We start from the raw sequence: 72089 nt of genomic DNA, 5'->3' as shown, positions 1-72089 counted from the left end.
CTATGGAAAACTTGATTTCCACTTGCTTGTCTACTTGTAGTTCCCCATTTTCATTAAGCCATTGAAGTTTATAAGGTTTTGGGTGAGGAACTACTTGTAGCTTAAGCTTCTCCACCATCCTAGCACTACAACAATTACAACTAGATCCACTATCCACAATGAGGGAACATATGTTTTCTAAAACATTGCATCTTGTACGAAATATGTTCTCTCTTTGTGTTTCAATGGATGTGCTAGGGTGATTGTTGAGGGTTCTCCTAATCATAAGCAATTCTCCCTCTAGTGGAGCTACCCTCTCATCCTCTCCCCCCTCCTCTCTCTCACTAGGTTCATCCTCGCCACTAGTGTATTCATCTACACCCTTAAGAAACAAAGTCCTTTGGTTTGGACATTGTGCTTGCACATGCCCTCTACCATAGCACTTGAAACACTTAACATCTCTAGCTCGGATGGATGGGGTGGAGGTTTCTTTGGTGAAAGGTTTGGTAGGTTCTTTTGGTTTTTCTTTTGATGTACTACCCTCCCTTCTAAACTCTTTCTTGGGATAAAAGTTTGAGTAAGGGCTCACCTTTTGACTTGACGTTTTGCGTAAGATTTGTTGCTCAACTTTAATGCAAAGTTGAACCAAGTCATTCAAGTCTTGGTAAGGTAAGAGCTCCACTCTATCTCTTATCTCAAGTGATAGGCCACTAAGGAACCTAGCTATTGTGGTATACTCCTCTTCTCTAATGGATGCTCTCATCATGTAGAGCTCCATCTTTTGTCTATACTCTTCCACACTCATGTTTTTTTATTGGAGTCTTTGGAGCTTGTCCATCAACTCCCTATGGTAGTAGGAAGGTATGTGTCGGCGTCTTAAGGCTCTCCTAAGGTCATTCCAATATGTAATGGAAGGTTCCCTATGAAGACGCCTTTCTCTTTCGAGAGAGGTCCACCAATACATGGCGTTCCCTTGGAAGCTAAGGGTGGCTAGGGGTACCTTACGTTCTTCACTCACCCTATGGCAAGCAAAGAGTTGTTCTACCTTCATCTCCCAATCTAGGTAGGTTTCTACATTCTCCTTACCATGAAAGTGAGGTAGGTCTACTCTAGTTTCCCTTGGCCCCTCTTGCTCCCTTTGCCTATTTCTTCTAGGGGGTGGTTGGTAATAGTCATTAATTCTAAGGCTTCCCTCCCCCAGAGACTCATTACTCCTAGATGCATGAGTATGAGTTTTCTTTGATTTTTGTGATTTTTGGGATTTCTCCTCTTGGGCTTTAGCCAATTCATTGATTTTATTCTCATTCTCCAATTGTCTAAAAGAAATCATTTGTACAGCTTGTGAAACTTCTTTTAAAAGAGATTTTATAGATTTGACTTCACTTTCAATAGACTTTGGAGAGTGAGGAGGAGAAGACATGGCTAAAGTTTTTGTGTATATAAGTGTTTTACCTTGAGGAAATTTAGGAAAGTCAAAGAAGGTAGTTTTCCAGGTAAGGGAGGTGAGTCACAAAGGACTACTTAAGTACCAAGCCTTTGCCTTAGCCAAAAACTATCCCTCAATGTCTTCACACAAAACTTCCTCTTAGTAAACTACTTAGAACACAATTAAGTTGAGAAATCAAAACTTTTTCTTTCAATGCAAGAAAAACAATGTATGCTAACTAATTAACAAAGCTAGACGGTTTTAACAAAACTTAAAACAACCACACATACAAAGCGTTACTAATTAAGCAATATAGAAACAACTAAGAACAATTAACAATTGCTAATTAAAGAGTTCTATACTAGTCGGCCCTAGGTGAGGCTTCTTGGACACTTGGAGCCCTTGAAGAGACACTCACCGTCTAATAACGTAATTAAGAAGTAATTAACACAAATTAAGTTGCAAGGAAATTAAGAAAACTCCCTTTGTTGATCCTCTTTTTGCTAAATGCACTTCCTTGTTGTCTTTGCTTGTTGGCCCTCCAAGTGTTTGTAGTGTTTTTCAAGAAAGCTTGTTTCGGCCTTGGCTTTTTAGAATGAAGGTTTTAATTCTCCAATTCCAGCACCTATCAAAAGACTAGACCTTACCCAAGTCAAGTTTCCATTCAATTAAGCACCAAAGGAGAAATAAATTCCAGGACCAAATTAGAGGTCAAAGAACAAAAGCAAGAAACAATTTTATTGAATAAAACAGTACCACCAAAAGGAGTTAGATTATGACAACTAGAAAGAGGTCCAAGAAATATTAAGCAAGCAAATAAAAGGTACTCAATTAAAGGTAGGCACACAAAAGAATTCCTAAGAATGACACTAGAATTAGATTACAAAATAAAAAACAGCACCACTGGAAAATTTGTTGTGGGCCAGAAACGTGTTTTTCCCCAATTTATGCTGAGCTGTGTTTTTAAGATATGATTCTGAAATTTTATATTCAAGATATTCATGATCTTAGCTACAATCTGGCTTTGGAATCACTCAAAACGCATGCACCAATTTTTTTTTAATAAATTTTTCAATTTTGGTGTTCAGTTACGCCAGCTGTAGCGCCTCAGATTTGCACACTGATTTGAAAAGATTTATCATTTTTTTTTCTGTTGATTCTTTTGAACTAATTCTTTTTTTGTCCTTTCTATAACATTTCAAACTTGCATATTCCAGAGAATCAAAATTTTCCTATGAGTGAAAATATTTTTCTGGAACAAAACTGCCAGCACAGGGAAAGTGAAACAGGGGATTATGGAAACTGGAAACAAAAACAGCAAGATACCAAAATTTAAACACAATGGAATTTGTGAAATAGAATTTGTGTAGGATCTAAACACAAATAGGAACTCAAACTAAAATTAAAAAGGCACCAAAAGATCAAAGAACAGCAGATTCAAAGCAATTAAAGATACCCAAAATCAAGAAACAATCAAGCCAAATAAAGGACTACTAAGAATTGTTGACATTGTGAATGAACATGACTTGACAAAACATATATGGATTCAGAAATTAAAGACTCAAAAGCATAATATGAACCAAATTAAAAGTGCAATAAAGACTCAAAAGCCTAAAAGAAAGCAGCAACTCAAAGGTGTATGGAATCCTATCACAATTTGCACAAGAATTGTTCAAGATTAATTGAACAAAGTGCACCGGTTGGATCTTCCAAATAGCACACCAAAACAAATTAAAATGTAAAAAACAGCAAGACAATTATGGAAATAAGATGAACAACATGAAATAAAGAAGAACTAAAAATGAAAAGACCAAAAGCAACTCATCTTGAAGAACCTAAGCTCATGATACCAAATGATGGCAAATTCATGAAGTTCTTCTTGAATCATGTAAGAGATGGTGCGGAAGCCATGGATGTGTGTGTGCAAGATCCTCCTAAGAGTGATGTTGATCTTGAAGGTGCATGATGTGTATGAACATTGGGAGGTTCGGCCAGCCTAAGGAAAGGTGAAGGATGTGAAGTTTAGAGCCTAGAGTTCTAGGGAGAAGCAAAGCTTGGCACAAAAGGGCAGCATAACTTTACTCACAATAAACTTGCAAATACAAGGTGTAGGCCTTTTTATTTATAAGCTAAATGGCCGTAGAAACTAAGCTAATGTCTAATGAAATGAAAGCCAAATGAAATGCAAATCACAAAGCACATGGCACATGTGCTCATGACCGGCCAAACAAAAGAGATTCTAGAGTGTTCACTCAATTATGCTTTCTACACTACTCTAATTACTAAGCACCCCTAATGGGCCTCCATGTAACATGTACAAGGCTTTCTCTCTTCCATCCGTGACTTCATTCAATTGGGCGTGAATGTGCTTAGCCATTGACCTTGTAATAGGGCCTAGACGGTCTAGGCCTCCCCCTAGACGCTCCATGTGTAGCCTCCCCTCTTCACGTCCTAGACGCTCCTTCCTTGAGTCTAGACGCTCATCACGGTCTAGCTTTGGGTCTTGGCTTTCATGGTGGGATGTGCTTGGCCCTCCTCCATCAGGTGCCTTGAAGGTGCATGAGAATGGGGAATTGGGGAGGTTCGGCCAGCCCCTTTGAAGGTGATGAAGTGAAGATTAAAATCTAGATGCTAGGCAAAGAGTAGTGTATGGCACAAATTTGGCAGCATAACAATACTTTATTCAATCTTACAAAATGAGAGCCAAGCACCTCCTTATATAGGATTGGAGGGCTGGAATTTGAAGAGCCAAATACAAATGAAATGTAATCTAAATGACATGCAAATGAAGGAGCTCATGGAGGCACATGGAGCACATGGCACATGGGTGCACATGGCCTTCTAACTTGCACATGGACGTCCTAGATTAGTGGAGAGCTTCTAGAAACCGTAGCTAATCTAGGTTAACTCCTCCTTAATCCTAATTTGCAAAATTTAAACAAAGGTTCATAAGGCTATGCTATTTACACCACAAATAAGACTAAGCTACACTTTGTTGGGCCTTCTTGGACATCACCCTTCTTGGATGTCAACTCTTTTAGACGCTCCTTGTGTGGCCTAGACGCTTCTTGTGGGTGCCCTCTATGCAAGGTTGGTCCTAGACGCTCTCTTGGTTGCCTTTCATGCAAGGTTGGTTCTAGACGCTCTTTTGGGTGCTGGGGCCTCTTCCATCATCCCCTCCCTCTTGAAAAGGATTTGTCCTCAAATCCAATGCTTTTTCTTCAACTAGGGGGATGAAAGTGGCTGGATGGTGTCCATCATCTCCTCCCTCTTGAGAAGATCTATCCTCAGATCAACAGATTTGATCTCGGATAGCAACCTCTTGCTTCGTCAATGGTTAGTCCTCCCGGATCAAATGTCCATCTATGGGAATCTTGAAACAAAACAAAGGAGTTAGTGTGAGCAATTGGAGAAAACTTAATTGTGTGAAGTTGCCATTTTTGTTTTTCTTTTTTTTTGGCAACTTTTCACAATATTTCCCTTTTGAGGGTTGTATGTGTCCTCTAATCCTCTTATGTTTTATAAAATCTCCAATAGTAGTTACTTTTTCCTTAGGCATAATTCCTTTAGGAGGTGGTAACAACTTAAAGAGGGAAAGAGGACTATGTTCACATACAACGTCAAATGGAGAAATATTAGTAGTCTTGTTGATGGCAAATTTCATGAAGGTCTTCTTGAATCATGTAAGAAAATGGTGCGGAAGCTATGAAGGTGTGTGTGCAAGATCCTTCTAAGAGTGATGTTGATCTTGAAGGTGCATGATAGGTATGAACATAGGGAGGTTCGGCCAGCCCAAGGAAAGGTGAAGGATGTGAAGTTTAGAGCCTAGAGTTATAGGGAGAAGCAGAGCTTGGCACAAAATGGCAGCATAACTTTACTCACAATAAACTTGAAAATACAAGGTGTAGGCTCCTCCTTTTATAGGCTAAGGAGGACCATAATGCAACCCTAATGCTAGCCAAATGAAATGTAAATGTGAAGCACATGGGTGCACATGGCACATGGGTGCACATGGCACATGGGTGCACAAATGAGCACATGGGGAGGGGTGTGTCTAGTTTTTATGCTCACCCTCTCCATGGGCTTTCTAGACCGGCCTTGGTAAATTTAGAGGTTTTTTTAGAAACTCTAAGTTTACCTAGGTTGGTGTTTTAGGTGCCAAAATTAATTCTAAGAAAATTACAAATAAAGTTCCTATGCTAATTTTGACAAGAAATTAAAGTCTACTCTACACTAGAGTTTATGGCATTTGAACATGTAAAAGAACGTCTTCTTGGATCCTCTTGGCCATAACTCTATGGTTGGCCCAAATCTACCCTTTGGTGGCTTGCATGTGGGCTTGTGCTTGGGCCTCTTCCATCATCCCCTCCCTCTTGAAAAGGATTTGTCCTCAAATCCATTGCTTCTTCTTTTTCATGGCTAGGGGAATGGATGTGGCTGGATGGTGTCCATCATCTCCTTCTCCTTGAGAAGATCTATCCTCAGATCTAGAGATTTGATCTCGGATAGCAGCCTCTTGCTTCTTCAACTATGCTTGCCCTCCCGGATCAAACGTCCACCTAGGGGAATTATCAAATAAAGCAAATGAGTTAGTTGAAGCAGTTATATACAAATCAATTTTATGAAGTTGCCATTTTTGTTTTTCTTTTGTTTTTGGCAACTTTTTACAATATTTCTCTTTTGATGGTTGCATGTGTTCTCTAATCCTCTCATGCTTTGTAAAATTTTCAATAGTGGTTACTTGTTCCTTAGGCATAATTCCTTTAGGAAGTGGTAACAACGCAAAAAGAGAAAGAGGACTATGTTCACATACAACTTCAAATGTAGAAATATTAGTAGTCTTGTGGACTACTCTATTGTATGCATGCTCAATAGAAAAAGGATACTCATCCCAAGAATTGTGGTTGTCTTTCATGATTTCTCTAGGCATAGTAACAAGAGCTATGTTTTCAATTTTATTTTGACCATTCTTTTGAGGATGATAAGAATTTGAAAAGGACAACTTAGTTGCAAGTTTTTCCAAGAGAATCCTCAAATGATGGTTTTCAAATTTTGGAGCTCTATCCAACACTAAGTTTGAAGAGAAATCATGAAGACTTGTCACTTCTTTAAGGAAGAGTTTATCCATGTCCATGAAAATGGAATCAAAACCTTTTGTTGTCCTAGGAAGATCTAATATGAAATTTAGGCTTATGTCTTCCCAAGGATCATTTGCAAAAGGTGAAGGAGTATAGAGTTCATGAGACATCGCCTTAGATGTATTTTTAAAACACGGAATGTATCTAAGGTAATGTCTTTGAACATCTTTTCTCATGGGTGACAATAATTTTCCTTTTAAAAGCTCTAGAGTTTTATCAACTCTAATTTGACCCATGAGTTCTCCTTCATGAAGAATTTCTCTTTTATGTGTGAAGGTAGTCTCGTTGATACAACCTTTGTTCATGGAAATTTCAATTCGTTGCAAAGGTTGTCTCAATAAGACATGAAAAGTTTCTTTAGGCACTACTTCACATAAAAAATTGTCTTTGTAGATGCCTATAGATGACTTGACCTTCACTTGGTGATATCTTGGCATGTATGTAAAATAATCTACTATATTTTTATCTATGCAAGCCTTTTTTAAGGATTCTTCTTTTTTTTCTAGGCTTGCAAGTGTTCCTTTACAAAAGGTAAGGCTAGGTTGTTCAACAAGAGGTATATTTTCAAATGTATTTTCAACTTTTCCTTCTTGTTGAATGACCTTGTGGGAAGGAACACTCTTCTCCCACGCCTTTTGTTTCCCAAGGGTTTTCTCTTGCTTTTCTATTTTTACATTTTCTTCACTCTCACTAGCTTCTTTTTCTTGGCTACTATTCTCATTTTTGTCCCTTAAGATCATAGATCTTTCATTGAAACATTGAGATGCTAATTGATCATTGCCAAGGTATTCTAAACATGGAATTTCTCTAGCTTGAGTGTGAGAGATATGCTTGGTTAGGTTTTCTTGTCTCTCTTTCCTAGCTCTCCTAGGGAATTGTTGATGATATTCATTTTTCCTAAGACTTTCTTCCCCAAGATAATCATGATGTTTAGAGCTAGATGCATGAGAATGTAATTTTTTTTTTGAAAATTGAGACTTCTCATTCTTTGCTTTAGTCATTTCATTAGTTTTGATCTCATTCTCCAATTGTTTAGATGAAATTGATTGAATATCCTTAGTAAGTTGTTTCAAAAGAGATTTCTAGGATTTCACCTCACTTTTAAGAGATTTAGAGGAGTGAGAAGACATGACTAAAGCTTTGTGGGTAGAAGTATTTTACCTTGAGAAAAATTTAGGGAAGTCAAAAAAGGTAGTCTTCCAGGTAAGGGAGGTGAGTCACAGTGGACTACTTAAATACCAAGCCTTTGCCTTAGCCAAAAACTATCCCTCAATGTCTTCACACAAAGCTTTCTCTTAGTAAACCACTTGGAACACAATTAAGTTGAGAAATCAGATTTTAATGCAAGAAAACAATGCATGCTAACTAATTAACAAAGCTAGACGGTTTTTAACAAAACTTAAAACAACCACACATACAAAGCGTTACTAATTAAGCAATATAGAAACAACTAAGAACAATTAACAATTTCTAATTAAAGAGTTCTATACTAGTCGGCCCTAGGTGAGGCTTCTTAGACACTTGGAGCCCTTGAAGACACACTCACCGTCTAATAACGTAATTAAGAAGTAATTAACACAAATTAAGTTGCAAGGAAATTAAGAAAACTCCCTTTGTTGATCCTCTTTTTGCTAAATGCACTTCCTTGTTGTCTTTGCTTGTTGGTCCTCCAAGTGTTTGTAGTGTTTTTCAAGAAAGCTTGATTCGGCCTTGGCTTTGTTTCCCCTTAGAATGAAGGTTTTAATTCTCCAATTCCAGCACCTATCAAAAGACTAGACCTTACCCAAGTCAAGTTTCAATTCAATTAAGCACCAAAGGAGAATAATTTCCAGCACCAAATTAGAGGTCAAAGAACAAAAGCAAGAAACAATTTAATTGAATAAAACAGTACCACCAAAAGGGGTTAGATTATGACAACTAGAAAGAGGTCCAAGAAATATTAAGCAAGCAAATAAAAGGTACCAAAATAAAGGTAGGCACACAAAAGAATCCTAAGAATAGCACTAGAATTAGATGACCAAATAAAAAAACAGCACCACTGGAAAATGTTGTGGGCCAGAAACGTGTTTTCCCCAATTTATGTTGAGCTGTGTTTTTAAGATATGATTCTAAAATTTGATATGCAAGATATTCAAGATCTTAGCTAATATATGGCTTTGGAATCACTCAAAACGCATGCACCAATTTTTTTAATAAATTTTGCAATTTTGGTGTTCAGTTACGCCAGTTGTAGCGTCTCAGATTTGCACACTGATTTTAAAAGATTTATCATTTTTTTTCTGTTGATTCTTTTGGACTAATTCTTTTTTTGTCCTTTCTATAACACTTCAAACTTGCATATTCCAGGGAATAAAAATTTTCCTATGAGTGAAAATATTTTTCTGGAACAAAACAGCCAGCACAGAAAATCTGAAACAGGGGATTCTGGAAACTGGAAACAAAAACAGCAAGATACCAAAATTTAAACACAATAGAATTTGTGAAATAGAATTTGTGTAGGATCTAAACACAAATAGGAACTCAAACTAAAATTAAAAAGGCACCAAAAGATCAAAGAACAGCAGATTCAAAGCAATTAAAGATACCCAAAATCAAGAAACAATCAAGCCAAATAAAGGACTACTAAGAATTGTTGACATTGTGGATGAACATGACTTGACAAAACATATATGGATTCAGAAATTAAAGACTCAAAAGTATAATATGAACCAAATAAGAAAGCAATAAAGACTCAAAAGCCTAAAAGAAAATAACAACTCAAAGGTGTATGGAATCCTATCACAATTTGCACAAGAAATTGTTCAAGATCAATTGAACAAAAGTGCTTCGGTTGGATCTTCCAAATAGCACACCAAAACAAATTAAAATGCAAAAAACAGCAAGACAACTATGGAAATAAGATGAACAACATGAAATAAAGAAGAACTAGAAATGAAAAGACCAAAAGCAACTCATCTTGAAGAACCCAAGCTCATGATACCAAATGATGGCAAATTTCATGCAGGTCTTCTTGAATCATGTAAGAAAATGGTGCGGAAGCTATGAAGGTGTGTGTGCAAGATCCTCCTAAGAGTGATGTTGATCTTGAAGGTGCATGATAGGTATGAACATAGGGAGGTTCGGCCAGCCCAAGGAAAGGTGAAGGATGTGAAGTTTAGAGCCTAGAGTTATAGGGAGAAGCAAAGCTTGGCACAAAATGACAGCATAACTTTACTCACAATAAACTTGAAAATACAAGGTGTAGGCTCCTCCTTTTATAGGCTAAGGAGGACCATAATGCAACCCTAATGCTAGCCAAATGAAATGTAAATGTGAAGCACATGGGTGCACATGGCACATGGGTGCACAAATGAGCACATGGGGAGGGGTGTGTCTAGTTTTTATGCTCACCCCCTCCATGGGCTTTCTAGACCGGCCTTGGTAAATTTAGAGGTTTTTTTAGAAACTCTAAGTTTACCTAGGTTGGTGTTTTAGGTGCCAAAATTAATTCTAAGAAAATTACAAATAAAGTTCCTATGCTAATTTTGACAAGAAATTAAAGTCTACTCTACACTAGAGTTTATGGCATTTGAACATGTAAAAGAACGTCTTCTTGGATCCTCTTGGCCATAACTCTATGGTTGGCCCAAATCTACCCTTTGGTGGGCTTGCATGTGGGCTTGTGCTTGGGCCTCTTCCATCAGTTGTGGACTACTCTATTGTATGCATGCTCAATAGAAAAAGGATACTCATCCCAAGAGTTGTGGTTGTCTCTTATGATTACTCTAGGCATAGTAGAAAGAGCTAGGTTTTCAATTGTATTTTGACCATTCTTTTGAGGATGATAAGAATTTAAAGTGTACAACTTAGTTGCAAGTTTTCCCAAGAGAATCCTCAAATCATGGTTTGCGAAATTTGGAGCTCTATCCAACACTATGCTTGAGGATAAACCATGAAGATGTATCACTTCTCTAGAGAAGAGTTTATCCATATCCATGAAAATGGAATCAAAACCTTTTGTTGTCCTAGGAAGCTTTAATATGAAATTTAGGCTTGTGTCTTCCCAAGGATCATTTGCAAAAGGTGAAGAAGTATGGAGTTCTTGAGACATTGCCTCAGGTGTAGTTTTAAAACAAGAAATGTATCTAGGGTAATGTCTTTGAACCTCCTTTCTCATGGGTGACAAAAGTTTTCCTTTTAAAAGCTCTAGAGTTTTATCAACTCTAATTTGGCCCATGAGTTCTCCTTCGTGAAGAATTTTTATCTTATGTCTAAAGGTAGTGATATGATTCCAATAGCAAGATATAGATGATTCTTTGACATTTTATGGAATCAACAAGAGTTGGAGATTGAATAGGCACTTTTATAGAAATGGATCAATGTTCTATGTTTCAAGAACTCACCAAAACTTACGCCAAACACCAAAGCTCACATGGAAGTTCCATTTCTTGTCAATTGAACCGATTAAAAGGTGCAATAAAGCAAATGAACCGATTAAATTGCTTAAGAAATGAAATGAACCGATTAAAATGCCTCACAATTGAAAAGCACCGAACAAAAGTAAGGAAGAAAGAAGATGAACCGATTAAAGCATGAAACTAAGCTTAAACACCGAATAGAAAGAACCTAGACATGTTTATCAATTCGTATGGACATGGAGATGAAGGGAAAAGATGGAGAAGAGAGAAGACTTATGTGGTTGAAGAACTTGGTTGATGAACACGCCACTTGAAGTATGAATGCTCCAAGATAAGTGTGAAATGTCGCCACTTGAGGGAACCAAGGCTCTCAAGATGAGACTAGGAAGAGGAGAAGACAAGTTCTCGCAACACTCAATCACACATTTGGGAGAGTTTTGATACTACAAATTCCAATTCTAAATTATGAAGGACCCAAGCCCTCCTTTTATAGGAGCAAGGGCCGGTCATTAGCTTTACAAAGCTTGTATCCTAAGCTACTCAAGAGTCTCCTAAGCTAACGCCTCTCCTAAGCTAATGCCTAAGCTTCTAGAATTTTCTAAGCTAAAGCCTAAAGATGCTTTACAAAAGAGGTGTCTAATGTTTCCCTCTAAGCACCTTTCCTAAAGACTATGTATTTAAACATTCTACTTTTTATACAAGAGACACTATAAAAAGAGAAAACAATCTACCACTACTTCCTAAATCCTTAAACTTGCTCCTTGTAAGCCTTTGAGGTATGGTAGTGTCTCCTTGAGCTTCTTCAACTTCGGCCTCTACCTCCTTTTGTCCTTGATCTTCGGCCTCTATTTCTTCTTGAGCTTGATCTCCATCATACTCCCCGAGTTGGAGAGAATTCGACCACGAATTCTGGAGACCTACAGAGAAAGGAGTTAGATCACTGATATTAAATGTACGACTACCAAGGTATGTATCAGGCATATCTAACTCATAAGCATTGTCATTAATCCTCTTTAGGACTTGAAAATGTCCATCACCACGAGGCATTAGTTTGGACTTCCTTTGAGTAGGAAAATGATCTTTCCTCAAGTGAAGCCAAACCTAATCACCTTCATCAAATAACAATGCTTTTCTCCTTTTATTGGCAAGTTCAGCATATTTGCCAACCTTCTTCTCAATTCTCAACTTGATGTCTTTATGCAATTTTTTCACAAAAGAAGCCTTTTCATCCCCATCTTTGCACCAGACATCATCAAGTATGGGAATAGGAAGAAGATCAAGAGGTGTTAAGGGATTAAACTCATAAACAACCTCAAAAGGAGAATGTGAGGTGGTAGAATTTACTACACGATTATAAGCAAATTCAACATGGGGTAGTAAATTCTCCCACACTCTAGGATTCCCGGAAATAAAGCATCGCAACATTTGTCCCAAAGTTCTATTTACCACTTTGGTTTGACCATCGGTTTGAGGGTGACAAGTGGTAGAAAATAAAAGTTTAGTACCTAGCTTTCCCCACAAGGTCTTCCAAAAGTGACTCAAGAACTTGGAATCTCTATCGGACACAATAGTTGTAGGAATCCCATGCAAACGAACCACTTCTTGAAATAAGAGGTTTGCAATATGACATGCATCATCTGTTGGGTTTAATAGTGCCAAAGTTCAAGAGGGGGGTGAATTGACCTTTTAAAACTTTCTCGCAGAAACAGTGTTTAACACAGTTTTACAAAAAATAAATCGATTTATGTGAAAATGAACAGATTTATTTCAGCACTGTTTTTGTTTGAAAAGCTTTTAATTCAGCAAGGTTAATCACAAGATTATGCAGATAGAATTTCCAGATGCACACACACAGATATCAGATTGAAAAACAGTGTAACACAAAAACAGCAAACCTTAATTCCAATTCGTGTGATTTAGGTTCAGTTAAGGGCTTGACACTTAGTGAGACAATCTATTACACACAACCTGTTTTATTAGCCTTTAACAGATTATCAGTGTTCTTATTGAAACCAAACAGTTTTTCAGAAGTCAAGAACAATGAATCACAGAACAGCAAGCTTCAACTTTAAGCAATTGTTTAAGGTCCAATTGATAGCTTTAACAACTTCTTGAGCAACCTATCACAGCCAATCTGTTTCAGTGGCTTTTAGCAGTTTTTATATGTTCTTATCAGATTAAAACAACTTTTTCAGAAATCAAGAACAGTATGCACAGTGCCCAGAAAGAACAGATTTATTTTCAATTGAACAGATTTATTTCTTTGCTGTTTTATCAATTATACAGAAACGAAATTGCAGAGAGTGAGAGAGAATGAACACAAGCAATTATACTGGTTCACTCAACGGAGCTACATCCAGTCTTCACCAACAACAGGTGGAAATCACTAACACACAGTACAACCAAGTACAATTCCCACTGTTCTTGAAACCTACAAGAACTTAGGTACTCTTGCTGAAAAAACCTATTTCAGCATACACACACCCACTCTTCAAGAACACCTATCAAGAAGAGTGTTCAACCAAACTATTACAAGAAATGAGATGTGAAACGACTACACCTGATTGAGGATACACAGATCTGCCTTAAACCAGTAGGCAAGATTGCTAGAACAGTAGCAGCACCTCACACCAAGCTTTTGTAACCAAACCAAGAACAAGCACTTTGTGATTTTTGAAATTTTTTAAGAACAAATGCTAATCCTTTGAAAACACTTAACTCTCTGCTGTCAAAACTTGTTTTTGCAAATGTATGAATTGTTTGAATTGTTATTAAACTCAGAAACAAGTTTGCATTTTATAGAAAGCCAGCTTATAACAGAATTTTGAAAAACAGTTAAAGCTGTTATAAAATGAACAGATTGAAAATAAAATGAACTGATTTATTTTCAAAAGCAGTTAGAGAATTTGTTAAGTGAGGAGACTTAGTCAACCATTCTGGTGCAGAGATAAAACTGAAAACGTTTAAGCTTGACATGACACCAGAGACAAAAAGAATCTATTCATTTACAGATGAACAGATTTATTTTTCAAAATGAAAACAGAGAAAGTTTAACAATTTAAGACTCAGTCGTTTTGAAAAGAAGAAGACTTAGTCAAAATACCTGATGCACAAAATCTAATTTTTACAAGACTTTAGCCAAGGCATCAGTGAAGAAAATGAATCTGTTTATTTAGAAAAGAACAGATTTATTTTTATGCAGTAAACGTGTTTTTGTGTAAAACATGTGAAAAACAGTTTAAGAAAACTTATGCTTGTTCTTATCACATGGCCAGTGGTTATGAGGTGAGTTACTCAGCAAAAAGCCCACTCTTAGACAACCTCTAAGCACTAACTAAGACATACTTAAAGCAAAGCAAAAATACACATGAAATGTACATAAAAGTCTTCATCAAACACTACATATAAGTCTTCGTCAAACACAATCTTGAAGGGGCAGCAACCATCTTCAACATCATCCACTTTGTGGCAAGGAATAAAGTGAGCCATCTTTGAAAAACGATCCACTACCACAAAAATGGAATCCTTTCCCTTTGATGTCTTGGGTAATCCTAAGATGAAATCCATAGAAATGTCAACCCAAGGCATTGAAGGGATAGGAAGAGGAGTATATAAACCATGGGGTTGCAATCTAGATTTAGTTTTACGGCAAGCTATGCATTTTTCACACAAACTATGAACATGTTTATGCTTATGAGGCCAAAAGAAATGTTCATGCAACACATCCAAAGTTTTTGCAACCCCAAAGTGACCCATTAATCCTCCCTCATGTGCTTCTCTAACAAGAAATAATCTAATGGAGCATTGAGGAACACAAAGACGTTTTCCTTTAAAAAGAAAGCCATCTTGAATAAAAATATCTCTGTGTCCTCCTTTGATACACTCTTGATAGATAAGAGAAAAATCAAAGTCATCATGATAAAGATCCTTAATGTGATCAAAGCCAAGAAATTGAGAACCCAAAAGATACAACAAAGCATAGCGTCTAGAAAGTGCATCGGCCACAACATTATTTTTGCCTTGCTTATGCTTGATCACATAAGAAAATTGCTCAAGGAATTCCACCCACTTAGAATGCCTCTTGTTAAGTTTGTTTTGGCTTTTCAAATATTTAAGAGATTCATGATCACTATGAATCACAAACTCTTTTGGAAAAAGATAATTGTTCCTGCCGGTTGACCAGGGTACGTCTTTCTGTGCGACCTTGCCCGTCTGCTATGGACACCCTATTTTGGTAATCTGCGAACACCTGCAAAGAAGTGAACAAATGGGCGCCCTAGCGGCCGTTTGCACTCCGACGCTCAAGTCAGCTAACAAGAAACACAAAAACTCTGCACCTTCGTATCGGAGCACCGTGAAAGACGCTCTGAAGGTGGTAATGAACTATATATTGTGATGTGATTCCAATAGCCACATAGAACAAGATTCTTGACACTTTGAGGAATCACCTTGAGCTGGAAAATATAGAGGCACTTTCTTAGAAGTTGGATCATGGTTCTAAAATCAAGAACTCACCAATAACAAGTACCAAATCCCAAACTCATTTGGATGAACCAAATATTGTCAAATTGAATCAACAAAGGAGAATGAAAAGAAGAGACCGAACAGAATTGAATTAAAAACAAAAGTACCGAACAGAATTAAGAAGCAAACAGAAAATAGGTGCTGGAAAATTAAAGGAACCAAAACAAAAACAACTCAAAACTCAAGGCTACATGAACAAATTGAAGAAGAAGAAAGGAAGGAGAAGAGAATGCTCATGAAGATGGAGGAATGGTTGGATGATCACGCCACTAGAAGAATGGATGCTCCTAGATGAGTGTGCAAGCCGCCACTTGAGGAAACCATGGTCCTTCAAGATAAGACTAGAGTAGAAGCTCAAAAGCTCTCCAAATGCTCACTCCAATTTTGAGTATAGTTTCTTTAGATAAAATCAAATCTGAATTTTACAAAGAGAGCACCTCTATTTATAGCCTAAGGTGCTGAAATGTAAGCTACACAAATTCAAAAAAAACTCCCTCCCAAAAAGCTTCTAGAATTTGCGCCTAAAACAAGGCATGAGGAAGGTGTGATCCTTTCTCTCACTTTGGCACCTCCTTATTTACTCCTACACCTATCTACTAATACACCCCCCCTAAGACTCTTAACTAAAGACTAAAAGATGCTTTAACAATAGAGGTTTCTAATGTTTCCCTCTAAGCACCTTTCTAAATTATTTAAAACTTGGCCTTGCCCTTCATGGGATGGTCTTTGGGCTTTCGTGGGCTTTGGCCTTCTTGGGCTTGGGCTTGGGCTTGGGCTTTATCTTTTGCAAAGATTAACAAGAAAAACTTTAAATGTGAAGGCGAATGATCTTGTTCTTCATTATAAAAAGCCACCTTTAGTTGATTCTCATCATATTGTGTACTGTTTCTGGTTTAGGCAAACAATCCTTCTCTAGTCCCTTGTGCGTAACCTCAGGGCTCGAGCAAGCAACTAGAGTGGGTTCTGGGGAAGATTTGCCAAAAGTTCGATCCTTGCTTCGAACGTTCAAAAACCCTTTTAACGCCACCCTGCATTAAACACGTCTTAAAGTGCATTTAAGGCGCTTTAAGGGCATTTAACACGTTTCCTTAAAACCTTTAATGGAGGCATTTAAAGCTCTTTAAAGCGTTTAAAGCGTTAACTGGAATAAAAACATACCTGATGAGGAAACATAATGTTTCCTCATTTACTATCTCTGCTAACTTCTCGTTGACTCACTATCTTTTCTCTGACTTGATTACTATCACACGTGGAGGGCCTCATGGCGCCGTATCCCAATCTTAAGGACATTCTGTCGCGTGAGTTTCCTCCTTCTCGAAGTGCCGCTGGCACAGGGGGTGACATTCTGGGTGCCAACTCATGCTCCCCAGATTTCAGCCACTCACACTGGGAGTGTATCTACCTTCCTCTCGCTCCACGCACCTGGTTCATCCCTGGGCATGACCCTCTCTTGGGTCGTAACTATCCCAGGGATCACCCTGAAGTGGCGTGGACTTCACGAGCCAGGATACTCCCCACTGGTATTGGAACTATGGCCCTGAAGCCACCTCTATTGGTATTATAATTAGGCCTATAAATAGGGCTATAAATAACATCACAATTAAGTATAGGCATCCCATACCTAGGCTTGATGATTTGTTAGATGAATTGCATGGTGATGAATGGAAGACGGCTTTTAAGACCAACTTTGGTTTATATGAGTGGTTGGTTATGCCCTTTGGCTTAACTAATGCTCCTAGTACTTTCATGTGCCTCATGCATCATGTTTTAAGACCATTCATTGGCAAGTTTGTTGTTGTTTATTTTGATGATATACTCATTTATAGCATGTCTTTGTATGACCATAGGATGCATGTTAGACAAGTCTTGGAAACCCTTAAGAAGGAACATTTGTATGCTAACCTTGCTAAATGTATGTTTGCACTTGATCATATAGAATTCCTAGGGTTTGTTGTGAGTATCAAAGGGGTCCATGTGGATCAAGCTAAGGTTGTGGCCATTCAAAATTGGCCTACGCCTACAAATGTGAATGAGGTCCGAAGTTTTCATGGTCTTGCTTCTTTTTATAGAAGATTTGTACCCAACTTCGGTACCATAGCTGCACCTCTCAATGATATAGTGAAAAAGGATGTGGTTTTTAAATGGGGAGAAGCACAACAAAATGCTTTTAATGTTTTGAAAGAAAAATTGACTAATGCTCCCATCTTAGCCCTTCCTAATTTGAGATTGAGTGTGATGCTTCAAATATAGGCATTGGGCTTGGGCTTGTATTTGGGCTTGGGCTTGGGCTTTTTCTATCATGGGCTTGGGCCTCTTCCATCAATTATAGTGCTCTCTAGGCGACACCTCTTCCACGGGCGAAGCGTCGTCATGCCTCTCCTCTGTGCGCGCGTCTGCTTTAGGCGTCGCCCTTACGGGTGCGGCCTCGCCAGGCGTTGACTCCGTAGGCGTCGCCTCATTCAAGGGCTCTACTTCGATCACAGTGTTTGAACTCGGTGGACGTTCGAACACCATGAACACACCTCTCTTTGTCTTTAAACTGTTTTCGTAGCATTTTCGCGCTTCTTCCTGATCTGACTTGATGACAATCACCCTGCCATTGAGATCTGGCAGCTTCATCTTCATGTGGCACGTGGAGGCTACTGCTCTCAGCCTATTTAATGCCGGTCTCCCCAACAGGATGTTGTAAGCTGAATTGGCGTTTACAACTAAGTACCGAATGCTTTCAGTACGGGAGGCCGCCCCATCTGTGAATGTCGTCCTCAACTCCAAGTAGCCACGTACTTCTACCTGATTGTCAGCAAACCTGTACAAGCACCCGATGTAGGGCCTCAAAAGGTCGAGAGACAACCGTAGCTTGTTGAAGGTCGACCAGAACATAACATCTGCAGAACTTCCCTGGTCGACTAGCACCCTGTGCACCTTTCTTCCTGCTGTGACAACCGAAATGACCACGGGGTCATTGTCGTGTGGAACGACATCTCGCAGGTCCGCCCTCGTGAACACGAGGTCTGACTCCCACGGGTCGCCTGGAATTTACTCCCCTCGCATATTTCTTGCGTTGGGATGCAGTGGGTCCCCCTCCCGAAAAACCACCAGAAATGGTGTGGACTTCGCCATGGACCGGCATCTCATGCGCTTGATCCTCCGCTGGTTCTGGAAGGGCCACAGTCGTGGTGGGTTCAGCGAGATAATCCTTTAAGAACCCGCTTTTTAGTAACTCGTCCAACTGGTACCCCAGCGACATGCAGTTGTTGATGTGGTGACCGAAAGCTTCGTGGAACTCACACCAAGAGTCCTTGCGAGGCCCTAGCACCTTGTCAGTCTTCACCGGTCGCCTCAACCTTTCAGCTATATTAGGCACGGCGATTAGGTCCTTCAATTCCACCACAAAGTCGTACCTCGCTGGTCTGGCCCTTTCTTTGACCGGACGATTTCCTCCCGCTTGACCCCTGGGTTGGGGTTTTCTTGCCTCGTAGGGGCGTCTCCCTTCCTGCTACTTCCTTCCCGTCGTGGTCTCGTTGACCCTGACGGGTTGAGCCCGTGTCTGTGCCCTCGGGCGTGAGGGTGCGACGCTCGTGCGCTTCTCACACACCTCTCCCTCAGAGGCAATATGCTCCACCGCGCGACACCTTATTTCAGCGAAGGTCCTGGGAAGATTGCGAATGATGGATTCGCAAAAGGAGCCAGGACACACGCCTTTCCTGAACGCGTACACGATCATGGGCTCTTCCGTAGTACCAACCTTTACTACTTGGGCCCCGAAACGGTTGATGTACTCCTTCAAAGTCTCACCCTGATACTGTTTCACGTCGAACAGATCATATGAAACGGGCGGTCTCATCCGGGTCACGTCGCCCGTGGTTATTGCCCAAACCACGGCGCAACTCCTCATTCGTACGATGGAGCTCTTCGTTTCTCGCCTGGGAGGCCGCGAGATCCGCCTGCATACGTTCTTGCTCCGCCCTTGATTCCGCCATTTCCTCCTGCAGCCCCTGCATCATATCCATGACCTGCTGCATGGTCATTTCCTCACTTGTAGCGCGCGCGGAACCTTGTCTCGTGGCCCTCATGCTTGTTGTTACGGTGGCTTTGACAAACTCTCTGGAACTGTCGGTCTGAAACCTGTGATGGGACTGATGTTTTAAATCGGCCCCACGGTGGGCGCCAAATGTTCCTGTCGGTTGACCTGGGTACGTCTTTCTGTGCGACCTTGCCCGTCTGCTATGGACACCCTTTTTTGGTAATCTGCGAACACCTGCAAAGAAGTGAACAAATGGGCGCCCTAGCGGCCGTTTGCACTCCGATGCTCAAGTCTGCTAACAAGAAACACCAAAACTCTGCACCTTCGTATCAGAGCACCGTGAAAGACGCTTTGAAGGTGGTAATGAATTGTATATTGTGTATTGTTTCTAGTTCTGGCAAACAATCCTTCTCTAGTCCCTTGTGCGTAACCTCAGGGCTCGAGCAAGCAACTAGAGTGGGTTCTGGGGAAGATTTGCCAAAAGTCCGATCCTTGCTTCGAACGTTCAAAAACCCTTTTAACGCCACCCTGCATTAAACACGTCTTAAAGTGCATTTAAGGCGCTTTAAGGCGCATTTAACACGTTTCCTTAAAACCTTTAATGGAGGCGTTTAAAGCGCTTTAAAGCGTTAACTGGAATAAAAACATACCTGATGAGGAAACATTTAATGTTTCCTCATTTACTATCTCTGCTAACTTCTCGTTGACTCACTATCTTTTCTCTGACTTGATTACTATCACACGTGGAGGGCCTCATGGCGCCGTATCCTAATCTTAAGGACATTCTGTCGCGTGAGTTTCCTCCTTCTCGAAGTGCCGCTGGCGTAGGGGGTGACATTCTGGGTGCCAACTCATGCTCCCCAGGTTTCAGCCACTCACCCTAGGAGTGTATCTACCTTCCTCTCGCACCACGCACCTGGTTCATCCTTGGGCATGACCCTCTCTTGGGTCGTAACTATCCCAGGGATCACCCTGAAGTGGCGTGGACTTCACGAGCCAGGATACTCCCCACTGGTATTGGAACTATGGCCCTGAAGCCACCTCTATTGGTATTATAACTGCGATCTTAAAGCCATCTTTCTCCTCTCTCTAACTTGGCCTCTGGCGATTTCGTCCCCTCCATAGTCTTTCCTACCCGTGGGTATCAGGGGGCGACGCCATCAGCGCCTTATGTTGGCGACGCCATCAGCGCCTTATACCGGCGACTCCCTCTACTGGCGACGCCTCATCTTGGCGACGCCTCTTCTTCTTGGCGACGCCTCATCCTCCTTCCTCGGGCCCCTCAATGGGTCCCACCGTATCTTTGACTTTGACTTTAGTCAACGCCCGGGGACGGGACGGTACAATAATGTTGCCAAGTAAACAAACCTCTAACAAGTGCATACAAATCCTTATCATAAGTGGAATAGTTGAGATGACTTCCTTTCAATTTTTCACTAAAATAAGCTATGGGGTGGCCCTCTTGAAGGAGAACAACCCCAATGCCTATATTTGAAGCATCACACTCAATCTCAAATTAGGAAGGGCTAAGATGGGAGCATTAGTCAATTTTTCTTTCAAAACATTAAAAGCATTTTGTTGTGCTTCTCCCCATTTAAAAACCACATCCTTTTTCACTATATCATTGAGAGGTGCAGCTATGGTACCGAAGTTGGGTACAAATCTTCTATAAAAAGAAGCAAGACCATGAAAACTTCGGACCTCATTCACATTTGTAGGCGTAGGCCAATTTTGAATGGCCACAACCTTAGCTTGATCCACATGGACCCCTTTGATACTCACAACAAACCCTAGGAATTCTATATGATCAAGTGCAAACATACATTTAGCAAGGTTAGCATACAAATGTTCCTTCTTAAGGGTTTCCAAGACTTGTCTAACATGCATCCTATGGTCATACAAAGACATGCTATAAATGAGTATATCATCAAAATAAACAACAACAAACTTGCCAATGAATGGTCTTAAAACATGATGCATGAGGCACATGAAAGTACTAGGAGCATTAGTTAAGCCAAAGGGCATAACCAACCACTCATATAAACCAAAGTTGGTCTTAAAAGCCGTCTTCCATTCATCACCCGGTTTTATACGGATTTGATTGTAGCCACTTTTAAGATCAATCTTTGTAAAAAAATTTGAACCATGCAATTCATCTAACAAATCATCAAGCCTAGGTATGGGATGCCTATACTTAATTGTGATGTTATTTATAGCCCTACAATCCGAACACATCCTCCATGTGCCATCTTTTTTAGGGACAAGGATGATAGGCATAGCACAAGGGCTCATGCTATCTTGAACCCAACCTTTAGCAATTAAATCCTCAACTTGCTGGCGAATTTCCTTAGTCTCACTTGGATTGGTCCTATAGGCCGAACAATTAGGTAAAGAAGATCCCGGAATTAAATCAATTTGGTGCTCAATCCCTCTCAAAGGTGGAAGGCCTTTTGGAGGATCTTGAAACACATCTTGAAACTCCTTTACCAAATTATCCAAACAATGAGGACTATCAACAAGTGGTTCTATCTTAAGAGGTCTAGGAATAGCTAAAAAGATAGGATTGTGAGCTACTATTTCCCTTTGGACCTCATGCCTAGAAATGAAGAGCGAATGCTTATGACTCTTTTCTTTTTCACTTTCCCTCTTTTTCTTCATAAGAATTTGGTCCTCATGAACTTCTCTTGGAGAGAGAGATTTCAAAATGACCTTGTGACCATGGAAATCAAAAGAGAGTTTATTGGTAAAGCCATCATGAAAAACTTTTCTATCATATTGCCAAGGCCTTCCCAAGAGAACATGTGTTGCTTCCATGGGCACAACATCACATAATACCTCATCCTTGTATTTTCCAATAGAGAAATGAATGACGACTTGCTTATTCACAATGATTTCGCCTACTTCACTAAGCCATTGCAATTTGTAGGGCTTTGTATGAGAGATAGTAGGCAATCCAAGCTTATCTACTACTCTTGTACTAGCCACATTAGCAAACTACCCCCATCCACTATTAAAGAACAAATGTTGTTTTGAATAAGACATCTTGTATGAAAAATATTTTCCCTTTGACTTTCATCAAAAGGTTGTAAAACTTGTCCAAGAAGTCTTCTCACAACCAACAAATCTCCTTCAAGTTGACTCTCACTCTCATGCTCACTAGATGATCTAGAATGTGAAGAATGCCTAGGTGAATCCAAATCATGCTCACTCATCACAATGCCATTATGCACAAACATATTCCTTTTAGAAGGACAATTAGCCACAATGTGACCATAACCCATACACTTAAAGCATTTCTTACTAGACGATTTAATTGGAGATTTAGGAATAGAAGTAGAAGGCTTAGATTCCTTAGGTTTGAAAGAAGAATATTTAGAAGGAAATTTTGAAAAAGACTTTTTATTTTTCCAAGAATTGTTGCAGTAACCATCATTGGGAGCATTTTTAAAAGCATTTTTCTTAGCAAGTTGGGCTTCCACCTTCATTGTAGGATGAACCAAAGAACCCAATGATGAATACTCTTGAAGTTCAACAATATCTTGAATATCCTTCCTTAGACCACTCACAAACCTAGCTATCATAGCTTCCTTACTCTCATGCATATCTACCTTAAGCAAAAGCGTTTCTAACTCTTTGAAATAAGCATCCACACTTAGCGTGCCTTGTTGAAACCGTTGGAGCTTCAACATTAGGTCTTTCCTAAAGTGTGGTGGCACAAATCTAAGGTGCATGCGTTCCTTTAGAGTGTCCCAAGAGTCCACAGGAGGACCCTTGTTATAGATAATGTCCTTTACAACACTATGCCACCATTTCATGGCATAATCAATGAATTCTTTGACATTTTATGAGAATTTGTACATTTTGCAATGGTTGTCTCAATAAGACATGACAAGTTTCTTTAGGCACTAGCTCACATAAAAATTTGTCTTTGTAGATGCCTATAGATAACTTGACCTTCACTTGGTGATATCTTAGCACATATGAGAAATAATCTACTTCATCTTTATCTATGCAAGCCTCTTTCAAGGATTCTTCTTTTGTGACTATGCTTGCAAGTGTTCCTTCACAAAAGGTAAGGCTAGGTTTTTCAACAAGAAGCATATTTTCAAAGGTATTTTCAAATTTTCTTTCTTGTTGAAGGACCTTGTGGGAAGGAATACTCTTTTCCCATGCCTTATGTTTCTCAAGGGTTTTATCATGATTTTATATTTTTAATATGCTTGTAAGGGGTGTTATAAGATATTCCTCATTCTTTCTAGATTCACACCACCCCCTCACTTGGCTTTTCTTTTTCTTTTTCTTTAGCTTCCCTTTCGTCTTCCTCTCTTTTCTTTTGTATCTTTCTTTCCTTCTTTACTTTATGGGAAGCAAACAATTTTTCTACCATCATTTCCCAATCTAAGCAAGTTTCTACATTTTCTTTTCCATGGAAATGGGGTAGGTCTACCCTAACCTCTCTTGGGCTTTCTTGTTCTCTTCTATGTCTTCTAGGGGGTGCTTGATAATAATCATTTATTCTAAGGCTTTCCTCCCCAAAAGAATCATGATTTTTAGAGATAGATGCATGAGAAGGTAATTTTTTTTAAATGTGAGACTTCTCATCCTTTGCTTTAGTCAATTCATTAGTTTTGGTCTCATTCTCCAATTGTTTAGATGAAATTGATTGAATATCCTTGGAAAGTTGTTTTAAAAGAGATTTCAAGGATTTCACATCACTTTTAAGAGATTTTGAGGAGTGAGAAGACATGACTAAAGCTTTGTGTATAGAAATGTTTTACTTTAAGAAAGATGAATAAAGTAAATGAAGGTAGTTTTCCAGGTAAGAGAGGTGAGTCAAAATGGCCTACTTAAATACCAAGTCTTTGCCTTAGCCAAAAACTATCCCTCAAGATCTTCACACAAATCTTTCTTTAGGTAAATCACTTAACACACAATGAGGACGTAGAAATCAAATTTTATGCAACAAAAACAATGCAAACTATCTAGCAACTAAAGCAAATTATCAAAGCTTAAACAAGACAAAAGAAAAAGCAATTAAGCGTAGCTAACTAAATGCAAATGACGTAATTAAAGCAATTAACAAATGCTAAGCTAGATAGTTTAAGCTAGTCGGCCCTAGGTGAGGCTTCTTGGACACTTGAAGCCCTTGAAGACACACTCACCGTCTAATTGCGTGATTAACAAGTAATTAACAAGAGTTAAATTGCAAAGAAATTAAATGACACTCCCTTTGTTTTTTTTCCAATTGCACTCCCTTTGTTGTTTCTTCTTTGTTGGGCCTTCCAAGGTGTGTGGTGTATTTAGTATGTGTTTGTTGCTGCCCCTTGCCTTTGATCCTCTTGGGATTAGGTAATTAAATTCTTCAATCCAGCACCTATTAAGCAAAACTAGACTCCCCTCAAGTCAATTCCCACTCAACAAGTACCAATTGATATTTAATCCACCACAAAGCTTAGAGGTCAAAGAAATAAAGCAAGAAACAAATTAATTTGAAAATACAGTACCACACAAATGGAATTAAATGTGACACAACTTAGAAAGAGTTCAAATGAAATTAGACAAGAAAATAAAAAGGCACTCAAATAAATGGATGGCACACAAAAAGGAACCTATGGAATAGCACTAGATTTGATTTAAAAACCAAAAACAACACCACTGAAACAAAATGTTGTGGTCCAGAATGCGTGACTTTTACAGATTTATGTTGAGCTGACTCTTTGATATTTGCTTCTGAAAATTGATACTCAAACAAATTAAGATCTTATCAAATTTTTGGCATTGGTTTCACTCCAAACGCATGCACCAATTAATTTTAATAACTTTTTTAAAATTAGTGCTCAGAACCGCCAGATGTAGCGTCAGGATTGCACACTTTTTTTGTCAGATTTATCTTTTTTTTCTATTTCTTTTTTTCAAGTGATTCTCTTTTTGTTCTTTTGCTAACACCTCAATCTAGTGAAATCCAGAGGCTCGGAATTTTCTTATGATGTATTTAATTTTCATAAAGCAAAACAGCCAAAACAGAGAAATTACCATTTGGTCCCACATCTTCGTATGTCGTGTAAAGCCAGGGGAACCCGTTTGCGTAGACGAAAGGGCCACTAGGGGAAGTCCTTTCTTCTTCATCTACCAAATGGTATTCAAACAAGTGGGCCTGCGCCTTCCCTTTACTCCTTTCGAAAGGGAGTTACTCACTGAGATGAACACTGCCCATGCCCAACTTCACCCCAACAGCTGGGCGTTCGTAAGGGGCTTCCAAATTCTCTGTGGGTATTTGGGCATTCCCCCTTCCGTGGACGTCTTCCTTCACTTCTTCGAGGTGAAGAAGCAGGGCAAGAGTCTATGGATGAACTTCTCTAGATACCAAATGATAGCATTCCTTTGAGCTCTTCTTTGCGTTTTGGTGATGAACTTGCGGAAGCTTGTGGAGGAGATGAAGCAAGGCCTTCCTAGGAAGTATGGGTGCCTTGAAGGTGCATGAGAGTGGGGAATTTGGGAGTTTCGGCCAGCCCCTTTGAAGGTGATGAAGTGAAGATTAAAACCTAGATGCTAGGCAAAGAGTAGTGTATGACACAAATTTGGCAGCATAACAATACTCTATTCAATCTTACAAAATGTGAGTCAAGCACCTCCTTATATAGGATTGGAGGGCTGGAATTTGAAGAGCCAAATACAAATGAAATGTAATCTAAATGACATGCAAATGAAGGAGCTCATGGAGGCACATGGAGCACATGGCTCAGGGGTGCACATGGCATATGCTATTTACACCACAAATAAAACTAAGCTACACTTTGTTTGGCCTTCTTGGACGTCACCCTTCTTGGATGTCAACTCTTTTAGACGCTCCTTGTGCAGCCTAGACGCTTCTTGTGGGTGCCCTCTATGTAAGGTTGGTCCTAGACGCTCTCTTGGTTGCCTTTCATGCAAGGTTGGTGCTAGACGCTCTTTTGGGTGCTAGGGCCTCTTCCATCACAAAGACCCGGGGAAGAAGTTGTGGGTTAGCCTCAATGGCGTGGCTGGGAGAGTACTCTTGACACTCTTTCAGCAATCGTACAAGGGGTTTAAAAAGAACTTTTTTAAAGTTCGCTGCAACTGGAGGGACCCCTCTCTTTTAGATGGGTTCCCCTTGTACTGGACAAAGAAGCTAAACCTACGGAGGGTCCGGGGTCCTGAGGATCTTTCTACTCAGGACCAAGGTGTATGTGAGCTTTTGTCAGAGTTCTCTGCCCCTCTGAGCACTTTGGAGCTGCTCAAGCGTGAGTATAGCCCCGAGGATCTCGAAAGCTACATTGGTACTCTTTTGTTCCTGTGCTTTTCATTTTGTTTCAGTCTTGCTTGTATTCTAGTCTTGTTCGCTTGTTCCATATTGACCTGTTTCTTTTACACAGATATGCTTCTCAGCAAAGAAAAGAAGAAGAAATTGGCATATCTCTTGGCCAAGCAAAGGGTGGCTGCCACTGGGGCGAGCCTTTCGATACCCTTGGCCCCTTCGACATCTATTGCCCCTGCTTCGCAACCTACTAATCCACCCCTACCGTCGTTGAACTCAGAGGGGTATTGGCGGTAGAGTCGGACGACGAAGATACTTGTACTGGTCTGGTCTTCAAGCGACCGAGGGTGGGCATGACTGCGGCGCCCTCTGCTTCTGTCTCGGCTGGCGCCCTGACCTTCCTAGACCATCCTCCCAGCGCCTCCTCCCCCCTTCCAGTTGTTGCTCTCGAGGGTGGGGGAGAGAGTGCCCCCGAAGGCCAAGAGACGGATTCCTTCCCGCCCCTCCCTTCGCTGCTAAAAAAGGCGCTTAGTCGTTTCCAAAGCCGCGAGGTGGAGGGTTTAGACGACAATATTCTTCGGGAGCGTGTGGCTGAGGTTCTGGAGGATCTCTTGTTTGCCTCCAACCTGGAACTTAGCAAGACCCAAGAGTTCAAGGACCTCGAGGTCAAGAAGGCGAAGCTCGAGGAGGATTTTGCCGCCAGGGCCAAAGTCTTTGCCAATCGTGAAACCGCCCTGTTCCAGGAGATGACAAGCCTTCGTCAGTCCGAGAAACACGCCAAAAAGGCCCTTCAAGACAAGAGCCTGGAGGCGGTCGAACTAGAAGCAAAGATCCTGCATCTACGTACTCGCACAGTTGAGCTAGACGACATCGTGGCCGAACTGAAGGAAAAGGTGGCTAATATGGAGAGCAGGAGCACGCAGCGTGAGATCCTCTTGGGACAGGTTGAAGGCAAATTGGTCGAGAAAACCGAGTCCTTGGCCCGGGCAATTGAATCCCTCAGAAGGACGGAGGAGGAACTCACTAATGATGGTGTCGCGGCCTATGGTGAGGGGTTTCAAGATGCCATAACTCAGTTTGCTTGAGCATATCCTGAGGTAGACCCCTCCCTTTTCGACGAGTCCAAATGTGTTGTTGATGGAGATCAAGTAAGAGAGGATTTCACTAATAGAGGAAGAGGCCATCCACCCAAGCATTTAAAGTTCTTCCTTCTTTTCTTCTAAAAAATTAAAGAAGAATTAAATTAAGAGAGGACCAAGCCTAAAGCCAACAAGAAAACTACAAGCATTCAAGAATGGGCTCCAATTAATATCTCTCTTTATAGTTTCTTTTGTATAAATTTGTAAATAATATAGAATAGCTTTAGGATGTGCTAAAGAGGGAAACCTTAAAGACACCTCCATTGTATAGCACTTTAGGTGTTAGTTTTAGGAAAAATCTAGAAAGGTGTCTCTTCACACTCCTTTAGGCGCTAGAATAGAAGGAGTTAAAAGGCAACCTTTCAAGCTTCTCTTGTAAGCTTCTCTTGTACATCTGTGACCAACCCTCTCTATTATAAAAGGGGTGCTTAGGTCTTTGAAATAATAAGATTGATTTTGTGAGTATAGAACATCTACCAAATTGGTGAGTGATTGAGAAAGACTTGTGTCTTCTTCTCTTCTAGTCTTATCTTGAGTAAATTCTTGGGCTCTCAAGTGGCGGCAACAACACTCATCTTGAAGCCAACCATCCTTCAAGTGGCGTGCACATTCCAAGAGCTTCATCCACATAAGTCCATTTTCCCTTCATTCCAAATTACCCATTTTTGTTCTACTTGTTTGTTTTCACTTTCAATCGGTGCAATCTCTTCCTTATGATGTCCTCTTTCATTTGTTGCACTTATATTCAATTTAATCGATGCAAATTGGTTGTTCTTGCTGTTTTGTTCACGTCCTCCATGGGTATAAATGCTATATGTTGTGTTCTTGAGTTTCTATCCATGGGTTTGTTGTTCAAAATGGATTTCTATGTGAGTTTGGCTTGATTTTTGTGTTTTTGTGAGTTCTTGAATGATAAGAACATTGATCCAATTCTTAAAAAGTGCCTAATCATATTCCAACTCTTGTTGAATCCATAACATGTTCATATCATATCTCTATCATGTTATTGGAATCACATCAGTTGTGGACGACCAGATCGTGCCGCGGGAATGACTCTCTTTGTAATCTTATTTCGTTGTCAACCAAACCTCTTTGTATGCACACTTTATAACTATTTGTTCTTTCTAGTTGTTACCTCTATTCGTCTTGCGTGTTTGTCCTTGGAGTTTAATACATGAGAGGGGGCGTACGCCTTCCTTTTTTTCGATGTTGGCTACCCCAAGTGGGCAATTACTTTCTCAATTTCACCCTTGTTGTATAGAGTCTGGGTATAGCTGAGAATCTGATACTCGTACTACACTTTCTTTCGCCTTGGTGTATTTACGCAAGAGGGGTTTACCTAGGGAGGCCAAACTTCCTTTGTTTTCTGCATAATATCTCAGGGAAAGAGGTTCCTTTAGTTTTATCGAACCATATTCTTTTTCGCCTAGGTGAACTTGCACCAGAAGGGCTTATTGGGAAAACCAAACGACCTCTACTTCTCTAGGCATCACTTTGAGGGAAGAGGTTCTTTTATCTTAGTGAATCATACCATTCTCGAACTGGGTGAACTTTCGCAAGAGGGAGGTCCCCTTGGGGAACCATACTACTTTCGCTCTTGACTAATCACCACAAGGGAGAGGTTCGTTTATTTCTATGAACCGTACTATTCTCGTGGTTGGTGAACTTACGCAAGAGGGTTGCCCACTTGGGGAACCATACTACTTCTGCTCTTGACTTTATCACCAAAAGGGAGAGATTCGTTTATTTGCAATGTACTTTTAACTGAATAACTTTTATTCGGGTGACCTCGTTAAAAAACCCTTTTAAGGGAAAAAGAGTGTCCCCATAAACGTGTACAAGTGCAAGATTTAACTAAAATAAAACTTCAGGTTGGTCGCATTCCAAGTATGAGGAATCGCGCCACCTTCTAATGTCTCGAGTCTACATGCTCCATTCCCAAGGGCCTCCGTTATTCTGAAAGGACCAGTGCACTTGGGAGATAGCTTATTTTCTAACTGGTACGGGTGGGCCTTCATCATCACCAGATCGGTGACCTGGAAATGTCGAGGTCTTAGCTTGGAGTTGTACTTGTACTCTACCCTCCTTTTCAAGGCTTCTGCTTTAATCCTTGCTTCTTCCCTCACTTCATCCAGTAGGTCCAAGTTCACCTTTTTTTCCTCGTTTGACTCTTCAACCACGAAGTTCTGAAAATGTGGTGAGCTCTCCTGGATTTCTACCGGGATCATAGCGTCCGAACCATATACCAAGCAAAATGACGTTTCCTTGGTTGTGGACTGAGGGGTGGTGTGGTAGGCCCACACGATCCTAGGAACTTCTTCTACCCAGGTCCCTTTGGCTTTGTCCAAGCTTCTTTTCAGGCCTCTAAGCAGAACTCGGTTGGCCGACTCGACTTTTCCGTTTGTTTGGGGGTGTTCCACTGACGCACATACTTGCTTTATCCCCAATTCTGCACATAGCTTGCCTAATTGCTAGCTTGCGAACTGGGTACCATTATCGGATACTAGCCTCTTCGGGATTCCGAAGCGGCATACTATGTTTCTCCACACGAAGTGCTGGACCTTGTGGGTCGTGACTACTTGCCTCGTATTTCTCATATTGCGGGTAAAGACTCCTTATGTAACTGTGAGTGGGACCTTGTTTTAACGGACCCCACGGTGGGCGTCAAATGTTCTTGCTGGTTCACTCGCCTCGCCGGTTGAGAAACGTGCTATCCTCGCTTGAGAAACGTGCCTTCTTCGTCAAGAAACTTCTCACCTGCAAACACAAAAGAGGCGCCCTAGCGACTGTTTGTACTCCGACGCTGAAGTCAGTATTAGGCAAAGAACACCAAATATATAGAATAGCTTCAGTCTTAAAAAATGCGTACCTTACTAAGGTTTTGGGCACCCTTTATATAGGTTGAAACTAGGGTTTACCTTTGTGTTACCTTTGATTAGGGTTCCTTGGAGAATGTCTTTGTACCGCTATTCATAGGATCTTAGCGTATCTGGCACATGAACTTCCCTTAACTGGAGTACAAAAAATAACAGAGTGGCCGCCTGGGTACCAACTTGTGCACCTAATCTCCCGCGCCATCTGTTTGTGGGTGCCCTAAGTGTCCACGTGCCATGCATGAAACTTCCCTGGAAACCCTAATTCTAATGGGCCTTAACGCCTCCCAGGATTATCCATACGTGTTGCGCCTCTATGCGTCATACACACCAAGTGCATGGATCTCTCATGACTTAGGCTTCCCACAAATCTCTTGTCTTTAACTGTTATCTTAACAAAACTCTAGGGTCCACCTTACGTGGCCTTCTACTACATCTTGACGGCCAATGTTCGATCTTCTCCCTCTACTGACGAGGTCTGATGTCGATCTCCAACATCGGGCTTAGAATAGCAATACCAAAGACTAACCAATCCCCTGGTAGGTGCGTTTGGGGCCCACTTCACGTGACCCCCTTCCATTACCAAGCATCGATGCGCGATGTCTAAGGTCAGCCTCTGAGTCGATGACCGAGGACTGGTCGGGATAGTACCAACAAAACATAAAATAAAATGTAAGATTTATAGAGAAAGGAAAAAATTTCAAATAAAATAGTGTACATTTATTGTTATGATATGCATAATAATTTTATTTTTATTAGTCTTATTATACTTTAAAAGTAAAAAAAAAAAACTATAACACTAAAATTAACTTTGAATACATCTTTAAAATATAATACATTATAAATAATATATATATATATATGTGAGATTAGTTATAAGATCTAAAAAATTTAAATTAAATACTTATTTTGACAATCGTATAATCAAAATATTTAATAAAGATATATTTTGGAATAAAAAGTTGTGAAGATAAATAAAGATTGTAAGAAATTTGATAACATTAGTGAATGTGATGTATTGTTTTGATGATAATTAACTAATGTAAAATTTTGTAATGATTTTGTGGAAAACTGATATTAAAAAAAATATATATATAATAAAAAAAATATGAAAAAAAGAGAATAAATTGATAGTATATTTTTCATATTTTATTAATAGTTATAAATTTTCAATTTTTATTGTGTTGTAATGTGTGAGTTTTTTTATAGACAAAAACAGTCTTATGAAATCAGTTAAAGAGAGTCTTCTAAAATGTTATCATTTACATTTAAAATTAATCCATTTCATATTTCGGGTGTTTTCTCTCTTTTTCTTAAATTTTATGATAAAGAAATATCACATAAGTTCCTTGTACATAAAATTAATATTGTTAACAAATATGAAATTTACTTGAAATTAATATATCAATACCCTTCTTTGTTTATTTTATTATTTACTAACCTAGTTTTCTTTACTGTAATTTTATCACAAAATAGTATTAAAAAATTATACCATCTTATTTTAAACAAATGATTTAGTACTTTAAAATTTTCTAATTATAAGTAACTATAAATATGTAATTTTTATAATTTTTTAATGTTTATTATTTTTCCACATTTTAATAGATTACATAACAAAATGGAAAATATAAGTAATAAAAGATCGACATAAGAACAACAAACACAAACTTGAAGACTAAATGTTAGAAATAGAAAATGAAAAATGACCATTGAACAAAGGACAAATGAATACATGAAGAAAAACTTATAGAGAAAGGAGAAACAACACTATTTATATCACAAATATTGTTTCAGAAATGAGATTGACGTCTATTTGTTATGTTTGACTTGATCAATAAAAAAATGCAGGTAACAAAAATGTTATAATTTTACTTAACATTTGTTAACTTACCATATATAATTACTCTATTTATTATGTTTCGATAACAATTCATTATCATGTGTATTATCCATATTTATTAGAATCAATTATAAATTTATACGGATAATACAAATGTACAAAAAATAACATCATTTATTTAAATTTTAATATTAAACATAATTATATGTAAATGATAAAAATAAAAAATGCGGATAAACAAGCGCGAGAGTATTTGTGTTTCCACTAGTTACTAATAACAAGAAAACGTAAAATTATATATAATAAAGTATATGAAAGTACTTTGAAGACAAAATAAAGTTATAAATATAAATAAAAAAAATTATGTGTTACCACCAAAATTCTCAATACATTTTGTATATGACAAAATGGGAGAGAAAGATACATTTTTTTTTTAGTAAAAGGACAAACATATAGCAATGGTTTGTATACAACACTTTTTTTTGAGTAATATCTTATGTAGATAGATTTTCTTTAGACACATACTTATTTGCATTAGATTCAAGAAGAGTATTACATGTTTTAATTTTCATATATTATAAATAAACATCTATACACATTATCTACATGCTTGTTTTGATTCATTTCTTTGATATTGTTTCTTCTTCATCTTTTTGTTAAGATATATTGCTTTGATGTTATTTGATGACTTTCTCCTTGGCTTCAATGCTTGAAATCGTGGAGGAAAAGGTCCTTTGATGGAGGCAGAAGGGTGTGAAGATGTTAGGAGTTAGAGGAAGTAATTTGTTGTGGAAATTCTATCTGAATTCAAAAGGGGTTAGGCCAACTCTTGAAGAGGTTCTAGGCTAACTTCTATAAGAAGAGATAACCTAAAGAAAGCTAAGAATAAGTGAGTTATGCATAAATATTGGCAGTAATTCTTTATTCAATTTAAAGCTAAAAATTCATGTACATGAGTGCCTTATTTATATGAGAATGAAGCTTGCAGCCCAAGCTTCTCAAACCCTAAACCTAACCCTAACTTAGAGAGTAAGCTTCTTAAAGAAATAGTTTGCAACCCAAGCTTCAAGGCAAACAAAAACTTGACACCCAATCTAGGTTATTTACCCCAGTTTGGCACCATTTTTTCTCCTAGGGTTGGGTTTATTTACCCTAAACTATTTATGGTCTAAATACAAGACCCAAATAATATTTTACTCTACTTGGTCTAAATACAAGGCCCAAATAATATTTTACTCTACTTGGTCCAAATACAAGGTCCAAAATAAATCCTACACTATGTTGACCTAGAATACAAGGCCCAATAAACTCCTACACTAATCTGTACATTTATTTTCAAGGTTAAGAAGAAGAAAAAGAATATTCAATCTCTTCATTAGACCTCATCCTCTTCAATTATCTTAGCCAATGGTTTTGAGTCTGGATGGGTTGTCATCATTCCTTCCTGCTTGAAAAGGATTTGTTTTCAGATCTGAACGATGCCTAATGACAACAACCTTTGTTATTTGATTTTGTACTGCCCAGACCTCGAACATCAGTTGAAGAAGAGGCCGACATCGGACATTGACATCGGACCTCGGTGGTCTGACAGTAATAATGGGCCATGTAAGTTGGGCCCCACGAACAGTATGAGTTAATGTGAGTCAACACCCAGATACTAGAAAGACCTAAATCACGAGAGGATCATGCATGGGGTGTGTATAGTACATTCGGGTACGACACAAACAAGTGTTCTTTGGAGGTGCTAAGGCCCATAAGGGTTACGGTTTCCAGTGAAAGACTGCATGCATGACACGTGAATAATTAAGGCACCACAGAACAGATGGCGCAGCAGTGCTAGTACATGAGTTGGTACCCTGGCGACCATGTTGTTAGAAAGATTGCACTCTAGAAGAGGCAAGTCTTGTGTCGCGGTTGTGCTAAGCTTGTGCAGCGCGTCACAAGATGCCTCACCATTAAACCCTAATTCCACTTAAGGAAAGATCCTTGAGGGATAGGGAAGTTGACCTAATTACAGCCTATATAAAGGGTGGTAAGAACCCTAGAGAGGTATGTCGTTTTTAAGACTGAAACTGCTTTGCACACTTATTGTTTCTTAGCTCAGTACTAACTTGATCGTCGGAGTGCAATCAACAGGTAGGGCCCCATCCGTTTTAACGGAGCCACTCTCAACTACCCGAGGAGAGAGCGTAAACCACCAGGAGATAGGAGGAGCCACCATCTACCTTTGAAGTCAACGACGACTGAGTCAACCGGCATGACCAAATTTATTATTTTCCTCTAGTGTCAAATATCAACCTACAGTAAACATCAAACAATAAAACAAATTATATATATACATAGAAAATAAGAATAAAAATATGGTAAAAGACCTTTCTTCTGAGTCCAAGAAAGTTTAGGAAATTGGGAATGGGCATTTATGTTGAGTTTCAACATTTTAACCAAATACTATTAAAGTTATAACATGATCTACTATCCATAATGAGAGAATTTTTAAAGGTTTGACACTTTGTTTGAAAAATAATTTCTCTATGGATAGTGCTAGAGCAAGAGTAAGTGAAAACAACATGTGAAGTTAGGGTCTAGATTCTTTTTTTCTAGCTCCAAAACATCATCTTTAATGGATGAGGATGTAGTTTAAAAATTTCACTTTTAAATTCCTTTAAAAGCAAACTACAAGTTCAGGGGAACTTGGGAGAGTAATGCCTTTGATACTTTATTATGGGTTCTTTTTCATATTTTTCAATATCTTTTTCTTTTTTTCTTTGAATCCTATTTTATGGATTTGGAGGGGTAACCCTCCCCCTTAGACTCTTTCCTGGAATCAACTAAACTATGGTAGTGTTCCTTCTTTTGGAGAATACGATTTTCTATAAGAATCTTCTTTCCTACCATACCATTCCCAATGTTTTCTCCTATATTTATCTGGAATATCCAAATATCTAGAAAACATATCTTTGAGTTGAGATAATTCATTTTTTTTTTGTGATGGAAGAGGCCCAAACACCAACTCAAATGCAAGCCCACCAAAGTGTAGAATTGGGCCAACCACTAAAGTCATGGCAAAGAAGCTTCAAGAAGATTGGAATACTGCTACTGATGGCAGAGAAACCTTTTTATACATGTTCAAGATGCCATGAATTCTAGTGTAGAGTAGAATTTAAATTCTTGTCAAATTAGCATAGAAAATTTCATTTGTAATTTTTGTTAAAATGAAAATTGGTACCTAAATACCAACCTAGGTTAAAATTAGGGTTTCTTAAAAATCCTAATTTAACCTAGGTCGGTCCTAGGCAAGCCTATTAGGAGTGCGTTCCAAGTCATTGAACATGTTTTCCATGTGTTTGAGTTAGGCGCCACTAAACCCTAAACCCTCAATCTAATAGTGAATTGCTGCCAATTTTGTGTCAATCTTCTCCTACCTCTTTAGGATAGACAATTGATCTTTAAACTTTCATTCTACCAAAGTGAGATGGCCTCACCACTCACATTTCATACCTAACCTGCACCTCCAAGGCAGCCACATCTCCTAGGAGAGCCTTGACCGTGAGCATCCATTAAGCTTCCGCAAATTCCACCAACAATTCTCCAAAGGATTATGACACTCTTGCATCATTTGGTATCAGAGTTATGGTTTTCAAGAGATAAGTGCCTTATCTTGATTTTCATTTTGTGATCTTCTTAATTCCTTGTTGTTCCTCACTTCCATATTGTCTAGCTGTTTTTTAATTTTCGTTTTGAATTGGTGTGCTGTTTGGAAATTCCAATCGGTGCATCTTGTTCAATTGTTCTAGAGCAATCCTTGTGCAATTTTGTGTAGGATTCCATATAGTTTTGTGTTGCTGTTATGTTTTTGGTTTATTTGAATCTTTATTGCAATTTTAATCAGTTCATATTGTGTTGATTTGAGTCATTTTGATTTTTGAATCCAATTGTGTTTTTTCAAGTCATGTTTCTCCTAAATTGTCATCAATTCCATGTAGTGCTGTTTTTGATAATTTTGGTTGCTTGATTTTAAATTTGAGTCCAAATTTATAATTCTGGGTTTGATACTTTGGTGCATTTTAATTTTTAAATTTGAGTTCATGCTTGAGTTCTAGATCCATACAAGTTCTTATACATCTCTTCTATTGTGTTTTTGAAGTTTCTTAAAACTGTTTTTAATTCCAGAATTAAGATTCCTCTATTTTAATTCTGTGCTGACTGTTTTTTTTCTTATAAAATTAAAATTCGTTGGATAAATATTATAAAATTATGGATCTAAACAGTTTGATGTGTTATAAAAAAAATAATAAAAAAGTGAGTCAAAATTCAAAATAGAAAAAAAAATGATAAATCAAATACAAAACTTGTGCATTCTGGCGTGAACATAAACGGTGATTTGGCAACAGATTTGAAAAAATTATCACAATTAATTGGTGTATTTTTTTGGTGTGATTCCAGCGCCAAATTTTTGCTAAGATATTTCACTGCTTGTGATTTAATGTTCAAATTCAAATTCAAAATATAAACCTCAGCATAAATTTTGTAAGTCATGCATTTTGTATTTCAAATTCCAATAGTATTGTTTTGGTTTTCTTAATCCAATTCTAGTGCCAATCTTTAGGATTCAATTTGTGTCACCTTTGGTTGAGTTACCTTATTTTCTTGCTTGTCAAATTACTCAATTACTCTTTCAAGTTGTCATAATATTACTCCATTTGTTGTTATCCAAATTTCAAATTGAATTGTTTCTTTACTTTAAATTTGTTGACTTCTATTGTTGGTGAAAGTTTTCAAAAGTGGTGCTTGGTTAAGTTTGGAGTTAACCTTTGTGGTGAGTCCATTTTTACTTAGTAGGTGCTGTTTTGAAGACTTAATTTGAATATCCTTGAGAGGTTGAACAAGAGTGATGCAGCAAGTGAGAGTACAAAAAATACACAAAGAGTGGGTGCCAATAGCAAGGGCCACACTAAGAAGGAGTACCAAAAAGCAAAAGAAGTGCATAGAATAGGAATTCTAAAAAAAAAATTTGTAATTCAATTTCCATTGTATTTCTTTTGAATTGTAATTGCATTAAACCTTGATTAATTAGTGGATTAATTACGCATTAGACGGTGAGTGTGTCTTCAATGGCTCTAAGTGTCTAGATGCCTCACCTTAGGATACGTCTAGCTTTAAAGCTTTCTAGTTAGTAAACTTTAATTGTGTTTTAGTTAATTGCTTTGCATTGTTTACTTGCTTTGTTTTGTTTAATTGCTTTGCATTCTTCTTGAATAAAATTGTGTTTTCATTCTTGATTGTGATATAAGTGAATTACTTAGAGAAAGTTTTGTGAAAGTCTTGAAGGATAGATTTTAGCTAGGAAAGGTTTGGTACTTAAGTGATCATAGTGATTCACCTCCCTTTACTGGGAATCTACCTTGATTACTACACCTATCTTTCTTGAGGTAAATTACATTTAACACAAAACTTTAATCATGTCAGCTCATTCTTCTAAATCTAGTGAAAGTGATCTAAAGTCCATTAAAACTCTTTTAAATCAATTATCAAAGGACTTTCAATCACTCTCATATAGATATTTGGAACATGAGGAATAAATTAAAGAGCTGAAAATGGCTAAAGAAAGGGATGAAAACTCTTATAAATCTAAAAAAAGTTCACATGCATCTAGTTCTAAATATCATGAATCTTTTGGGGAAGAAAGTCCTAGGATAAATGAACATTATCAACCACCCCCTAGGCGAACTAGAAGAGAAAGACAAGAAAAAGAAAGCCTAAAAGAGGTTAGGGTAGATCTACCTCATTTCCATGGAAAAGAAAATGTAGAAGTTTATCTAGATTGGGAGATGAAGGTAGAACAATTGTTTGCTTGCCATAGAGTGAGTGAAGAAAGAAAAGTACCCTTAGCCACTTTAAGTTTTCAAGGCAATGTTATGTATTGGTGGAAGACCCTTGAGAGAGATAGGTGTCTTCATAAGGATCCTCCCATAGATTATTGGAATGATCTTAGGGAAGCCTTAAGACGCCGCCATATTCCCTCCTACTATAATAGGGAGTTAATGGACAAGCTCCAAAGACTCCAACAAAAGACCATGAGTGTAGAGGAATATAGGCAGAAAATGGAATTATACATGATGAGAGCCTCAATTAAGGAGTCTGAACTCATCACCATAGCAAGATTCTTAAATGGGCTTAACCTTGAGATTAGAGATAAAGTTGAACTCTTACCCTACCAAGACTTGAATAATTTAATTCAATTGTGTATCAAGTTTGAACAACAAAATTTGAGGAAAACCTCAAGTCGTAGGGAAGTGATGGAGATCAAGTAGAAGAAGAAAGTGAGGCCCAAGCTTAAGAACCTCAAGGAAGGATTACAAGGAGCAAGGCTAAAGTTTTGGGTAAAGAGCATCAAATGCTTTGTCTTTTTGTAATTACCCTTGTATAAATTTGTAAATAATATAGGAGTAGCCTTTAGGAGAATGCCAAAAGAGGAAAACCAAAAGACACCTCTCATGTAAGGCATCTTAGGCGCTAGTTTTAGGAAAAGGCTAGAAGCAGTGTCTCTTTCTATTCCTTTCCCTCTTAGGCGCTAGATTAGAGAATGAACTAGAAGAGTGACTCTTCCAACTCCCTTGTCTTGTATAAATAGAGGTACATGGTGCCTTGTATCATAAGTTGAAATTGAATTTTTGAGTAAAGAAACTATACCAAATTGGTGAGAGAGTTGTGTGAGACTTGTTCTCTACTCTTCTTCCTAGTCTTATCTTGGGAGGTTCTTGGGACTCTCAAGTGGCGGCATCCACTCATCTTGAAGCTTCTCCACCCTTCAAGTGGCGTGAAACACTTCGAGGATCATCAACCACATAAGTCCATCTCCTTTCATCTTCCATAATTACCCATTGTTATTTTCTTGTAGTTTTCCAATTTCAATCGGTTCAATTCTTTCCTTTCATTTGTTGCACTTGTTCTTCACTTTGTAAGGTTCCTTTCCTTTGTATATGCTGTTCTTGTTTCGTTTTCCATAGAAACCCATTTCTATATTGAATTCTTGAGTTTCAATTTGTGGGTTTTGTTCTTTATTGTGTTTCAACCGGTAGTTTTAATTCTTGTTGTGTTCTTGTTTCAAATCTTGTGTTCTTTTGTGTTCTTGATGAGTTCTTGAAGGGTTTAGAATCTTAATCCAATTCTTGAAAGTGTCTTTTCATATACCAACTCATATCTAGAAGGTTCATACTCTAACTCTTATCCAAAAAGAGAGTATAAAAGGGAGGAAAGTGTACCTAAAGAAAAACAAAGAGAAACTCCCAAGAGTGTAGGAAAAGATGTGCTCACTCCACCCATCCGCACTAGGGATGTCAAATGCTTTAAATGTTATGGTAGAGGTCATGTTCAAGCTCAATGTCCAAACCAAAGAACGTTGTTTTTAAAAGGGGTAGATGAGTATAATAGCTATGATGATGAACCTAGAGGGAAAGAGGAGGAGAACAATGAGAGAGTATATCCATGTGAGGGGGAATTAATGATGATTAGAAGAACCCTCAACAACCAATCTAGCGTGAACCTAGAGACACAAAGAGAGAACATTTTTCACACAAGATGCAAAGTTTTAGAAAACGTTTGTTCTCTCATTGTGGATTGTGGCTCTTGCTGCAATTGTTGTAGCGATAGAATGGTTGAAAAGCTAAATCTACAATTAGTCTCTCATCCTAAACCTTACAAACTTCAATGGATCAATGAAGATGGGGAACTAACTGTAGATAAGCAAGTGAAAGTCGAGATTTCTGTGGGCAACTACAAAGATAACGTTTTGTGTGATGTAGTTCCCATGGAAGCTTGTCACATCTTGTTGGGTAGACCTTAGCAATTTGACAAGAAAACTAAGGTGATGAAGTGAAGATTAAAACCTAGATGCTAGGCAAGGAGTAGTGTATGGCACAAAATTGGCAGCATAACAATACTCTATTCAATCTTGAAAATACATGATGTTGGCTCCCCCTTTTATAGGCTAAGGAGGACCATAAAGGTTAACCTAATGATAAGCAAATGCAATCTAAATGAAATGTAAATGACATCACAAGGAACTCATGGCACATGGCCGATCCTAATGAAAGAATCCTTCTCGAAACGTAGCAAATCTAGGTCAAATTCTCATGGAATCAAGTTTGTGCTATTTACACTACAACTAATACTAAGCTACTCTTAATGGGCCTTCATGTAGCATATACAAATAGCTCTCTCTTCCATCCGTAGCTTGGTCCAAGTCTTCATGGATTCGCTTGGCCATGGACCTAGTAATTGGTCCTAGACGCTCTTCCCTTTGAATTAGACGCTCTTGACTTGGCTCTAGACGCTCTTGGCTTGGCTCTTGTCTTTCATGGGAGGTTGAGCTTGGCCCTCTTCCATCATAGTCACACTTACCATGTGAGCTACAATTAGGCGCCAATATTCAAACCTTTAGGTTTTGAATTTCCCACCATTTGCCTTGGCCATTTCCGGTCCTCCTTGACTATAAAAGGAGGAGCCTACCTCATGTATTTTCAAGATTAATTCATTAGTGAAATGCTACCAATTTTGTGTCATTCTCACTCTTTGCCTAAAACCTCTTAGGATTAAGCTCCTAATCTTCCTAAACCGTCACCTTCCAAGTGAGATGGCCTCACCACTCACTCTTCATACTTAGCATGCACCTTCAAGGAATCCAGCTCTCTACGTGAGATCCTTGTTCCACCTTCAATCCATGGAGCTTCCGCAAATCACCTCAAAAACTTCAAAGAAGACACAAATCCATCATTTGGTATCATGAGCTATGGTTCTACAAGAGCTAAGTGTCTTCTTTCATTTTTATGTTTGTGTTCTTCTTGTTTTCGTGTTGTTCTTCAATTCTTCATGTTTTCTTGCTGTCTTTTTGCATTTTAATTTGATTTAGGTGTTGTTTGAAGAAATTAAATCAGTGCATTGTGTTCAAATTGTTCTTGAGCTTCTAATTTTCACATTTGTGTAGGAATCTATATAAAATTGTGTTGTTGTTTTGTTTTTAGTTTGTTTGAGTCTTGTTACAATTCCATTCGGTTCATTATGTGTCTTGAGTCATTTTAATTTCTGAATCCAATTATGTTTTATAGAAGTTATGTTTCTCCTAATTTGTCATGAATTCCATGGAGTACTGACTTTGTTGATAATTTTGGTTCTTGATTTGAGTCCAGATTTATAATTCTGTGTTTGTTGATCATTTGGTGCATTTTTCTTTTAGTTTGAGTTCATATTTGTATGTTAGATCCATACAAATTCATATACATTCACTCCATTGTGTTTTTGAAGTTCTTCATTCTGTTTTTTAAATTCCAGAATTAGAATTACTCTATTTTTCAAATTCTGTGCTGGCTGTTTTTCGTTATGAATTTCAAATACGTTGAAGAAAAATTAAGAAAATTTGGATCTATACAGTTTGATATGTTAGAAAATCAATAAAAAAATCAGAACAAAAGACAAAATAGAGAAAAAATGATAAATAAAACAAAAAAAGTGTGCATCCTAGCGCTAAAATATACGGTAGTTGGACAATACTTTTGAAAGATTTATCACAATTATTTGGTGCATGATTTTGGTGTGATTCCAGCACCAAAAGTTTGCCAAGACCTTGAATCGTTTGTGGTTAAAATTTCAAAATCAATTTCAAAATAGCCAGCTCAGCATAAACATTTTAAGTCACGCTTTGTGGACCTAAATTTTCCACTAGTGCTGTTTTGGTTTTTCTAATCAATTCTAGTGTCTTTCTTTAGGTTCCATTTGTGTGTCATCCTTTATTGAGTGCCTATTTTTATTGCATGTCCAATATTATTCAAAACTCTTTCTAAGTTGTGTCATATAATTCAAATCCATTTGTTGTTGTCCTCTTTTAAAATTTGAATTGTTTCTTGCTTTCATTTCTTGACCTCTAAATTGTTGGTAGATAAAATTCAATTGGTGCTTATTAAGTGGAATTGACATTGTGGTGAGTCTATCCCTACTTAGTAAGTACTGTTTTGAAGATTTTAATTGACTAACCATAAGAGGTTAAGGCAAGGAGCTGCAGGTAATACAAATACAAATACAAACACATACACTTTCTACAACACAACAAGGAAGATCAATCACAAGCTAAGGAGTGCATAGTACAGGAAATTTGAATTTTATTTTGTGTAATTCAATTTCTTTGTATTTCTTTGAGTTGTAATTACATTTAACCTTGATTAATTAGTGGATTAATCACGTGTAGACAGTGAGTGTGTCTTCAATGGCTCTAAGTGTCTAAAAGCCTCACCTTAGGAATCGTCTAGTTTAAAGTTTTGTAGTTAGCAATCTTTAATTTGTGCTTAGCTAATTTCTTTACATTAATTACTTGATTTGCATTGATTAATTGCTTTGCATTATTTTCCTTTGCATAAAAATTGATTTTTCATTCCTAATTGTGATCTAAGTATTTAGAAAAAGAATTGTATGAAGTCTTGAGGGATAGGTTTTGGCAAGGAAAGACTTGGTACTTAAGAAGTCCTAGTGACTCACCTCTCTTTCCTGGAAAGCTACCTTCATTACTTTCCTTTTCTGTCTTGAGGTAAATTACTTTTAAACACAAAGCTTTACTCAACTCACTCTTCTAAATCTAGTGAAAGTGATATAAAGTCCATTCAATCTCTTATAAAACAATTAGCCAAGGACTTTCAATCACTCTCATATAGACAATTATAGCATGAGGCACAAATCAAAGAGTTGAAAATGGCTAAAGAAAAGGATGAAAGCTCTCAAAAATCTAAAAAAAAATACGTTTACATGCATCTAGTTCTCAAAATCATGATTCTTTTGGGGAGGAAAGTCTTAAGATAAATGAATTTTATCAACCACCCCCTAGGAGAACTAGAAGAGATAGAAAAGAACAAGAGAACCCAAGAGAGGTTATGATAGATCTACCTCATTTCCATGGAAAAGAAAACGTAGAAGTCTATTTAGATTGGGAAATAAAGGTAGAATAATTATTTGTTTGCCATAGAGTAAGTGAAGAGAGGAAAGTACCCTTAGCCACTCTTAGTTTCCAATGGAATGTTATGTATTGGTGGACGGCTTTAGAAAGAGATAGGCGTCTTCATAGAGAACCTCCCATAGAATATTGGAATGATCTTAGGGGAGGCCTAAGACGCCGCCATATTCCATCCTATTATAATAGGGACTTAATGGACAAGTTCCAAAGACTCCAACAAAGAACCATGAGTGTAGAGGAGTATAGGCAAAAGATGAAACTATATATGATGAGAGCCTCCATTAGGGAGAATGAGTCCACCACCATAGCTAGATTCTTAAGTGGGCTAAATCTTGAGATAAGAGATAGAGTTGAACTCTTACCTTATCAAGACTTGAATGATTTAGTTCAACTATGTATCAAAGTTGAACAACAAAATTTAAGGAAAACTTTAAGTCGGAAGGAAGGTTCATACTCTAACTCCTATCTAAAAAGAGATTTTAAGAGGGAGAGTACATCCAAAGAAAAACCAAAAAGAGAGTCTCAAACCCATAGGAAAAGATATGTTCACTCCACCCATTCGCACTAGGAATGTTAAATGCTTTAAATGCTTTGGAAGAAGACATGTGCAAGCTCAATGTCCAAACCAAAGAACCTTGTTTTTGAAAGGAATAGATGAGTATACTAGTTGTGAAGAACCTAGTGAGAAAGAAGAAGGGAGAGAAGATGAAAGAGTGTATCCTTTAGAGGGGGAATTATTGATGATTAGAAGGACTCTCAACAACCAAACTAGTGTAACCATAGAAACACAAAGAGAAAACATTTTTCACACAAGATGCAAAGTTTTAGAAAACATATGTTCTCTCATTATGGATAGTGATTCATGTTGCAATTGTTGTAGCACTAGGTTTGTTGAAAAGTTAAATCTACAAGTAGTCCCTCATCCTAAACCTTACAAGCTTCAATGGATAAATGAAGATAGGGAACTAACTATAGATAAACAAGTGAAAGTCGAGTTTTCTATAGGTAACTACAAAGACAGTTTTATGTGATGTAGTTCATATGGAAGCTTGTCAGATCTTAATGGGTAGACCTTGGTAATTTGACAAGAAAACCATACACAATGGTCTAACCAACGAGATTATCTTCACCCACAAGGAAAAGAAGTTTATACTTAATCCTTTACCACATTCCCAAGTGGTAAGAGATCAAGTACAAATGAAACAAAAGAGGGATGAAGAGAAAAAAAAAACAAAATTAGAAAAAGAGCAAACCCTTATGGAACAAAAGGCGTGGGAGAAGAGTGTTCCTTCCCACAAGGTCAGTCAACAAGACAAAGTAATTGAAAATACCTTTGAAAATATGCGTCTTGTTGAACAACCTAGCCTTATCTTTTGTAAAGGAACACTTACATGCACTACCACAAATTGAGACTATGACTCTACCTCCTCAAGTCAAAGATCTTTTAAAAGAATTTGATGATATATTCTCTAAAGAGGGACCCATAGGACTTCCTCCTTTTAGAGGTATAGAACATCAAATTGATTTGGTTCTGGGGGTTAGTCTACCAAATAGTTCAGTCTATAGAACTAATCCTAAGGAAACAAAGGAGATAGAATCTCAAGTATAAGATTTGTTGGAGAAGGGTTGGGTGCAAAAGAGCCTAAGCCCTTACCTGTCTTGTTGGTGCCCAAAAAGGATGGCAACTGAAGAATGTGTTGTGATTGTAGAGCCATCAACAACATCACCATCAAGTATAGGCATCAAATCCCAAGACTAGATGATATGCATGATGAACTACATTGGTCAATCATATTTTCCAAAATTGATCTTAAAAGTGGGTATCACCAAATTAGAATCAAGGAGGGTGATGAGTGGAAAACCACTTTTAAAACCAAATTTGGACTATATGAATGGTTGGTGATGCCCTTTGGTCTCACTAATGCACCTAGTACTTTCATAAGGCTCGTGAATCATGTCTTGAGAGATTGCATAGATAAATATGTAGTAATTTATTTTGATGATATCTTAGTTTATAGTCAAAGCCTAGATGATCACCTAAGACACCTTAGGGAAGTTTTCCTAGTGCTTAGAAATAATAGTTTGTTTGTTAATAGTGATAAGTGTACTTTTTGTGTTGATAGCATAGTTTTTCTAGGGTTTGTAGTGAAAAAAAAGGGATACATGTTGACCCCAAAAAAATCAAAGTCATCCAAGAATGGCCAACTCCACAAAATGTAAGAGATGTTAGGAGTTTTCATGGTTTGGCTAGTTTTTATAAACGCTTTGTGCCTAACTTCTCAAGTCTAGCTTCACCACTCAATGAGTTAGTGAAGAAAGACACTACATTTTGTTGGAATGAAAAGCATGAACAAGTCTTCAAGAGGCTAAAAGCTCAACTAACTAATGCACCCATTCTAGCTTTACCAAATTTTGCTAAAACTTTTGAGCTAGAGTGTGGTATCGGGGGTTGGCATAGGTGCGGTTTTGTTACAAGAAGGGCATCTAATTGCTTATTTTAGTGAAAAACTTCAAGGAGTCACCCTTAACTACCCCACCTATGACAAAGAGCTCTATGCACTTGTGAGGGCCTTAAAGACTTGGAAATACTATCTTGTTTCTAAAGAATTTGTTATACATAGTGACCATGTCTTTGAAATATTTGAAAGGTCAACACAAGCTCAATAAATGTCATGCAAAATGGATAGAATTTCTTGAACAATTTCCTTATGTCATCAAATACAAGAAGGGAAGCACAAATATAGTGGCGGATGCTCTTTCAAGGAGACATGGGCTCTTTTCAAAACTTGGTGCTCAAATTCTTGGATTTGACAACATAAGAGAACTTTATCAAGAAGACCAAGACTTTGCATTCATCTTTGCTAAATGTGAACGTAGAGCACAAGAAGGTTACTATGTATCTGAGGGGTATCTTTTTAAAGAAAGCAAACTTTGTATACCCCAAGACACACATAGAAAACTTCTTGTAAAGGAATCACATGAAGGGGGTCTCATGGGCCATTTTGGAGTTGACAAAACTCTTGATCTTTTAAAAGAAAAATTCTTTTGGTCACACATGAGAAGAGATGTCCAAAGACATTGTTTTAGGTGTATTTCATGTTTAAAAGCTAAAGCTAAAACAATGCCTCATGGACTCTATACCCCTCTACCGATTGCAAATGCTCCATGGAAAGATATTAGCATGGATTTCATCTTAGAACTTCCTAGTACTGCAAGAGGTTATGACTTCATCTTTGTGGTTGTGGATCGTTTTAGTAAAATGACACATTTTATTCTTTGCCACAAAGTGGATGATGCTCAAAATATTTCTAAACTCTTCTTTAGAGAAGTGGTAAGACTTCATGGTTTACCAAGGAGTATAGTATCGGATAGAGATACAAAGTTTATAAGCCATTTTTGAAAAACTCTTTGGGAAAAACTTGGCACTAGACTACAATTTTCCACATCATGTCATCCTCAAACGGATGGACAAACCGAGGTAGTCAATAGATCTCTTGGTACTATGCTTAGGGCAATCATGAAGGGTAGCCACAAATCTTGGGATGCGTACCTTCCCCATATTGAATTTGCCTACAATATAGTTCACAAAACTACTAATGCTTCTCATTTTGAAGTTGTATATGGTTTTAACCCTCTTACTCCTTTAGATTTGCTACCCCTTCCTAATCCACGAGATTTTGTGCATAAGGAAGGAGCTATCAAAACTGAATTTGTTAAAAAAATGTATGAGAAGGTTAAAACTCAAATACAACAACGAACTGAGAAATAGGTCAAATACAACAATAAGAGGAAGAGAGAAATCATTTTTTAGGAAGGGGACTTAGTTTGGCTTCATCTTAGGAAGGATAGATTTTCAACTAAGAGAAAGTCCAAACTTAGTCCCCGTGGTGATGGACCCTTCCAAATCCTCAAGAAAGTCAATAATAATGCTTACAAATTAGATTTACCTGTCGAATATGGAGTACATGATACTTTTAATGTCATTGACTTGTCTCTTTTCGTAGGTACCAATGAAGAGAATGACGCCTTGGATTTAAGGACAAATTATTTCCAAGGGGAGGGGATGATGGAAGAGGGCCAAGCACCAACCCAAAGGAGAGTCAAACATCAAGACATATTGGGCCAACTACAAGGGTCATGGCTAAGAGGCTTGAAGAGGATTGGAACACTGCTACTGATGGCAGAGAAATTTACCTCTACATGTTCCAAGATATCCAAATTCAAACGTAGTATAGTCTTTAAATTCTTGTCAAAAGTAGCATAAGAATTTTCTTTTGTAAATTTGTTTAATTGTAATTAGGTTGAATGTAGGCATCTAAAAATCAACCTAAGTTAGATTAGGGTTTTTAGAAACACCTAATCTAACTAAGGCCGGTCATTTAGACCTAATTGAAGCACATGGAGCACACCTAGTCACACTTATCATGTGAGCTACAATTAGGCGCCAATACTCAAACCTTTAGGTTTTGAATTTCCCACCATTTGCCTTGGCCATTTCCGATCCTCCTTGGCTATAAAAGGAGGAGTCTACCTCATGTATTTTCAAGATTAATTCATTAGTGAAATGCTGTCAATTGTGTCATTCTCACTCTTTGCATAAAACCTCTTAGGATTAGGCTCTTAATCTTCCTAAACCGTCACCTTCCAAGTGAGATGGCCTCACCACTCACTCTTCATACTTAGCATGCACCTTCAAGGAATCTAGCTCTTTACGTGAGATCCTTGTTCCACCTTCAATCCATGGAGCATCCGCAAATCATCTCAAAAACCGCAAAGAAGAAGACACAAATCCATCATTAGCAAATTATGAAACTTTAAAAGTCTATTCATAAAGATAAAATTTCCAAACCAAAAAAAAAGAACATATGATAAACTCTTAACCCCTCACAATTTTGAATGCATCTAATGCAGCTCCTGTGTTTGAAAGAATTAATAATCCTCCCAACTCAAGAAATGTCTGCAAAACAATGAATCTTTTTCAAGGACAAACCAAAAGCTAGATCAAGAATGTTAGTCTGATTATCAATTTCACTTTTAGCAACACTAAAGGAATCAATTCAGAATCTATTGAATTTTAATTAATGAAATCATATACCAAGAAATGAAGAATCACATCAGAAAAAGGAAGAGCTAACAACAATATTAATTGAAAAAAAAACAAAGGAGACAGAGCAAATGAAAAATTTTATTCAAATATATCTAGTCTCATATTTAGAAAAAAAATACTAAATACCTACAATCAAAATAAACAATATAACTAGTTCAACAACCAAATAATTTTAATCCTTAATTTAATAGAGTTAAATATTAACAAATCCAAAAATATATCTTAAATTAACTTTAATTACATCATAGAGTCTTTTTCAAAGGGATTATCTTTTAAGAAAAAAGTTTAAAACAAAGACACCTAGATATAAAAAAAATTTAAACCATTTGAAAACAAACAAAGAAAAGAGGACTTAGATTTTAAATAAAACATAAAACGTATTGATAAAAGAACTTGTTTAATTATTATAATTCTCCTTTTCATGACTTCAAAAAAGAAGCAAATCGTGCATGGACCTCAAACCAGCCCATTTTGAAACCTTCAAGCAATTTCTGTTAACCAAAATGTGATTGTTAGCCGGATAATAGACATGCCTTACAAAAAAAAAAACACACAAACAACCTGTCCGCGTGCATAATAAGCTAAGCTACTTCAATTCCATCCAACAGTCCATTTTCCTCAAAAACTAACTTATGCAATCACTAATCCCTTGAGAATAATACGTTGGATTAACAAAATGATTATCATCAGCAACGAGTGATATAACAATACAATCTGATAAATACATATAAATGAAAGGGTGTAGGTATTAACATTAACTCTTACTAGATTTCGAATTTGATGCTTTCTGGGGGAGTTCAACTTTACTTACAGTGTGACCTAGTAATAACAGTTTATTAGAATTAAGCCGGAAAAAAAAATATTTAGTTCAAAACAGTTCACCCACAACCATATTATCCTAACTACATCAAGAGTGACAAATGATAAAGGTAGAGATACAAACTTCTTTTTCATCTTCAACAAATTTTTCTTCTCGGGTAGAACAGCCACAAAAGCATTCTTATAAGTATTTGAACGGCTCATCCTTTTTGACGACCTTAATAACATAGTTGGAGGCATATGAGTTTAGAGAGAGAGAGATAGAAGAACACATAACAATTATCAAAGAAACTATCAATTCATGGAATCTATGAGTTTGAGACCATAACTACATAAACCACCGGCTAGATGAAAAATATCAGCAATTTTTTTGCAAGATATATAGGACAAATTTAATAGATATGAATACCAACTTTGTTCTCTTCTTCCTGTGTTTCTTAATTTGTGAAGAGACAGACAAATCGAAAGTACTGGATGGGTTGGAGAGCAACACTGGTCTAGGGGACCTGAAACATTGTTATAAAATGGTAAAACTAAAATTAGAGAGGGAGCAGGAGAAGGGATAGAAGACAAGTTGTTGAACCTTCCAGATGGCTTCCATTTTCAACATTTTGAACCTAACCCGGACTTCCATTCAACTGTCACATTATGTCATTTCATATGATTAAATTACTAGCCCTAGCTTAGTAAAATAAATGGCAAAATTAAGTTATTACAGTTGTCTTCAAACTTTAAGTTGAAAATTTCTCTTGTACAAAAGCAATTAGTTTATGTTCCCAAGTCATGCCCATTTTGTGTTCAGTGGCCTACACTAACATGAGAAAAAATCAAATACTGAATGCAGGAATGATATATGCACTGATTCCTGGTGAAGTAATTCAATTTAGAAGTAGTTCCTTTTTTGTTCTTCTTTTTAAATTAAAATTTTCTTCTTCTTTTATATGTAGTTTCTTTTTTGTGATTTTGAGTTATAATCTATTTATGTTGAATTAGGAAAAAGAATGCAAGGTAAATTATTCATGTCCAATAATCAATATAAAAAGTTGGGGTAAGATATATGGGTGAACTCGAACCATGTGTTATAAGTATGTATAAGATGTATGAGGCATTTAATCTCATTAGCTTGCAGAAGTCCACCTCATCTGGCGATCTGTATTAATTCCAAACCCAACTATGATGATAACATAGTTTCTCTCAATATAGGTATTGCATAAACCCATAGGTCATAAGCATGAAACTACATGTTATGTTAGAGCCAAGATGGCTTAGCTTCCTCCTATTGTGTTTTTCTATTATTTTTTCTCACTGCAGCATCAAAAGGCCTAATGTAGATGAGGCTATAGTATGCTTACATAGAAATTGGCAATAGAGGAGTGCAGAGATATAAATAGGTCACGCAATCCAACCAAAAATATATGGGAAGAAGGGCTTATCTTATCTATCGAATCAGACACTTATGATTCACTCACCACCATCATAGCGCATATGCATAATTGAAATTAGAGCACTAAACATGCGCAATCTCACAAACCCAATACAAATCCAGATCTTATAAAGAAAACTCCAAAATGAAAATAAAAACTCAAAATTGAGACAAATAAAATACTGTCCAAGTGAAAAGTTTCCATTTGATAAAAGGGAAATTGAAATAAGTAAAAAAGAATAACTTTTGCAAGGATGGGTAGGTGAAATTGGAGTACCTTGTTCATTGCGAGTGATAGTAGCTCTGATGTTATGGGCATAGGAAGATCGCGGTTTGCCACGACGGTGTCGGAGGACAAGACCTTAGCCACCAACGTGTGACGGTTGGTTCCAGGTTTGAGCTGATCCACTTTGGTGTAGACGGGTTTTCTCTAGACAGGTTTGTTGACATCTTACTGAGTGGAATTGGATGATGGCATTGGAATAGAATACTCACTCACTCTACTCTGTGAGACTCTTGTACCAAACACAAGCCCTACAATAATACCAACCAGTTTTAGGAATTTCTTTTGCACCTTCCATTGCACTTCCCTTCTAAATCAAGGGAAACGTCGTTTCCACTCCAATCTTCCAAACCTCACGTGACTTCTGTTTCCCATTCTTTTATATAATATACTTTTATTTACTTTCTATACATTACAATTATAATCTTGCTTTTCACATTTTTTATAATTCTCAATTTCGCTCATTTTATCGAACTTGGAAGATTAAAACACGGGAAAAATTCACAAATTATAAAATTATAAGATCCAAAATCATCATTTTTAAATATAAAGATTAATATTAATTACGACTTGAAATAGAAAAGTATCTGTTTGAAATTACAACTTGACACAGTATTCAATTGAGTTTCTGATATTTCCTACACTATCCAACAGAGGTCTAAGCAAATCAGCGGAAATTTGTTCATTTTCTTGTAAGATCAAGGTCAGGAAGAAACAGGCAAAGACATATTGTCAAGCTCTAACCCTAAAAATCTCAAGAAATGCTGAAACATTTCAATAACCAGATCATTACATTCAAGGTTCAGCATGACCAAGCATATAATATGGACCTTATTGACATTATCAAGTATGGTAACTTGGTAAGCGCTTTTTCATAGCCACGGCCAGATAAGTGAGACAACTTCAACAACCATTTATAATATAAATTACATTATCTTCCAAAATCCATTATTACACACACAAAAAAAAAATCCCCTAACATAACCCATTATTAAGAAGTCCAGACACGGATACGGGTACGGATACGACACGGACACGGACACGAAAATACGGTTAAACTGAAAATTATAGGACACGAGACACGGTTATATATAAATTAAAATGTAGTAATATATTTTGTTATATGAAAAAAAATTAAAAAAAACATAATGTTTAACTTTTACTTTTTGGAAATTTTAATATTTTGTTTAGATTTTATCTGAGATTTAGTGTGAAAGAGAAGAGGTCTTTAAAATATTGAATGGAGTTTTTTTTTCTAGCTTTTTTGGCGTGTCCAAGGAGGGAAACGTGCCTCCTCCTACGTATCCAGAAAGAGGCCCGTTTCCAGCCCAATAAAAAGCGTCTGACACCGTGTCGGGCACGCTTCCGCCGTGTGTCCGTGTCCGCGGTGTATCGGAAACACCGACGACGCTTTTTTGGCCGTATTCGAACTTCACACACTGGTTCTTCATTAATGGAGAATGTGAACCTTCAAGCACATAATAACTATTCTAATTAACTCATAAAAAATAATAACAATCTTTGTTTCGTACCGTAAAACAAACACGAACCAATTTTCCTCAAATAAAACCCTCATGAACCTGAACAGACACAAGTCAAGCAAACACGTACTTATAGAAAACTCATTAAATTGACAACTTCAAAAAATTTAATCTTGTGAAACATACGGACAATGGGGGAGAGATGTGAGCTTGGTTTTTTAACGGGAATCGTCGAGACGAGAGATTTTGGGAGCTCGACGAACCAACATCGTAGCTAACCAAATTCACCAGCAACATCATCACAAGACTCTTATCAAAAACCCTCACATTCTCCTTGTGTCCCTTCACACTCTTCCTGGCATGCAACACTGCCACTCTCTTCTTCCCGAGATCAATGCAACAACAATTTCCTGCAATGGAAGCCAAACCTGAAGGATTGCAGTAGTGAAATTCGTGAACGCCTCCTCCCCTTAACCCTCTGAGTCTTCTCCTTGGGTGACACCTTCCCCATTCTCTTGCTCCCACACTCAACCGAACCTAAACATAAAGGAAAGAAAAGTAAAAAACAAAGATTAAGAAGAAGAAGAAGAGGAAGAGGAGAAAGAGATGGTTTCTATATGATGATAGTGAAAATAGAAGGTGAAACAGAGAAGGAGAGAAGAGAATGGGGTTGCAGGAGACGAAAATAATGCTTACAGTTGGATTAAAATGAACACCTAGATTGACAATAGAGCATCGTTGCATATTAGGTTAAAAATAAGGAGACCCAAGAGGAAGGTGAAAGAAAGGAGATTAATATTTTACTTTGGCTCATTACCAGAGGTTTGAAAAATAACCTCTACTAAGTGTGTGTGCCTTAACAGAGGTCTTGATAACCTCTACTATCATTATTCTTTACTATAGGTTACACTAACCTCCACTATTAAACCTCTACTAAAATAATAAATTTGTGTAGTGCTACAACTAGCCAATGTTGTTTGAGTATAGAAGTTCACATTCAACTTTCAATTTCAGTTTCCTAAGGTGGTCAAATACTGCATGGATTTCATTTTGTTTATCATGTCTTTACTGGTTTTTTTTCAGGGTATCTAATTTCTGTCAATTCATATATAAACTTGCACGTATTCAAGTTAAATTCTACAGTATTTATTCCGGTATAATAATTATATTTTCAATCTCTTGACTTAGTTGATATATTATTTTAAATTTTTTATTATTTGTGAATTTCAATTTTAATTTTATTTTCTCGTATATTTTTAGTTGGTATTATTTGGTGTTGCTCTGATTTTGTAATATAACTAAAGTAAAATAAATAAATAAATGCAATAAATTCACAATAGGAAAACATGATAATGAATCAATAGCTTCAATCTTCCGTGGGATATATATATATATATATATATATATATATATATATATATATATATATATTCCTACATGGGGGCCTTAAATTGGACTAAATTGAATTTATTTTTTTTAAACCAAAACATTAGGATGAATTTGAACCAATCTAAATTTTGGTTGGTCTATCCAATTCAAAATTCTGAACACCTAGTATCACAAATTTTGTCAATGACAATAGTTTTGGGATTGTATGCTCTTATAAATAATAAGGAATGACATTGAAGATAGTTGAAGCTTTATTTGATGTTTAGTTTTCTTAATAATAATGAATTTTTTTTATAGACATTGGTGTGTTAGCTTTAATTATATTCTTTGCTTCTGATTCCATTCACATTATTTAGTCTATGACTATTAAAAACTATATTGAATATGAACATTGCTGCCAAGTGACATTTTCTCTACTTACACCTTTCAATTGTATCATTTGGGTTTTCTTACCAACTATTTCCCATTATAGCTTCATAGGTTAAGCCTAATACAATTACTCTCATACTTTCCTGATTCACTTCAATTTTGCTACCTCGGTTCACTTGTTTTTATTTCTTTGTTGTAGTTGACTGTAGATTTAGACCTTTGGCAATATTAAATTATTCTTCCAATAGAGAGAACTAAAGGTAAAGGTAACTTCCATGTAATGGTTATTTTCAACAATAATGCTTTATTTTTCTAGATGTAGTTTTGATTATTCTCATTGCATTTTGAAGCATGTAGGTTTTGCATCCATGTTCACCATGTCCCTCATTCAATTAGTTTATATCCTGCTTTAAGATTGGCTTGGTAGGTGCTTCAAACACATTTCCCCTTCCATCCTACAACCCATGTTTCATATTATATGATCTGCAAACCTTATTTTTGTAGTTCCAAATCTCAAACCTGCTAGTCCATGTCATGGGAAAGCAGTAGTATCCCTTTAGGTTGGTTTCATCCTCCCAGCTACTATAACTATGTTCATGTATATAATTCTGCAGGCACCAAGTTCAATAATATGGAGTATTGTGCTTAAATTGCTATCATTTGGTTCATGCACCTCCAATGTTCTAGATGAATCCACACCTATTCAACTGAGCTTTAGTTGGTTTTTGGTAAATTAATATAACATGTTTCCCTACACAAGTCAAAAGACCACACTTGATTGCTCTCACATTTGAGGTATCTGTTAGCTTTCAATTATAATTATAGTTTGAGTGTGTTTTTGATCTAGAAGAAAGAGAGCCATTATTAGTTATAGGTCCATTGAGAAGTAAATTAGCATAAATATTTAGAGTTAGTGCTACTACATTGTTGTTCTCATTAGCCCTATTACAATGTCTACACATGCAATGATTATATTATTGATCTTCATATTCAAATATTAACCATCCACCCAGGTACACGACATTGTATATTTTCAAATTTTAAATATAGTTTTCTTTTGTTTTTGTTATATGGAGTGTAGTAATGTGAAAAGATGTTATTGTGATCGTTTGTTTTTCTTAATTCTTTTGCTTCGGTGAATATATTGAACCGTACTTAGTGGTTGTTTTGCAACGTGTTGTCTTGATTGATGTTTGGTTGTTACTTGTTTAAGCAGACAATCTTAGCTTTTTGTATATTGTATGTAGTCCTAGAAGTGCAAGTAGATTTTGCCTTCAATCATGGAATCACAAATTTGCATTTCTCATAAATACAATCTCTATGTATGAACAAGTTTTTTATTTGCCATTAAAGTTAATTGGGTGAGTATTAATAAAATTGATTTTGAATGAAAATAATTTTGTAAACTTAATTTTAAATATAATTGATGTTGAAATATATATTTAAAATGACTTAGTTAATATTTTTAACAGAATGCCATGTGTTTGATTCTAAGTTGGATGTGCATGTTTTATGTTGTGTAAGTAAATTAAAGTGAGTAAATGAAGAAGACAAATGATATAATGTACTTACAACACATAATGTTCAAACTACAAATCAGGATGAATGACTTTATCGAATCATGTTTTAGATGTTTTACAAGCATAATGTTTGGTTAACTATAGCTTCGTATCAAACATTTGCCTTTATTTCAACAAGTAAAAGTAATAAATATTAATTTTATTAATGGTAGGATTAAAACAATTTTTTTATGAGAAAACCCACATTTTCTCATTGATGGTCTCTCCATCATGAAGTAAATTTTTAAAAAGAAATTGTTGAAAGTAACAGAGGTTTGAAAACCGTTGGGAATACCAAAGGTTTGGAAACCGCCAGGAATACTAGGGGTTTGGAAACTGCCGGAAATACCAGAGGTTCCAAGAACCACTAGAAAGTAATTGTCCTTCTAGGGTTTAATAAAAATCGTTAGTAATCTGTTAGCGACGCTGGATCTACTAGGGGAAAAACAAACCGTAGATAACGCACTTAGCTGAGGTTAAAATCGTCAGAAACACTAAATATAACCTTATGAGAATAAAAAATACATGAAGATGACCAAGGATGTTATACTTGAAGGGTCATCTCAACAAGCATTTAAATATGCCATCAATAGGAGGAATGGTCAAGGACCATAACACTTGAAGTTCTTCCTATTAGTATTCTTAATATGGAGGCCCAAGCCCAAAGCCCAAGCCCACACTGAGGCCCAAGGCAACACATGAACATCCATCATGCCTCAGAAGATAATAAGAGCAAGGGCACAAGCATTAAATAAATGAGCATCATTTGATGACTCTTTTTGTAATTACTTTTGTGTAGATTTAGTAGAACTTTAAAAGGGAGGTGTAGATATTAAATAAGGGGTACTAATGTACAAAACAAGTCACACCTTCCATGTGATATAAAGAGTAGGTGTAGATATGATTTTAGGAGGTGCCAAAGTAGGAAAGCAAGTCACACTTCTCATGTGACTTGATTTTTGGCGCCAAATTTGAACTCTTGTATTTGAATTGTGCCTTTTCATTTTTCAGCCCTCTTTTATTATAAATAGAGAGGCATTGCTCATGTAATTCAGAATTTAGAAATTAAAGAAAGGAAACTCTACTCAAATTGAGAGAGAATTGTGAGAGATTTGATCTCCTTCACTAAATCTTATCTTGTGAGCTTTGGAGGGCTTCAAGTGGCGGCAACTAGCACTCATCTTGGAGCTTTCATCATCCAAGTGGCGTGTCCATCTCCTTCAAGTCTTCATCCAATTAAGTTCCTTCTTCCTTCCATCTCCATTTCCATGTTTCTAGTAATTTCAATCGGTAGTTTGTCTTTTTAGGTGTTGTTCTTTAATTTCCACCATTTGTTCTTGTTTCTCTTGTGTTTCCTTTTATTTCCAACACTTAATTCTCCTTTCAATCGGTTCATATGTGTTAGTTTCTGTTTTTAATCGGTTTAATTGTTCTATATTGTGTTTCTACTTGTGTTTATGTGTTGATTTTGCTTTCCTTTCCATTTCCGCCTTATATTTGTGTATAAGGATATGACACTCATGATTCTTATGAGTTTGGCTCTTTATTTGGAAGGCAATGTCCTCCATTGAAATGTCCTTAAGCCTCCTTATTGTGTTCCTAAAGTGTATATGCTTGATTCAACTCACATCATGTGGTATCTAGAGCTAAGGTTGTGTGCAAATTTTTTTTTGAGTTGATTGACACTTTAATTCTGTTTTTATGTTAGTTGATTCTGTTTTTGCTTTATCTTGAGTCTTTCTTTCTGTTTTAATTTATACAAATTCATTGTGTTTGTATCATTTTAATTTTTGAATCCATACATGTTTTGTCTAGTCATATTTTTTTCCTACAATGTCATCAATTCCTTGTAGTACTTTTATTGCTAATTTTGGTTTATTGATTTTATTTGAGTACATTTTTGTGATTATGTTTTTTTTATCCTTTGGTGCATTTTCTTTTTAGTTTTGAGTTGATGCTTGTGTATTAGATCTATACAAGTTCATATACATCACTTCTACTTAGCTAGGGTTAAAACTGTTGGAAACGCTAAATATAACCCCTGTTAAAAATGTTTTCTCTTGTAGTGCTCCCATAGGGAAGATAAAGGTCACTACAAGAAATACTAGTTTTACCAATGATTAAAATCCATCGATAGTGACAAAATGTTGTTAGTATGTAGAAATTTTTTATCGCAAAGTGATGATCATAGTATTAATATTAATAATAATTAATAATATTAATTATTAATCTAATAGATAACCATTTGTTGTTAGTTATCAATGGACATTGGCGATAGATAAGGCCATAAAACTAATATTTTATCTTGCTCTCAATTTTTCGACGAATTTTACCGATGGATTTTACATTCGTTGTCATATAGATAATGTTATAACACCCACAATATTGATTTTTGAACTTGGCGCTCAATTTATTGATGAATTTTATCGAAAAATATATTCACTATCATTTATTGATGGATAAAACTATCACACCCATAACACTTATTTCTAATCTTGATGTTATATTTATCGATGAATATACATAAGTATTATAAAAATTATTGTTGTTGCTATTTGTTTGTAAAATCCTTCAATAATCATATTTTACTGATGAATACGAATTCGTTGGTACTTATTCGTTTGTAAATATGTTATTTCTCATAGTGAACTATTCCTACCCCCATAAAAAGTTATGAGGAACTAGCGACACATGGTCCAACCAAGGGAAAGGGGAGAGGATCCTAACTTATAGCAAATGTTCGATACAATACATGAGTTGCGATAGGAGAATGAAGAAAATAGAGAAGATCAAAGGAGACTCAAATAGAGCAAATTAATATCATTACTTGTACCAACAACTCAAGAGGTATGCTCAAGAATGGTGTAAAACTATTTAATCCCAGTTGAAATAGAAGAGGAACTATAAGCCAATCTAAGCTCATATTTAGACTTAAGAACTCTAAGCTTATATTACTATAAGCAAAACTGCAGTTAAGCTTGAGAAGATATGCATTATTTTCATGTTGCAAGTTATTAATCTTCAACCCTTCATTCTCAATAGGAGAGCAAATCTTAAACCAATTAGCAGTAGAGGTTCCTTTATTCATAATGTCCCTCGTCCAAATGAATTTTCTCCTCCATTGCTCAACTTGCTTTAGAAGATGAGTAGGTCATTTATACACATTAAGCCTATAAGCAAGGAAACCAGTAACCACAATGTTAACCAACTAGATTCTACCCATCATGTTAAGAGATTTCTGTTTCCAAGAAGCAAACTTCAATTTGACTTTATCAACAAAAGGTTGGAGAAATGTAAGCTTAGGAACACCAACAAAAATAAACACCCCTAAATAGTTAAAGGGTAAGGATAGTCATGGCTGCAAGAAATGTGTCTTTGAACTTTCGCAATGAATCTTGTAGAGTTATCCACAGAGAATAAGTTGCTTTTAGGATTATTCCATATTGATCATAAAAGGCACCATAGTTTTGAAGAAAAATATTCAAATTTCTAAGAGATTTATTATCAGCTCTACAAAAACACAAAAATATCATCAACATATAAAATATGAGAAGGACTGATATAACCATTAGGACTAGTCATGTGCAAAATCTTCTTATCATTCACAAGCTTAGAAAGGTCTTTGCTTAGAACCTCCTCCGCAAGGGAGATAAATTATCACTGTCTCACACATTTATTACAAGGAAAAAAATCTCACACATTTTGCTTGCCCTTCACAAACTCATATTGATTGAGAGAAATGTTTTGAAAGTCACCACAACAAGCCTATCCAATAAAATTTTGGAAATAATCTTGAACTTGAAATTAGTCACAACAATGGATTGAAGTATATTTTATGTTAAAAATGTCAAAGTAAATAATATGTTAAAGGCAAATAATAAAATATGTTTATAATACTCACCTAATCTATAATAAAATTATCATAAGATGAATCTCAATAAAAACTTGAAAGGAAAAAAGGAAACACTTATCACAAATTTAAAAGAAAAAGAAAAACGTGAATCTCTCTCACATTAGGAATTATTTTTAGTTTGATAGGAGTTTTAAGTTATATTTTGTTTTGTTAGAACATTATCAATAATTAAGTTTGGATCTGTGGCGCAATGGTAGCGCGTCTGACTCCAGATCAGAAGGTTGCGTGTTCGATTCACGTCAGGTTCAATAATCTCATCAATCCTTTTTAAAATAAAAATAATTCTTTTTTCAACGGATTAAATACGAATTTATTTCAACATTAATAACATTAATATTATATTATAATATAATATTCATCAAAATATTACATACATATACTATCCGTTAGTAACACATTACTTACTTAAAGAATGTTACATTGTTTAAACACAAATGAAGTTCAAAACTAATTCAAAAGTTTATATAAATTATTTAAACACAATCCCAATAAAATGTAATGTCATATATAAAATTTAACGTAATCTTATTTTAAAATTATAAAAGAATCATTTAGTAATTTTTATTGAGTATATTTAATTTACCCATTATTATGATTCTCCATTACCCATAAAATAGATACCCTATTTTTCACTTTCTTTCTCTTTCCTTTTCATGTGCCCCTATTTTCCAGATTCTTTTTTTTTTACCTTACTTCCCACTTTCTTTCTCTTTCCTTCGGGTACTTTTCACTTTTTTTTTCTTTTTCCTTTCCTCTTTTATGTAAAAGCATACTTTCATTCTCAATTCTCTTTCTCTTTCTATATTTTGATTAATCTTTGCGAAATCCTAATTTGACATTTGTTTTATGAAATTGTAATTTAAGTTTTTGACTAGAGCGCCATTAATAATAGTGATACACACATAAAAGAGTTGTACAATCCAATATTTTTCTCGCCGGTTGACTGCCTTCCTGGTAATCAGAATCCTATTATTTCATTGCCTAATAATAAGGTTATCAAATGAATTGAAAATAAAAGAGATACGACCGAAAACGATTTGAGTTATTATATGCTCTAAAGTGGAAAATACCATAACCATATTGAATGAAAAAATAAAAATACTAGGAGAAGAAATAAGAATTCATTACAAGACATATTTTTTAGAAGATAAGATGTCATGTCGCTACTCAGACTCGAATCGAGATGCTCTAGCACTGCTTCCTAAGAACATCGTGTCTACCAATTTCACTATAACATCTTACTTAAAAACATAATAACAAAAGTGGAGTCAATTGCCGAGATTCAAAGAATCAATTCAAATACAATATTTGTTTACTAAGCATTTAATAAAATAATTTTAAAGAATTATATTAGAATCTATTATATATATAATGTAAATATCCTAAATTTTTAAATGAATATCTATTAGATATTCATTTTATATGAATATTTTTGTATTTCAAAAAGATTCGTTGAATAAGTTAATTGAAATTATTCTAACGTTTGTATTTGTTAAGAAAAAACATTTAAAATTCTCCGTAAAAATATATTGCGCTAATGAAAAAACTTATAATGTTGTAAAATATCCCTTCTTTTCTATAAAGTGTTCCAAAGAGTTTTTTTTTTTATAAATAGACGTGCTGCTTTGGAACTGCCATATAATTAGTCTAATTTTTTATTATTATATAATTTTATGTGAAATAGATTTTCCTGTAAATAAAATCATACAAAGCATTAACTAAAATATATTCTCATTTCCTCATATTTTACCGAAAAGTTAGATCCAATTTGATTTTCTAATTTCCTGTCATCACCGTTTATGATTCTAAAAGCCACATTCAAAATAGAAACAGTGGGTTTGGTCACCAGATAGCATTATGTAGAGAAGGTATGCTATCATGTTCTTAACTTTACTTTTTACATGCTATATTGATGTTTTATTTGTTCTTTATTTGTTAATTGTAGAAATTTAATATTCAGAGCAAAATAGAGGAACAAGAGAAGGAAAAACTTCAGAAGCAGTAACAATAGTTCATCTTCTCCCCATTTTTTACTTATTCATAACTTTCAAACAAGGTTAAGCTTTAGTTAGAAAAGCGTGGAAAGAGAAAGACATTAAACCCCAAGGTATTGTTTTGCTATCACACCTACTCCTCCAATCGCAAGGTTCTAACGCGAAGGAACATTGTTCAGAGCGGTGTGTAACCTAGATTCGGGTGCAAAAGATAGGAATGATTTGAATGAATCTCTACACGGGTCCAAGGTAAATTTCATTGCATTTTCTTCTTTTGTACATAATACTTTTTATGATTAAAGTTTATTGAACAATTGAGAATGAATATTTGGTTTATTGTTTAACGGTGTCACAAGTATTGCAATGATTGTCATATATTATTGGTTGTGTGTAGACCTAATGAAAAAATATTTGTTTAATTCCGATAATTGATAAAATATTAAAAATTATTAAAAAAATATGAAACTCAAATTCTATTTAATTATTTTCTCGGTTGAATTTGTAGCTTTAAATAAATTTCAACTATTACCAAATATATATCTTTTATCCATAATTAATAAAATATTAAAAATTATAAAAAAAATATAAAACTCAAATTCTATTTAATTATTTTCTATCTTGAGTTTGTAGTTTTAAATAAATTTAAACCATTAAAAAAATGTTTATCAACATTTTTCAAATTTCATTCTTATTTAAAATTTAATCACAGTGATTTTATTTTAAGTAACAACGAAACATAAAATAAATTGTAAGTTTATCTTTACGTAAGAAAATATTTTAGAAGTTTCTTCATACGATATGATTTTAACCATAACTATTGGAATAAACAATTTTTTTGAAAAAAAACGTAATTACGTTGTTATATGGATGTACAGGGATTTAAAGAGGAAGGAAAAAATTTCAAATAAAATAGTGTACATTTATTGTTATGATATGCATAATACTTTTATTTTTATTAGTCTTATTATACTTTAAAAGTAAAAAAAAAACTATAACAGTAAAATTAACTTTGAATACATCTTTAAAAATATAATACATTATAAATTATATATTTATATATGTGAGATTAGTTATAAGATTTAAAAAAATTAAATTAAATACTTATGTTGACAATCGTATAGTCAAAATTAAAAAAATATATTTTGAAATAAAAAACTGTTGTGAAGATAAATAAAGATTGTAAGGCAATTAATAACATCAGGGAATGTGGTGTATTATTTTGATGATAATTAACTAATGTAAAATTTTCTAACAACATCTTGATTTTGTGGAAAAATGATATATTACAAAAAAAAAAATATATAATAAAATTAATGTGAAAAAAAAAATAAATTGATAGTATATTTTTCGTATTTTATTAATAGTTATAAATTTTCAATTCTTATTGTGTTGAAATGTGTGAGTTTTTTTATAGACAAAATCAGTCTTATGAAATTAGTTAAAGAGAGTCTTTTACAATGTTATCATTTGTATTTAAAATTAATCCATTTCATATTTCAGGTGTTTTTTCTTTTTTTTCTTAAATTTTATGATAAAGAAATATCACATAAGTGTTGGGAAAAACGGGTAATTTTTCCACTAAAACAGAACCCTAACAGAGCTACCCGACAAATAATATTGAATAAACATAGTGGAATAATAAAAGAGATAAAGAGGAAAAAACACACCAGAAAATTGTTAACAGAGTTCGGCCAATTTAGCCTAATCTCCGAGCAGAGCAAAAACACCTTACTTTTATTATTATGGGAGAAGATATTACAAATTGAGATATTTAACAGTGAAGGAGGAGAGTTTAATTTATAACCCTCAAACCTCCTTCCCAAACAATGAACCACTGATGTGGGACTTGGATTAAGCCAAAATCAACAAATCTCCACCTTGGCTTAATTTCAAGTCCCACCTAAAACAAATCTTCTCAAAACATAACAAAAACAAACTTACAAACTTTGCAGTGCTTCAAATTTGCGCCTTTGGGCGCCAACTTCAAATGTGCAAGATATTAACCAAGTCTAAACAGTGTTCAAATTTGGTCCTTGTAACCACCTTGGTGAGCATATCTGCAGGATTCTCCGTAGTGTGAATCTTCTGGAGAACAATCTCCTCTTCTTCGAGAATCTCACGCACAAAGTGATAACGAACATCAATGTGTTTTGTCCGTGCATGAAAGACTTGATTCTTTGCTAAATGAATAGCACTCTGACTGTCAGAATATAACTCAAGTTGTTTCTGACCAACTCCCAAGTCTTTAAGCAACTCATGATGCCAAATTGCTTCCTTCACAGCCTCTGTAATCGTCATATACTCTGCCTCTGTCGTAGACAAAGCCACCGTAGACTGCAAGGTACACTTCCAACTAGCTGGCGCTTTTGCTAAAGTGAACAAATAGCAAGTTGTAGACCGTCGCTTATCCAAATCACCTGCATAATCAGAATCACAATATCCAACTATGCATTGACCAAGTTATTCATCTTGCTCAAATGTCAATCCAACATCTAAGGTATTTTGGAGGTACCGTAGAATCCATCTCACAGCTTGCCAATGTCCCTTGCCCGAATTATGCATGTACCTGCTAACAACACTCACAGCCTGTGAAATATCTGGTCTTGTACACACCATTGCATACATCAAGCTTCCAACTGCATTTGCATATGGGACTTCCGCCATGTATTCTCGTTCTTCATCAGTCATCGGAGATAAACGGCTACTCAATTTCAAATGAGGAGCAAGTGGGGTACTTACAGGTTTTGTATCTTCGTGTATACCAAAACATTGTAGTACCTTCTGTAAATACTGCTTCTGTGACAACCAAAGTTTTCCCCTCTCCCTGTCCCTGTTTATCTCCATGCCGAGAATCTTATTGACTTCCCCCAAATCCTTCATCTCGAACTCTTTACTCAACTGAACCTTTAACCTGTCAATCTCAACTTGGCTCTTTGCTGCAATCAGCATATCATCAACATATAAGAGTAAGTAAATGTAGGAACCATCTTCAAGTCTGCGCAAATACACACAGTGATCATATCTGCTTCTCTTGTACTTCTGATCCTTCATGAACTTATCAAATCGTTTGTACCACTGTCTTAGAGATTGTTTCAGTCCATACAACGATTTGCTAAGTTTACAAACCCAATCTTCTTTACCATCAACCTTGTATCCTTCTGGTTGAGTCATATAGATTTCCTCCTTCAAATCACCGTGTAGGAACGCGGTCTTTACATCAAGTTGAGCAAGCTCCAAATTCAACTGTGCTACCAAGGCCAACAAAATTCGAATGGAGGAATGTTTAACAACTGGAGAAAATACCTCATTATAATCAATTCCCTCCCTCTGAGCAAAGCCTTTAGCAACCAACCTTGCCTTGTAGCGAACATCTTTATTAGGAAAACCTTCTTTCTTTGCAAATACCCATTTGCACCCAATTGCCTTCTTACATTTTGGTAATTGTGCCAGCTTCCATGTCTTATTCTTCTTCAAAGACTGCATCTCCTGTTCCATCGCACCTGTCCAATTACCACTCTATGAACTCAGAATGGCTTATGGGTAAGTGGATGGAATGTCATCAACAACTGGAAGTGCATAGGCAACCATATCCATGAAACGAGCAGGCTTCTGAATATCTCGTCTCTGTCTTCTAACTGCAATTGGCGCTGATTGTTGTTGAGATTCTTGGGTAAGAACCTCTTCCTCATCTGACTCTTCTTCTGCCATAGAAGAGTCACTTGTAGTATTTTCGTGTTGGGATCACCACTGCTGCTCAAACTCCACCTGCTTCCGGGCACACTCCATCTGTTGCGGAGTACTGTCAGCTCCTTCTGGATTTACCTTCTTTAACATGGCAGATTCATCAAAGGTAACATCCCTGCTGATAATTGTTTTCTTTGCCTCTAGACACCACAAACGGTATCCCTTCACTCCAGGACTAAAACCCATGAAAAGAGCCTTCTTTGCCCGTGGATCCAACTTTGATTCAATCACATGATAATATGCAATAGAACCAAAAACATGCAAAGAATCATAATCAGTTGCAGGTTTTCCAGACCATACCTCTAACGGGGTTTTGCCATCTATAGCAGATGATGGCAAACTATTGACGAGATGTTGAGCGTATGTCACAACCTCAGCCCAAAACTCTCTGCCTAACTCAGCATTAGACAGCATACAACGAACTTTCTCCACAAGTGTCTTGTTCATACGCTCCGACACCCCATTCTGTTGTGGTGTTTTTCTAACAGTGAAGTGTCGAACTATGCCACAATCTTGGCATACCTTCAGGAACAGATCACTCTTGTATTCTCCTCCATTGTCTGTTCGGAGAACCTTAATCTTGCTTCCTGTCTGGTTTTCAACTTGAGCTTTCCACTTAAGGAAAATTTCAAGCACATCATTTTTGTTCTTCATAGTAAACACCCAAACTCTCCTGGAAAAATCATCCACAAAAGTGACAAAATAATGCCTACCTCCGATTGACGAAGTCTTGGCAGGTCCCCACACATCTGAATGCACATAATCCAGAATACCCTTGGTATTGTGAATTGCAGTGCCAAACTTCACTCTTCTTTGTTTTCCCAGAACACAATGCTCACAAAATTCAAGTTTGCAAGCCTTCGTACCTTTCAACAATACCTGCTTGGTAAGAATTTGCAAGGATTTCTCTCCAGCATGTCCCAACCTCATATGCCACAACTTCGTTGCCTCGACATCTGATGGAGATCAAGCCCAAGAGAACATGGAGGCCACTCATCAAGCTCAAGAAGAGGTGGAGGCACAAATGGAGGACGCCCATGGAGGTCAAAGTCCACCTCAAAGGATTACAAGAAGCATGTTCAAAGCCTTGGGAGCTAGAGGACATTTATTTTCTCTTTTTGTAGTGTCTTTAGTTGAAGGTGCTTAGAGGGAAACCTTAGAAACCTCTTTTGTTATAGCATCTTTTAGGTTTTAAATAGGACCTTTAGAGGGGTGTATTAGTAGATAGGTGTAGGAGTAAATAAGGAGGTGCCAAAGTGAGAGAAAGGATCACACCTTCCTCATGCCTTGTTTTTGGCGCAAATTCTAGAAGCTTTTTGGGAGGGAGTTTTTTTTGAATTTGTGTAGCTTACATTTCAGCACCTTAGGCTATAAATAGAGGTGCTCTCTTTGTAAAATTCAGATTTGAATTTTATCTAAAGAAACTATACTCAAAATTGGAGTGAGCATTTGGAGAGCTTTGAGCTTCTTCTCTAGTCTTATCTTGAAGGACCATGGTTTCCTCAAGTGGCGGCTTCCACACTCATCTAGGAGCATCCATTCTTCTAGTGGCGTGATCATCCAACCATTCTCCATCTTCATGAGCATTCTCTTCTCCTTCCTTTCTTCTTCTTCAATTTGTTCTTATTGCCTTGAGTTTTGAGTTGTTTTTGTTTCGGTTCCTTTAATTTTCCAGCACCTATTTTCTGTTTAGTTTTTAAATTCTGTTCGGTTCTTTTGTTTTGAAGTTCAATTCTGTTCGGTTTGTTCTTTTCCTTCTCCTTTGTTGATTCAATTTGACAATATTTGGTTCATCCAAATGAGTTTGGGATTTGGTACTTGTTTTGGTGAGTTCTTGATCTTAGAACTATGATCCAACTTCTAAGAAAGTGCCTCTACATTTTCCAGCTCAAGGTGATTCCTCAAAGTGTCAAGAATCTTGTTCTATGTGGCTATTGGAATCACATCATGTGGTATCATGAGTCTTAGGTTCATTCTTGTTTAATTGTTGAGTTGTGTGCACTTTATTTCAAGAGCTCTTTTTAATTTCTTGCAATTTAAGTTTCTATTTTAGAATTTTAATTGAGTATTCTTGCTGTTTTTCTTTTGCTCCAAGTGTTTGTGGAAAGGTTTATGGCATTCATAATTCTTATGAGTATGGTTGCTCTTTTGGAATGGCATTATCCTTCCTAGAGTTTACCTTAAGCTTCCTTCCACTTGTTACAATTTGTGTTGTGTCTTTTAATTTTTGAATCATGTCAAGTTTTGTCTTAGTCATGTTATTCCATATATGTCATTACTTCTAGTAGTACTTTTATTGTTTTGATTGTTTCTTGCTTTGGTGTCATATAATTTTCTGAATTGATGTTGCTCCTTTGTGCATTTTCTTTTTAGAGTTGAGTTCATACTTGTATTCTAGACCTATACAAGTTCCAATACATCATTTTCTATTATGTCTTTGCTAGTTCATCATTCTGTTTTTTATTCCGATTAGGATTCCTCTGTTTCTGAAAAAAGTGCTTACTGTTTTTCCTTATTGCAACTGATTTACGTACTGTAAAATTCTGAAATTCTGGATTTGAGATATTCAAAGTGTTAGAAAAGAATAGAAAAAAGAATCATTCAAAAATATGAAGTACACAAAAAATGATAAATAAAATAAAAAAAGTGTACATTCCTGCCGAAAAAAATACGGTAATCTGGCAGTGATTTTAAAAAATTTATTTCTCTCAATTGGCTTACTGTTTCTTGACACTTTGGCACGTACCGTACATCCCGCAAAATTCTGGTGGATCCATCATGATTTCGCAGCTTGATTGAACCTATCCCAGTTGTCTTACATGGATTATCATTACCCATGTAAACAACCCCACCATCAAGTTCTTGAAATTCAAAGAACCATTCCTGAATGGGACACATATGATAGGTACAACCTGAATCCAATATCCACTCATCTGGATACGATGATGCTGAAAGCGAGACAATTAAAGAGATATCTGATTCCACATCACTTTTGCATTCTGCAACATTTGCATCTTGTGGAGCCTTCCCTTTCTTCTGCAGTTTTGGACAATCTTTCTTCTAGTGTCCTTTCTCATGACAGAATGCACACTCATCTTTGGCAACGACTCGACCTTTAGACTTAGACCTCCCTCTTCTCCCCTTTGTTTGGCTTTGCTGACGACCTCTTGCCACCAATGCTTCTTTTGATGTCGTTGATTTAGTTTTCATCTTATCCTGCTTTCTCAATTCATGACTATATAAAGCAGAACAAACAACATCTAACGACACATTCTCCTTCCCGTGAAGGAGCGTAGTCTCCAAATGTTCAAATTCATCAGGAAGAGATGATAACAACATCAAAGCCAAATCCTCATCCTCAAACTTCACATCTAAATTCAACAGGCCTGCTACTAATTGATTAAACATAGTGATATGTGCATTCATAGTAGTACCTTATTGGTAGTCATATCGGAACAACCTTTTCTTCATCAGGAGCTTGTTTTGACCGCTCTTCTTCAGAAACTTGTCCTCCAATGCCTTCCACAGTTTGTGTGCAGAACACTAGTACAAAAAGCTTCATTAACGACTCCAAACAAAGACGGTTTAGAAATAACCATCATTATAAAAAACACGGTGGCAATTTTGTAAATAAGTTAGATATATCACGACGGTTCCTACTGGAACCGTCTTTATAAGTTGGACATACCACGACGGTTCCAAGGGAACCGTCTTTATAACCCCCAGCCATGACTTATCACGATGGTTCCTTAGGGAACCGTCTTTGTTTCTCTTCAGATTTCAAATTTCTGGCCAGCGCATTCTCTATTCTTCACTTCTTCTTTTCATTGCTTTTCACTTTTCCAAAGGGTTTTGCGCCACGCCGTCCTTGAGTGTGCCCAGCCCCACGCCGTTTCGTGCCGTCGTTCACTATTAATGTTCATGCCGCCGTCCTTGAGCCCGCCACACCGGTCGTCGCCGCTAACACTTATCGCCGCTTGGACGATGCCCTCTCTCCGCTTGGTCTGCACTTGTCGTGGCTCGTCACCGCCGCGCAACCTCACCTCGCGTCGCAGCTCTCGTTGCTCGTCACCGCCGCCCAGCCCCACGTCGTGGGTCGTCTTGGCGCCGCACCTGCGGAGCTTCTTCATCGCGGCTTCGCCGCCCATGGGTCCTCTGTGAGCTGCCAGTCTGGACGTCGCGTGGGTCCTCCGGTCGTGACCACCGCACGCGTGTTCTTCGTCATAGCAAGACTTCGTCGCTGCCTTATAATCCATTGCACCAACATTTCTGCACTCCCGCAGAAAGGCGCCAACTTTTCTACTACTCTTGTTTCGTTCCATTTCCAAGTTAGTATTTATTTATTTAATTAATAATATATTAATTTTTATTTATATATTTTATTAATTAATAATTGTTAGATATTGTTATTATATATTGTTTAAATGTGTTGAACTTTGTGATTCTGAGTCCGAAGGTGTCCGAACTTCGACAATTTTGATTTATATATATTAGATATTGTTTTTACCTGATGAACGTACTGATTCTGAGTCCAGAGGTGTCTGACCTTTGGCAATTTTGATTTAGTTTTATAATGAATTAGATAGTACACTTGATTATATGGAATAGTGTGTGACTTTTAGATTTTCTTAGTTTACCAATTCTATAGATCGGAGTTGGATTAATACACCACGGATAAGTGATGCTTACGAAAAAGGGGTGGAAGAATTCATACAGTTCGCAGAACATAATGCCGTTAGTTGTAATAATGGAGTAAGAATAAGGTGTCCTTGTGTCAATTGTTTGAATGGAAGGATTTTGAGTGTTTCTGAAATTAGAGAACATCTTTTGTGTGATGGATTTTTGAAAAGTTATACAACATGGACGTGGCATGGTGAATTGTTAGACTTGCCAAGTGTGTGCGAAGCTTCCGAGGAAGTTCATTTCTCAATGGACGATAGATTAGAAGACATGATTCGTGATGTTGGTGCAGAATGTTTTGCTAATGCAGTTTTCGAAAATATGTCTAATGATGGAGAGACTCCTTTGTATCCTAGTTCAACTAACTTCACACGATTATCAGCAGTGTTAAGGTTGATGAATTTGAAGGCAATGAATGGATGGACTGAAAAAGTTTTACAGAATTGCTTCAATTGCTTAAGGACATGCTTCCAGAAGGAAATACCTTGCCTAATCGAAATTATGAGGCAAAAAAAATACTTTGTCCAATGGGTATGGAGTATAGAAAAATACATTCATATTCTAACGATTGTATTTTATACAGAAATGAGTATGAAGATTTAAGAAGATGTCCCAGGTGTGGTTTGTCACATTATAAGGTTAAAGTTGGTCAGAATGATGAAATTGATAAATTCACAAAGGAAGGTCCTTCTGCTAAGGTTGTTTGGTATCTTCCAATAATTCCAAGGCTTAAGCGTTTGTTTGCAAATACAGATGATGCTAAAAACCTTAGGTGGCATGCAGATAATAGAAAAAGTGATGGACTACTTCGTCATCCTGCTGATTCTTTGCAGTGGAAGAATATTGATAAAGAATTTCCTGAATTTGGAAAAGAATCAAGAAACTTAAGACTTGGATTGACAACTGATGGAATGAATCCCTTTGGAAATTTAAGTAGTAATCATAGTTCATGGCCCGTTTTGTTAGTGATTTACAACTTACCTCCTGCTTTGTGTATGAAGCGCAAATACATGATGTTATCTATGATGATCTCTGGTCCAAAACAACCTGGAAATGACATAGATGTTTATCTTAATCCATTGATTGAAGATTTGAAATTATTGTGGAATGAAGGGGTAGATGTGTTTGACGCGTTTAAAAATGAATCTTTCTGATTGCATGCGATGTTGTTTTGTACTATCAATGACTTCCCTGCATATGGGAACTTGTCAAGTAATAGTGTGAAAGGCCATATAGCATGTCCAATATGTCAAGACAAGACATCTTATGAGCAGTTGAAACATGGAAGAAAAACCGTGTATCTTGGGCATCGTAGATTTCTAAAGAAATATCATTCGTATCGTCGATTGAAAAAAGCTTTTAACGGATACCAAGAACATGACATTTGTCCCACTCCCTTAAGTGGTGTTGAAATTTATGAAAAAATAAAAAATGTTAATGTGACTTTTGGAAAAATGAAGAAGAAGGAAACTGTGAGTGAAATATGGAAGAAGAGATCAATCTTTTTTTTATCTTCCGTATTGGTGTAAGTTAGATGTTAGACACTGTCTAGATGTAATGCACGTAGAGAAGAATGTGTGTGACAGTCTAATAGGAACACTTCTGAACATTAAAGGCAAAATAAAGGATGGTGTGAATGCACGTCTGGATTAGATTGAAATGAATATACGAGAGGAATTGGCACCGAGAGAAGTTGGTAAACGTACATACTTGCCTGCAGCG

At 36.6% G+C, this 72089-nt stretch overlaps 2 long non-coding RNA genes and 1 other non-coding gene across 4 annotated transcripts; 1 reads left to right on the top strand and 2 right to left on the bottom strand.

The window, feature by feature from the left end:
* Positions 1-33111: 33111 nt before the first annotated feature.
* On the bottom strand, positions 33112-51604 carry LOC137826248 (uncharacterized). Of its 2 annotated transcripts, XR_011083465.1 has the most exons (6): positions 51233-51604; positions 49946-50038; positions 49657-49749; positions 49479-49532; positions 48495-48563; positions 33112-48366 (listed from the first exon to the last, which is right to left on the bottom strand). It is a non-coding gene; the product is annotated as an uncharacterized lncRNA (long non-coding RNA). The 2 variants fall into 2 exon arrangements; XR_011083464.1 differs by having other exon boundaries at positions 49479-49749.
* Positions 51605-52701: 1097 nt separating this feature from the next.
* On the bottom strand, positions 52702-53559 carry LOC137826425 (uncharacterized). Its single transcript, XR_011083500.1, has 2 exons — positions 53416-53559; positions 52702-53256 (listed from the first exon to the last, which is right to left on the bottom strand). It is a non-coding gene; the product is annotated as an uncharacterized lncRNA (long non-coding RNA).
* Positions 53560-60125: 6566 nt separating this feature from the next.
* On the top strand, positions 60126-60197 carry TRNAW-CCA (transfer RNA tryptophan (anticodon CCA)). Its single transcript has one exon. It is a non-coding gene; the product is annotated as a tRNA-Trp (tRNA).
* The last annotated feature ends 11892 nt before the right edge of the window (positions 60198-72089 follow it).

The sequence above is a fragment of the Phaseolus vulgaris genome, chromosome 8, assembly GCF_000499845.2.
Source record: "Phaseolus vulgaris cultivar G19833 chromosome 8, P. vulgaris v2.0, whole genome shotgun sequence".
Taxonomy (NCBI): Eukaryota; Viridiplantae; Streptophyta; class Magnoliopsida; order Fabales; family Fabaceae; genus Phaseolus; species Phaseolus vulgaris.
The sequence above is the reverse complement of the archived record's forward strand: the minus strand, read 5'-3'. Positions and strand labels throughout refer to the sequence as shown.